At 33.2% G+C, this 72,089-nt stretch overlaps 4 protein-coding genes and 2 pseudogenes across 4 annotated transcripts; 3 read left to right on the top strand and 3 right to left on the bottom strand.

Moving 5' to 3' along the window:
- Positions 1-35,576: 35,576 nt before the first annotated feature.
- LOC116114512 lies at positions 35,577-41,015 on the top strand (annotated as a pseudogene).
- Positions 41,016-44,004: 2,989 nt separating this feature from the next.
- Positions 44,005-44,968, bottom strand: LOC116114526 (calcium load-activated calcium channel-like). The gene has a single exon (XM_031400671.1). It carries the CDS (start codon positions 44,837-44,839, stop codon positions 44,237-44,239), a length of 603 nt encoding a protein of 200 aa, XP_031256531.1. The 5' UTR covers positions 44,840-44,968; the 3' UTR covers positions 44,005-44,236.
- A 2,748-nt stretch (positions 44,969-47,716) lies between these two features.
- LOC116114511 lies at positions 47,717-51,028 on the bottom strand (annotated as a pseudogene).
- Positions 51,029-52,284: 1,256 nt separating this feature from the next.
- Positions 52,285-55,503, top strand: LOC116114525 (metal tolerance protein 4). The gene is made up of 7 exons (XM_031400670.1): positions 52,285-52,764; positions 53,696-53,868; positions 54,065-54,263; positions 54,373-54,551; positions 54,643-54,793; positions 54,953-55,086; positions 55,223-55,503. Exons 1-7 carry the CDS (start codon positions 52,614-52,616, stop codon positions 55,394-55,396), a joined length of 1,161 nt encoding a protein of 386 aa, XP_031256530.1. The 5' UTR covers positions 52,285-52,613; the 3' UTR covers positions 55,397-55,503.
- A 2,400-nt stretch (positions 55,504-57,903) lies between these two features.
- On the top strand, positions 57,904-59,974 carry LOC116114524. Its single transcript, XM_031400669.1, has 3 exons — positions 57,904-58,367; positions 58,760-59,554; positions 59,682-59,974. Exons 2-3 carry the CDS (start codon positions 58,942-58,944, stop codon positions 59,882-59,884), a joined length of 816 nt encoding a protein of 271 aa, XP_031256529.1. The 5' UTR covers positions 57,904-58,367; positions 58,760-58,941; the 3' UTR covers positions 59,885-59,974.
- A 1,265-nt stretch (positions 59,975-61,239) lies between these two features.
- LOC116114513 lies at positions 61,240-69,818 on the bottom strand. Its single transcript, XM_031400654.1, has 8 exons — positions 69,805-69,818; positions 68,644-69,012; positions 68,284-68,543; positions 65,762-65,903; positions 65,067-65,438; positions 64,832-64,963; positions 63,992-64,120; positions 61,240-63,872 (listed from the first exon to the last, which is right to left on the bottom strand). The coding sequence occupies exons 2-8, from the start codon at positions 68,926-68,928 to the stop codon at positions 61,554-61,556; spliced, it is 3,639 nt and encodes a 1,212-aa protein (XP_031256514.1). The 5' UTR covers positions 68,929-69,012; positions 69,805-69,818; the 3' UTR covers positions 61,240-61,553.
- Between the last annotated feature and the right edge of the window lie 2,271 nt (positions 69,819-72,089).

Genomic DNA, 72,089 nt, shown 5'->3' with positions numbered 1-72,089 from the left:
CAACCATAGTTCACCCTTGCAACCAAACACCCCCTTTATGGTATTTTAATTAATTAATTATTATTATAATTAAAATCAATTAATATATAATAATATATTTGTTAGGAAACGTCCATTGAGGCAGCGGAAAACAAAAACAATAATAACAAGGATCGTTCCATAGAACCAAGATCAGGGTACAATTTTACAGTTTATATCAAAATAAGAATCTGCAAAAAACTAATATAGAGTTTAAGAAATCATACGCACGTTTGGAGGCTCCTCCAACTTTGTCTCTGAACGTGTTTTGCTACTGATCCAAGTGTAGAATAGAACCGACATAGTGCACACGAAGACAATCGCAAAGAACTAATGAGGGATTTGCTAGATCCTCCTTAGCCTTAAGAATCAAGAAGAAATGAAGAGTGTTTGATTTTAGGCAAAACCAAGTCTGGCGTGGGAGAGAGGAAAAGGGGCTGTGTGTTTTTCTCTTTTACAATGAATGAGTGAAAATGAAAAAATATCCACTTTTACAATTAAAACTTTTCTTTTATAGTAAAATTTAATTGCCCTATTCCCATATCGAGTAGGCTTGGCCTCCAACCCAAACACCCCTTGTTTCCAAACACTCCCAATTAGATATTTATTTTAATTCATCATTATCTCAATTAAAATCAAGTAATATATATTTAATATATATATTAACATTTAACAATAATGATAATTTATTTAAATAAATGCTAACACATATTTAAATGTAATTTCACTTATTTATTTTTTCTAACAAATTAAATAAAAGGCTACGATCTCAACAAATTTAATTGCACTGTGAAATTAGCAAAATACCCTTTCACTTAAAAAGACGAAAACGCCTTTCTTACTTCTTTAGTCTTAAATTATCTTCTATGTGTGTGACCCGTAGGCTCCTCATCTTACCGGTAGTGTATAGTATCGCGATTAACACCAATTAATCGTCTCACTAATACACAGACCAAGATTGGCCCCTAGCAAGGCATCATGGCCACCCGATAGATTCGGATTCAGCAAATTAGCTACCTGTCAACGATATGGTTACCGTACAATTCGATCCTTTCATCATACGTTATCTCGACGAGACGAAGGCATAGAAATAGTGTCAACCTTCGGTTACTCTTGATATTATATATTCAGTTTCTGGACCAATGACCCGTATTATAATCTGGATAGAGCAACAACTCAATCCCACTGTGGCCACAGTTTTAGTGTCATTGCCATATACTGAATTGCGCCGTGAGATAACTTCTCCCGTACCCGGGAGTGATGAATCCTTTGTCAATCCACCATAGTCTTGATACACTTCTTGATATAGCCAATCACCACCGTACTGACAGCTCTGAATAGAACTGCGTTAGGCTAGTGTCAAACTGTACCAGTCGGTGCACAAGGCACTCCGGTGACCTCAAGTCTAAGGATCACATGCACCACCATTCGTTAGAGGATTTGTTCCATAGACACTGGGGTTACCATCCATATGGAATCCTCTGGTGGGTCAGTCCAGTGAACTTGCTGCGGTATATCCGCCTACAACAAGCACCCATGTGTTGCACCAGGTTGTCACCAAACAACCTTGACAAGTGAGATCAGTCACTGCCTTTCGACAGGGTCGTTCAACACTATGATAGCCTTACCGTATTATCTGTGCCTTACTTCAGAATAATACTAGGGCTACGGACGTTTCTAGAATAGCCACCATATGTGCTCATAGGGTTCTCACTATCAAGATTTGAAAACTTGATACCCTTGTTGGAGTAGGTGCCATAGCCAATCAATTATTGTGGAATTGACTCTTTGTAATAATGTTCATTAATCAATAAAAGACATTCTATTCTATATCGCGTAAATCATTATTATTGCAATATGTATGATATATGTCTTAGAATGGTAGAACCGTGACGAGGGGATCAAGTGTTTCAAATCTTGATAGTGAGAACCCTTTGAGCACATATGGTGGGCCATTCTAGAAACGTCCGTAGCCCAGTATTATTCTGAAGTAAGGGCACAAATAATACGGTAAGGCTATATAGTGTTGAACGACCTGTCGAAAGGCAGTGACTGATCTCACTTGTCAAGGTTGTTTGGTGACAACCTGGTGTAACACATGGATGCTTGTTGTAGGCGTTACACCGCAGCAAGTTCACTGGACTGACCCACCAGGGATTCCATATGGATGGTAACCCCAGTGTCTATGGAAAAAAATCCTCTAAGGAATGGTGGTGCATGTGTCCTTGGACTTGAGATCACCGGAGCCTTATGCACCGATTGGTGTAGCTTGACACTAGCCTAACGCAGTTCTTTTCAGAGCTGTCATACGGTGGTGATTGGCTGCATCAAGGAGTGTATCAAGACTATGGTGGATTGACAGAGGATTCATCACTCCTGGGTATGGGAGAAAGTTACTCACGGCGCAATTCAGTATATGGCAATGACACTAAAACTGTGGCCACAGTGGGATTGAGTTGTTGCTCTATCCAGTTTATAATACGGGTCATTGGTCCAGAAACTGAATAAATAATATCGAGAGTAACCGAAGGTTGACACTATTTCTATGCCTTCGTCTCGTCGAGATAACGTATGATGAAAGGATCGAATTGCACGGTAACCATATCGTTGACAGGTAGCTACTTTGCTGAATCCGAATCTATCGGGTGGCCATGATGCCTTGCTAGGGGCCAATCTTGGTCTGTGTATTAGTGAGACGATTAATTGGTGTTAATCGCAATACTATACACTGCCGATATGATGAGGAGCCTAAGGGTCACACACATAGAAGACAATTTAAGATGCAAGAAGAAAGAAGGGCGTTTTCGTCTTTTAAGGCGAAAGGGTATTTTGGTAATTTCACAGTGCAATTAAATTTGCTGAGGTCGTAGCCTTTATTTAATTTGTTAGAAAAATTAAATAAGTGAAATTACGTTTAAATGTGTGTTCGCACATATTTAAATATATTATCATTATTGTTAAATGTTAATATATATTTAAATATATATTAATTGATTTTAATTGAGATAATGATGGAAAATAAAATAAATCAAATTGGGAGTGTTTGGCAACATGGGGCGTTTGGGTTGGAGCCCAAGCCTATTCCGTATGGGATTAGGGCAAATTGTTTTTAATATAAAAAGGAAAAGTGTGTGATTTTTAAGGAGAGGATTTTTCCTTTGAAAAATAAAACACAGAGTAGCCCCCTTTTGGAATACACTCCCACGGCAGAGAATTGGTTTAGCCTAAATCAATTTCAATTGATTTCTCTTCTTTTGAATCTTGAAGCCAAAGAGGATCTAGCAAATCCCTCTTTGGTTTTTTTGAGATTGTCTTCATGTGGACTACATGGGTTCGATCCTACACTTGGATCGGTAGCAAAACGTTCAAAGACAATCGTGGTGGAGCCTCCAAACGTGCGTATGGTTTCTAAACACAGATTATTAATTTATGCAGATTCTTGCTTTGATAAAATTGTAAAATTATACCCTTGATCTTGGCTCATGTAAACGATCTCTACATTAATTTTGTTTTGCTTCCGCTACGTATACGGGACCATTTACTAACAACCTTCATCACGGTTCTACCATTCTAAGGACATATATCAGTACATATTGCAAAAATAATGATTTACGTGATATAGAATAAAATGCCTTTTATTATTGATTAATGAACATTATTACAAAGAGTCAATTCTATAATAATTGATTTACTCTAGGGCATCCACTCTAACAAACCCTTGTAGGGAAGTATGGTATAGCATCCATAACAACCACAAGGCCATACTCCTTAAAATTTATGCTCCTACAACACTGCATAATCGATATAAACTAAATATCAGCACAAAAAAAAAAAAAAAAACACTAAAACAAGCAACAGGCTGCCAATCTGGGGGATATGGGCTTCGAGGCATCAAAGGAGTGGGTCTTTTTGGCTTCAAGTGGATCGGAGAAGCCAAGGCAGGCCCTACGGAGGCTGTTGTGGCATGTTGGATGGCTGGAGTTGGCAGAAGAGTGCGAAATAGGGGGGGTGGGGGCTTGCCTGCATATTGCAGCTGCACGTGGCCAGCCCTGTTTGTTTTGAGATGTTCTGGGTGAACAAGTTTCCTCTCTATATACTCGTGAATATTAACCTCTTTATTGCAAGCATTTCAATATGATGACAGAGCACATGATGATTTACTTTATTAAATACACCTTCTTTGATATATTTTATGTGTGCTAAATTTTCTAGAATTTGGGATCAACTTTTTCCTTTTTCTTATTACCTGCATATAGATATATTGTATTACATACTTTCTTATTCCCTTTTGATTTCCTTCACTGAAATTAGTGTTGAAGATATACTTCAAGTTCTCATAGTCTTTGCTGTTGAGTAATTGGAGTTGGATTTTGCACTTCTATATCCAGAGTGGCACATTCTTCTTCGTGTTTTGCCTGTTCTTGTTGTCTTAGCGACATCTTTAGAGAAAGATAGTGAATCGTTGTATAAGAGGGTGAAAATCAACAAACTGATCAATATATTTAAAGTATTAGGGTTGATATAATGATCTAAATTATCAAGGGATTCAAAGCTATATATATATAATTAATCAATTGAATTAAATTCATATATATTTTTGTACTTGTGTAGTAGAGTGATCCAGTCATTCCTGCTTTTCAAGATCTTCATCTTTCACCTGCTGCAATATTGAAAGAATTGTCAATGTACTTCCCAAAATTTTATTGGCAAACTCGTCTTCTCACTCTTCCATCACCTCATGGATTCGGTTAAAATTTGGTTAAATTCTTGATAGTTTTCGAATTGCCAAGAATCTGTCAAGAGATTCTTGCTTGTTTGGAAACTTTCAAGTCCTTTTCTTGACAGTGGCTTCCTTGACAGTTTTAAACTGCCAAGGAACCCCCTTCTTGACAGTTAGTAACTATCAAGAATCAAGATTTTTCTTGTGGTGATAGATTCTAATTTTTTTTTGGATATATGTTGCTGCATATTGGGAGTATTCTAGAGGTCCAATTGAGTGAGGCCTGAATCCATTGGGTTAAACTGTAATTTTTATAAATTGTTGGACCTAAAAAATATTGCTAAACATTAAGGGGTAATCAATAATTTATCAAACCAATCAAATCAAAATTTAATTTTTGTTGTTTTATGCATGATTCTTGTATGTGAATATGCATGGTGTATGGTGCATAAGCCTTTGGGACCTAGTTTAATTTTGGATTATGTAAGGCCCTGCCTTTCTCTATTATTTATGTTGTACTTCTCTCTCTCATCTTACTCCTCTCGAATGTAACTTGAGGTTTCTTTTCAAATGTGTCAAATTAGATTTGTAATTTTATTTTGAAAGTTGCATAATGTTTGAGAAGAAGAAGCGAAGGAAGGAGAAGACGAATTACTTGAAGAATCCAAAGTTGTAATTAAACCTAGGTTGACCTATTGTTTCCTCTAGGTTCAGGGAATTAGTTTTAGTTAAGGCTATGCACCAACACATTATTTTATGCTTAGTATGCATGCTAAGGGTGTATGTTATGACTATGTGATGAGAATTCAAAATTTCATATTTACCCCCCTTAATGTCTAGTCTTTTATACTTATGTGTTGCCTAAATGTACTCATTATTATTCTATTTTGATTTAGGATGCAAATGGAGGAGTTAAATGCAAAACAGAACTAATTAGGTGAATTCGGACAGTTTTGACATTGCTTAGTAATCTGGGCATAACTCTCTCATCCGAGCTCCGATTGAGATGATTCAAAATGTTGTGGAACCCTAAGAAAGAGATCTACAACTTTTATGTTTTGATTTTGGAGAGATACTCGCTGAATCAAGGTTTTAATTGGGCTTGAAGTTGACGTACCTGCACTACTGACGTTCTGGAACATTCTGCCCTATCATGCAAGTCAATTAGGTAGTTTGTTATTGGAAGATTTCTAGACCTATTGCACACAAGTTAAAGCTGGACACAGCACTTTCCTATTTTATTTTAGGACTTTATTTTATTTTCAATTAATTAGAATCAGATTAGGATAGATGTTATTTTAGGATATTAGAATATTTTGAGGAGATTTAGTAGAATTCAAATACTTGAATTAGATATCTTTAAGAGGAGAGAGAGATCAGATTGGAGAAAACACACACGCCTCTCTTTCTCTCTATTGGAATTCATTTTTCTTGAGTTTTTTTATGGCCATGAGCGGCTAAAACTTTCAAAACTTGGTCGAAGGAAACGAAGACCTCGGAATCAATAAAACTGTGAGATCTATCTGTTTTTAGTGTTCAATTTATGTTTTGAGTATTGGATGTTCTTCTATGCATATTGTCATGATTGTTGCGTTTAATTACTAGGAGGCCTACTAGTTTATTATTTGTTGCAATCTACTGCTAAGTTAGATATCAAATCCGTAATTGTTTGATCCCTTTAACTTGTGAAGCAATTAGGGTTTAAGAATTTGNTCATGAGTATGTATGCATGTAGATGGGTTCATGCTTATAATTCTTTCTAAATTCACATGTTTAGATGCAATAATGCAATATGGAATGCAAACATGTCATTCTCTACCATCTACAAACTCATCTCAAAATAACACATAACCATACTCATACATGCACTTCTCTTTGACATTTCATCAAACAACTTATGTGCACATCTAAGCTCTAAATTGGCTACACTTCTACTTCTATTCTAAGCCACCAAAATTTGGAACAAAATCTTCTAAGATTAACGCCAAACCTGTCCAAATTGCACGCTCCATAATTTCTACTCCAATTCTTCCACAATTCATCCAAACTCTCATCAAATGTCAAAGACACAAATACTACTTCTCATGGATAAGTTCTAACCATCATTCAACATCAAATCCATCAACAATTCTTCATATAAAACACATATAAGCATATAAGAAATTCTCTACACCATATTGCTTCAATCATAACTAGGGTAGGATTTACTTATCTTAGATGCGAGCAATCCAACACTTTAATAATCTTCTTTGATCGAACTCTCTTTCTCTTAAATCCTATGAACACAAATCATAAGAATTCAACACTTTAAAAATTAAAACTCATTTCTTAGTGCAAGGATCTTACCTAAGGATGCTTGAGATTGAAATTCCACTAAAAATAAGCCAAAATCTATGAATTTCCCTTGAAAAAGAATTGAAGAAATTGAGAGAATTTGGGGATGAAGGTGGTGTGAAAGTGGAGGAAGAATGGCTAGGGTTTCATTCTTCAACTCTTGATATAACATAATATTATTTATAGTTTCCCATTTTACTCTTGCACTTTCTATGAAATTTCATCTATGTGCTTTAGTCAATTACCATAATGCCTTCATTTTATTACATTCTCCATGAAATTCTATCTCTTTTCACTCCCACATTTTCAACTAATTATGAGTGAAGAGACCATTTTACCCCTAATAGAATTTTAGGGAATTTTCTTCACACTTGTTCAAGATAACTTTAACAAAATTCAACTAAGGGTATAAGGGCATAAGTAAAGCCACATACCTTGTGTGGGCATTACACAACCTCAAATGTGAAACAAGCCAACAAACCAATCACACAATACAATGACCGAAGCCATTGTCCTCAAGTGTGATTCTCAATATCAGTAGAGTGGGCACTACTTGTTGCCACGTACACACAACAAGTTTACTTCTCTACTATGCCTATGACGAGCTCATTAACCTTCACTTTGGCGAACAAGGAAAAATCATCATTTTAAGTCGACCCATCACCATTAAGGAAAACTCCAATGATATCCAACCTCCCACTGGTAGAAGTGTACCCTTCGCTTTGGAGAACAAGGTTCCAATGAACAGTGGTTTGATTTAACTCATGGTGATGGAAGCCATTTCAATTTTGACTTAATATACTTTAGTTGAGGGGTTTTTATTTTATGTCTCACCAATTTTATCTTTCTTAGCATGTTATAGTCATATGGAACAAAAAAGACCTAAATTTCCAAAGCCAATCAGAAAGTCAATTTCCAAAAGGAAAAAAGGTATTTAATATTAGAACTTCATATAATTATTATCTAGAGAGTAAACAAGTTCAGTCTATATCTTTGTTGTGTTAGTTTGTTTTAGTTATCTATCAATTATAAATTGGTGTTTTGACATATGAACTGCAGAGCAAAATGATCCGTAATAAAGTTCCAAACGAAAGTAACTAGCTTCTTTATTTTGGTATAGTCATACAATTATTTTGTATATTACATGGTTGTCAATACTTTTTTGATAGATATGAAATAGTTGTTGAGTGAATTAATTATTGTTTTTTTTAACGATATAATTTGTTGTGTAATATTGTCTCAATCATATTATTATTATTTTGAATTCCAAGTGAGGCATCTGAAAAGCAAAAACAATGTGTATCGAAGACAAAGAAACATCCAATAATTTCTTTAAATGCTTGTATAAATATAAATGAGATATTTAACTACTGTTTTTTCCTTTTGATTAAGCTTTTTGATGATATAATTTGTTGCATGATATAGTCTTAATCATATTATTATTATTTTGAAATCCAGATGAGACATCTAAAAAGCAGAAACAATGTGTATTGAAGATAGAGAAGGGTTCAACAAGTTCTTCAAATGCTTCTGTAAATGTAAATGAGAATGCAAGGAAAATAGAATAGAGCGAGGTTATTGTACAATCCAATCCTTTCATCATTCGTTATCACGACGAGACCGAGGCATAGAAATAGTGTCAACCTCGATTACTCTCGATATTATGTATTCAGTTACTGGACCAATGGCCTAAATTATAAACTGGATAGAGCAACAACTCAATCCCATTGTGCCCACAGTTTTAGTGTCATTTCCATTTACTGAATTGCGCCGTGAGATAACCTCCCCCGTACCCGGGAGTGATGAATCCTCTGTTGATCCACCATAGTCTTGATACACTCCTTGATGCAGCCAATCACCACCGTATTGACAGCTCTGAATAGAACTATGTTAGGCTAGTGTCAAACTACACCAATCAGTGCACAAAGCGCTCCAGTGATCTCAAGTCTAAGGATCATATGCACCACCATTCATTAGAGGATTTGTTCCATAGACACTGGGGTTACCATCCATATGGAATCCTCTGGTGGGCCAGTCTAGTGAACTTTGTTAGAGTAGGTGCCCTAGAGCCAATCAATTATTGTAGAATTGACTTTTTGTAATAATGTTCATAAATCAATAAAAGGCATTTTATTCTATATCGTGTAAATCATCATTGTATGTATTGATATATGTCCTTAGAATGGTAGAACCGTGACGAGGGTATCAAGTGTTTCAAATCTTGATAGTGAGAACCCTATGAGCACATATGGTGGCCATTCCAGAAATGTCCATAGCCTTAGTATTATTCTGAAGTAAGGGTACAGATAATACGGTAAGGCTATCATAGTGTTGAACGACCCTGTCGAAAGGCAGTGACTGATCTCACTTGCCAAGGTTGTTTGGTGACAACCTAGTACAACACATAGGTGCTTGTTGTAGGAGAGTTCACTGGACTAACCCACCAGAGGATTCCATATGGATCTTAACCCCAGTGTCTATGGAACAAATCCTCTAACGAATGGTGATGCATGTGATCCTTAGACTTGAGATCACCAGAGCGCCTTGTGCACCGATTGGTTTAGTTTGACACTAGCCTAACACAGTTTTATTCAAAGCTGTCAATACGTTAGTGATTGGCTACATCAAGAAGTGTATCAAGACTATGGTGGATTGACAGAGGATTCATCACTCCCGGGTATGGGAGAAGTTATCTCACGGCGCAATTCAGTAAATGACAATGACACTAAAACTGTTGCCAAAGTGGGACTGAGTTGTTACTCGATCTAGTTTATAATTCAGGTCATTGGTCTAGTAACTGAATACATAATATCGAGAGTAACTGAGCTTGATATTATTTCTATGCCTCGGTCTCATCGAGATAACGAATGATGAAAGGATTGGATTGTGCGGTAACCATATCATTAACAGGTAACTACTTCGCTGAATCTGAATCTATTAGGTGGCGACGATGCCTTGCTAGGGGCCAATCTTGGTCTGTGTGTAGTGAGACAATTAATTGGTGTTAATCGGGACACTACACACTACCGGTATGATGAGGAGCCTACGGGTCTCACACATAGAAGATAATTTAAGAACCAGTTTATAAGAAGGGCGTTTTCGTCTTTTTAGGCGAAAGGGTATTTTGGTAATTTCACAATGTAATTAAATTTGTTGAGGTCGTAGCCTTTATTTAATTTGATATTAAAATTAAATAAGTGAAATTATATTTAAATATGTGTTCAAAATTTTGGCATAACAAAATGCACTCTTGAATACTAAAACTTACACTTGGTTAAGCCTAACATAACCTTTCAACTCCAATTCTTTCCTTTCTCAAACAATTTCTTCAACAAGATTTAACAAACTCATGCATGCATTTCTCTTTGAATTTTCATCAAACAATTCACATGCACATGCAAATACTTGGTTGGCCACACTTCCACATCTATCCAAATCCACCAAAATTGGAGCAAAAACTCACCAAACTTAACTTCAATTCTGGCTGGATTCAATACTTCCAAATTCCAACATCAACTCTTCAAAATTTCATCCAAAGTTCAACCAAAACATCACATCTACATAACTTCTCATCTTGGCTGAACTTCTACACATTATTCTCCATCAAACAAGCATCTAAACAACCAATACTTCTTATCATACATCATACACAAACACTCAAGAATCAATTTACACATATACTACTCAAATTAAAGTTTAGATTGGGTTTACTAACCTTTTTCTTGCAAGAATCCTTTTCTTTGCTTCCTTTGCTCACTTTCTCCATTGATTCATGCTAAAACACATAAATTCATGAGTACTCATACTTATAAAACACAAATAAAAAACTTTTGCTAAAATTCTTACCTTAGAAAGCCACAAAATGAACATATATTCACTTAGGCATGAATTCTTATATATTTCTCCTGGAAGACTTTGAAGAAATGGAGGAGAAATGGGGGAAGAAGGTGGCTGGCCTTTTTGGTGTGCAAATGGTTAGGTTTTTGTCAATTGAAGCCTTATGTCTAATAATATATATATATATAGACCTTGTACTTTCGTAATAATTCTAATTATGCCATACGTGCATTTACCGATATATCCTCACTTTCAATGGATTTAACACATGTTCTTGGTCATTTTCACTTCCCACTTTCTCATATAGTTCTGAGTGAAAAGACCATTTTACACTTATTCTTTAATTTCTTTCTATTGCTTTATAAACACGTATTTATCTTGGCATCACATCACGTGTATTTTCCATAATCTTTCTACCACTCTATTCTTATGGCTAGCACACTTAATACATTATATTTATCATACTCACTTTTCACTTGAACACGTGATTCTGTGTGAAATGACCATTTTGCCCCTATTGAAACTTTTATGGAATTCCTCTATAAAACTAGTTAAATATATTAACTATGACTATAAAATAATCTCTACCATATTTTTGAATGTGGGTATTACAGATGGATGCCATTTCAAAGGATGATGTTAATGCATAGCATCTAGGGAAATCTACATTGCTCCCTTCATCTCACACTGGTAGTCCCTGATATCGTGTTCAAAATTATCAAGATGCAATGGCGATTTGCAGATGTTATGGATATCCAAATATTTTTCTGACGTTCACCTGTAATCCCAAGTGGTCAGAGATACAATATCTACAGAATTGTATTGGACAACGTGATCAAGAAAGTAGAATAACTACAGTTTGCAGAGTTTTTGAGATCAAATTGCTTGAGCTAATGCAAGAGATAAAAAAAGGTGAATATTTTGGTGAAACAGTGGCAAGTAAGTATTCCAACGAATAATATTTCTAATGTTTTTACAAATTGTAGTTCATTGATAATTTATAATATGAAATTATGTACCAACTATTGCTGAACACGTTATAATTGTTTCGATCAATTATCTACACTATCGAGTTCTAAAAGAGAGGCCTCCCACATGCTCATATATTGGTTTTTCTACATTCCCAATATAAGAATCCTTCGGCATCCAAAATAGATGAAATAGTTTCTGCTGAAATTCCAAATAAGGAAATTGATGGTGCCTTTGCAGCTATGGAGAATCACATGATCCACGGTCTATGCGGTGATGTTAACAAGAATTCACCATGTATGGAAAAAGGAAGATGTAAAAAATATTTTCCAAAGAAATTTGTCAATGAAACATCTGTGGATGACAACGGATACCCAATGTATAGAAGACGGAATAATGGAGCATTTGTTGAGAAAAAGGGTATCAAACTAGATAACCATTTTGTTATTTCTTATAATAGGAATCTTTTGGTTAAGTTTGATGCTCACATAAATATTGAGATATATAATCAATATGGATCAATCAAGTATCTATTCAAGTATGTCAACAAAGGGCCAGACAGAACAAGAGTTTCTATGGAAATTGAAAACAATGGTCAACAGAACAATCAATGCAAGATTTTACAGGACAAAGGCGAAATAAAGGCATATATGGACTGAAGGTATTTACAAAATACATCAAATATAATGTTTATATATTGTTTGTTTATATTTGTTATAAATATGATATTAAGTAATTCAATCAAAAACATTACAGATATATCTCTTCTATGGAAGCTTGCTGGAGGATATTTAAGTTTGATATGTGTTACAGAGAACCAGCTATTGAAAGATTGCCATTCCACTTAGAGAACGAACAAACAATTATTTTCGATCCAAGTAAGTGTTTGGTTCAACTTTTGGAAAGCAAGGCTATTACACAAACGAAATTGACTAAATGGATGAAGTGTAATCAACGATACCATTCCACAAGATCATTGACTTATCCTGATTTTCCGAGTGAATGGGTTTGGAAGGATACAGAAAGACAATGGTCCCCATGACAAAAATCAAGGTGTATTGGCAGGGTGTATTTTGCATTTCCAGGTAGTGGTGAGAAATATTATTTGCGAATGCTTCTGAACTTAGTAAGAGAGCAACATCATTTGAAGATATCTGAACTGTCAACAGAGAAATATTCCTTACATTCAAAGATGCATGTTATGCATTAGGATTGCTCAATAATGATAAAGAGTGGAATGATTGCTTAGATGAAGCATTAACGTGGGCTACCGAAAGATAGTTAAGACAACTCTTTGTAACTATTCTTGTATATAATGAAGTGGTGAGTTCAAGAGACTTGTGGAGAGCAAATGCAGAACGCCTATCTGAAGACATTCCCTACATTCTTAAACAAAAAATGTGGATGACAGAATTGAGATGCACTGAGGAACAAATTCACAATCATGCATTGTTCAAGATTAATGAGCTCATCAAAAAGGGAGAAAAATTAATTTCCCTAGAATGCCAATTTCGGACTGTTCCATTTTTTAGAATTCACAGAATAGATTAATTGCTGAAGAATTATATTATGATATCGATAACATGAAAACAGTGCACAATGATTTATACAAGGGTCTCAAAAATGGCCAGAGACGTGTATATGATTAGATCCTTGATTCCGTTAACAATCAAAGTGGAACACCATTTTTTGTTTACGGACATGGTGGAACAAGCAAAACCTTCCTATGGTCAACAATCATGGCCAAATTAAGATCCGAGGGTAAAATTATACTGGTCGTAGCTACATCAAAAATTGATGTATTGCTGCTATCCAGTGGAAGAACAACACATTCACGTTTTTGAATTCCTTTAGATATCACTGATGAAAGTACATGTGATATCAAAAAGGGGACACAATTAGCAAAACTACTTGTGCAAACAACTTTGATCATTTGGGATGAAGCACCCATGGCAAATAGGTATTGCTTTGAAGCTCTTGGTAGAACTCTGAAAGATATTTTGTCTAAAAAAGATCAATCAAATACAGATAGAATATTTGGAGGCCTCACCGTTGTCTTGGGTGGTGATTTCAGACAGATTCTACCAGTTATACCAAAAGGGAAAAAACATGACATAATACAAGCCTGTTTATCGTCATCTACCCTTTAGAAACATGTAATAGTGTTGACACTTACAGAGAACATGAGGTTGAAGACAAACTTGGTGAACCCAACATAATTGGATAACTTGAAGGCTTTTGACAAATGGTTACTTAATATCAGAGAAGGGAGGGACGTTGTAGAAGATGAAAGTTACATCTAAATACCTAAAGACTTGAAAATTGATCAACATACCAGTCACGAAGAAACGATTATGAATGTTGTTTTTCCAGATTTATCTGCTCAGATAAATAATATTGATTATATGAGAGAGAGAGAGAGAGAGAGAGAGAGAGAGAGAGAGAGAGAGAGCAATATTGACACCCAAAAAGAGACAGTACATAGATTGAACGACTATATCACCCAGAGTTTGCCAACAGATGGAAAGACGTATTTCAGCTCGGACAACATTTGCAAAGCAGCAGGTATCTCAAACAATGATGACATTCTCTATCCCACCGAATTTCTTAATTCTCTAATGTACTTCAACATGCCCAAACATGAATTGCATCTGAAAATTGGCGTTCCAATTATGTTGCTGCGTAATTTGTATCAATCTGATGGTGTTTGCAATGGAACCAGATTGATCGTAACCCATTTAGGAAAGTGGTCCATACAAGTAACGATTATCACTGGGTCAAACCTTGGAGAATAATAATGTCAAATGCAGATATGAAGTGGCCTTTCAGGTTCAAGGGACAAAAGTCTGGGTCAATCACTCAAAACAGTAGGATTGTATATGAACCATCGAGTCTTTACACATGGTCAATTGTATGTGGCACTATCAACAGTAACTTCAAGACAAGGTATCAAGATTCTGCTAGCCCCGCAAGAAGATGAATCGACAGGGACATTGACAAATATTGTTTTTAAAGAAGTCTTTAACTGTAGGGATTAATGTGTTCTATATTATATGAATCATTGTTTATAACAGAAAGGATTGATCCATTGTATATAATATAAGACATTGTTTATGAGAGATTGATGTGAAAAATTAAACATATTTATATGAATATGAAAAGGTCATATTAAATGTTTAAATAAATACAGTAATATAATTTACTTGAAACAAAGATATTTATATGTTTTATATTATTATTGTCAGATACGATGAAAACTACATTGAATATAAATACATATTTTTTACACACACAACTAATCTATAAACTATCGCGTGACAGTCGTCATCAAGATATTTAACATTAATATTACAATTAAACAGTTTAAATATTTATAGAAATAACATTACATAAACTGGAGATTTTGTTTCGCATATACAAAAATTAGCATCAACTGAACACATCTACGTCCATGATAATAACACGATTATAAACACTTGTGAGCCAAATTTTGACAAAATATTGTGAAAATGCTTAACAAACAGTTTAAATATTTATAAAAGTGCCATTAAGTGGACCAGAGAAAGGTACAACAGCATTGCAATCAATATAATCAAAATTAGATGGCATCTCCTCATTTTTCAACTCAATTGTCTCTAAAAAACTAGAATCTTCATTTGGGAATCTGTGCTTAAATTCTTTGACACAAGCTTTTCTGGTGGCCAAAAACATTTCTGACACCGAATCATAAGCCTTTTCTTTATCTTTCTCAGCTTGTGCAATTAAAGATTTAATCTTATTATTTTCTTGAGACAATTCATAACTTTTCTTTTCAAAGACTTCCTTTTGCTGCCGCTCATTTGCAAAAGACTCTTCAGCATTTCTAAATCTTGACAGTGTTTTAATTCGGTTTTGACCTTTTCAAACGCATCCTTTGATATTTTCAACTGTTCTTTCAATCTGCAAACCTCAACAATCGCATCTTGATTTTGTTTTATCAAATTTGTGACCACATCTTTTGAAACAAGCCAACGTTCTCTGATTTCTAAGAAACCTTCATAAGCCTATTTCAAAAACAATGAAACCACCTTAACATTATCATGCCATAAGTATATATTAACATGATACAGTGAAAAAACATTACCTCTTTCCCTAGACTGAAAGTTTTGCTATCTAGATCTTCTTTAACATTTTTCCATTTTCGTTCAGAATTCGTATTTGGACCCTGTTGTTGACAAGTTTTCTGCCGTTTCACCAATTGACGTAATGGAATTTCTTCTGACTTAGTATCTTCTTCTTCAGTTAGTTTAACATGGCAGGAACCAGAATTAGGTTTCACAGGATTGGAGACTAATGCAGGTAAAACAGAAGTCTGTACAGGCGTTAACGATTCTGACTTGGAATCACTGCTTGATTCTGCTTTATATAGTACTTCAAAATCAAGTCTTCGAATAAATTTCATCAAGTTTTTTGGAGCCATTACTACAATCAAAACAAATGACAGTATTACAATATATACTAAACACAACAAGATAATATACCACTGGCATTTCATAACATGGATTCATAAAACAATGACTGTATTACAATATATACTAAACACAATCAAATAATAAACAAAATCGTAATGAGAAAAACACCAACTTCAACAGTAGATTTATTGACGAGATAATCTGCAACACGACTACTAGAACAACAGATAAACAACCCAAGTAGAACAAACAAAATTGTAATAAAAAAACACACCAATTTCAGCAATAACAAGACCGACAGAATAATCTGCAACACAACTGCCAAAGAAACAAATAAACAATGCGAATACAATAAATTATTAGCACAACTATCTAAGAACAATTTCTTATAACAATAATAACAAATCTCGGAGTTATGTAAGAATAACATGCACTTTAATCAAAGTTAAAATCGATGACAAATTAATTAGACCAATGTAAAATAAAAAACGACATTGTCACATTAACTAAAGAAAATGTACTTACTTATCTCAATTTCAATCAATGATAAAAGACGAATGTAGAAAAAGCGACAAACAAACTGGGACAAATGCTCTTAATGTTGAAACTGACAGAGAAAACCCTAAATCCCAAAATTTACTTCAAGTAATTAAATACCAACAACATTTTAAACGACAACATTTTTCATTACTTACGAATTTTACAAAGCCAAAACGACAGCGCACTATAAAACTTTAATATTACCATTTCAGCCAAGCAATATTAGCGTGACTTAATATAAAACTATAAAGGAAGGAAAATGAATTATTCCTTCAAAATCTCACTATCAAATACTTAATCTCACAATACAAATGAATTTGATACTAACATTTATAGAACCAATAGAATTTCAAATTCGATAACATAAGCAATAACAATTCCCTACATAAAATAACATGAATCAGAAACAGTATTTCCAATTCAAGGTGGAAAAAATGTAGATATATAATTATAATAAATTAAAAATAGAGAAATCCTTGTAATTTAATTCTAGCAATGTAAATGATAGATAAAACACTTGATTGTGTATTGATCAACAACAAAAGATCAACATAAAGCAACAAAAAGTGAAATTTGACCATATGTACAAAATCATGCAAACAGATGACGCTTTTCTAATGGGAGAAGATCGTCATGCAAGTATTACAATGTTGACGAACTAAGACAAAAGCGTTAGGAGGATGACAACCTAAAAGCCAACAGACCAATTCTATATATGCCTATTCAAAAACATATTATGTAGATATGATATACAAGCAAAACAACATGTAAAGAAGAAGAACATACGCTGTAGTTTCTGACCAATAAATTATAGTCTCTACACTATTCTAATCAAAGGGCAAGAGACTTCATCTCATCCATTTTCCATAGGCCTTCCTTATACTTGTACCACCTCAGAAAGCCTTCATCACTTCGGGTACACTGGCACATGATGCACGAGGGCTCAATACATGATAAGAACTCACGTAATCGAGCAGCCTTCTGCAAGATAATTTTATCTAACTTCTTAATAATTTTTTCGGGCAACGGTGGAGGAAGCAGTGGACCTTCTATAAGAAGAAAATGTGATATGTTGAGGATTTCTAGGTTTGGTACGTCATCCAGTATAAGAAATAGGGCATCCTTAACTATCATTGAACATCTCAAGCTCAAAACCTCAACTTTGGAAGAAATTTGGCTATCGTTGAAGCAAAGAGAACGTCAAAAAGACCCATGACCTTCAGTTCACTAAAGTTCTTGCAATTTAGGGCTATTTCCTCTATAAGATAAGGGGGATTTGCTATACTTGGCATTGTTAGAGATTCAAGACATCTCTATGTACGAATGGCCTTGCAGATTATGTCTTTTTTTATTCTGTTCCAAGCTGGCATAACAAGATGCCTCAGCCGCAAGCATCTACAAACAACAATATATGGTAGATTACTTCCCAGTTCACTGTGCAAAAAAAAAAAAAAAAAAAAATTAAAGATGATGATCATTGGTACCAAAAACAATCGAAAAGACTCGGTCAATAAACAGCGAGAATAAAAAAAATTACCTTTCAACAAGGTTTTAAAAAAAACATAAAAAACATTACCTTTTAGCAATATAAATAAATTGTTTGTCCCCTACATACAAATTGAAGTGAAAAATCAAGATTCATGAATACCCATGCTAGTTGTTCGCCATGAATACCCATACGGATTGTTCGCCGTGTGGCACATTTTGGAAGATCTAGAATTGCTCAATTTTAACACATTGGACAATCAAAATGCTCTATCTTGACACACTGGGTTGGTATTTATTGCATCATCTATAATTAATAATTAATAATAATAATAATAATAATACAGGTGCATTGCATTGGCATTCCAAAGATATGAGTTAATAACAAGTATACAGGTGTATTGGATTGCTATTACTTATTGCATTGTATTGACATTGGAAAACTCTCTTCGTATTTAATTGCGTTGGTATTCGGAAGGTCTAAATAAGGGGTTATAAAAGAGGCACATGTTCAGTTGTGGATCATCGCAATTTGTTGATTGGTGTCAACAATACATTTGGTCTTTTGTTAATTGTTAGATTGAATGATTGTTTTTGTTCGGTCAATTTATTTGAATGATTAATTGTATTTCTTTCGAACAGTCAGTCTGTTCCTTGATAATTTTAATATGAAGATTAATTCACTTTTGTTGTTTATGTTTCTAGGTACCAGTTTTTATACGAATGGATAATTGTTCGTTAACGATGTCATTTTATTGTGTTTGTTTTCAAGGGAATGTGGATATGCGTTTGTTATTTCATTTGTAGAGTTGTTTTTGCCTTGCATCCATTCTACTGATCGACTGGCATGAGATGTTGATTCGATGGAGCCCGAGCGTTCCGCGGTTATGTTTATTTAATATTTTTGGAATAGGTTGTAAAAATAACTTCTATATATGTACAAGTTTTAGAGTAAATATAACTTTTATATATGTACAGAAATTAATAATTATCAATTAATATTATGAAGACCAATTATTTGAACTTAAAATTTATATTGAATTCATTTTCAGGTTTGATATTGACTGTTTTTCTCATAGTATATGATTCTTTCCAAGCTAAGGTTTGAAAACAGACTAATTTCCATCTTTATACGTTTTTCTAAATCTTCAACAAACGAGTCAATGTCTTATCAGAACACTCATCCATGTAAACATATGGTTCTAATGGGATTTTGATGAAATTTGATCTCAACATTGACAAATCAAGAGTTTTCCAAAGCAGAGGATCACAACAAGCTGAACACCATGAATTACAAACGTGAGCAATCCCTGAAGTCAACTGGAAGATATCAAAAGACGGGAAGATTTTCACCTGCATAAGATATCCACATAATGCATGTGCAATGCATAAAATATCAATCAATACATTAATTTATATAAATTTAAAAAGATTCATACTAATCGAATGTATCAAATACTTAATATACTTGCGTAGAGATATAGATTAATGCAAACCATTTAAATGATTATGACCAAAAAAGTCTATAATCGTTGAATACAATAATCAATTTTTCTCGATAGAAACAACAATGAAACAACTCTGATGTACATAACAAAACCAAATAATTAATGTTCAACAAAATAGAAATACCATCATTAATTTACAAAAATACTATTGATTACACTTTCCTTTCATGTGTTACAAATGATTTGCTACCGTTTCGTGTCTCATCACCCAATAAGTTGTCAACACTTTTTCAATCAACATGTCTATCTTTTATTAAATGTCTGTTAATTTTCCCAGAGCAGCTATTACATTGCAACAAAAATTCTCGCATAAAACATGATTTCAAATTTATTCCCTCCGTTTATTTTCTATTTCTATTTAGATAAAACAAGTCAATATATATTCTAATGTGAAGTAACAAAATTTTAATTAGAAGACTAAAATACTGGAAAAAACATAAACAATATTTAATATTTTAATAGACATTTAATAACAATATTAGGCAAAACTGTTTATAAAAATGTTAAAAAATAAAACATATTCAAAATTAATAATTAACACGATATTATCTACCAAATCCAAACACGCAGAAAATGGTTCGCTATCTAGTACCCACACAAAAGTTATATAAACCAGTAAGACCGTAATAACATCATAAATTCCATATACTACAGTGCCAAAACATCATGATTCCTTACAAAAGAACGAAAACACAACTCACAAATCTATTACAATTCCCATCTCAAATTGTGCAACGAGTCATTGCAAAAGCATCTCAGAATAACAACACCACCCTTCAAGCAATATGGTTGACATAAGTTTTACTAATATCATCACATTTGGTTAATTTGTTCATTTCATTATTTCCTTAGTCATACAGAAAATAGTATTCCAACTTCTAATAATTGATACTAATTATGCCGAATCACTTGTGTCTTTAGTTCTTAACAGTTTTCTATTATAGTTTTCTTAAAAAAATTTAATTGTTAATTTCTTGATCCCACAGGTAATGATATTATGATTACCAACTCTCGAAACAATTATTTACAGTTTTTTTTTTTTTTTTTTTTTTTTTGTTGTTGTTGTGGAATGTGGATCTTTTGTTTGGAAAACACCTTCTTCTTTTTTATTATTATGGATCTTGTGTTTGAAAACCATTATTTACCTTACAAATTACATATGCAAATCTCTAAACGAACAAACAAACATAAAGGAAGTCTTACATAGAAGAAACATCTTCAAACAATGATACAAACTACTAACAATAACAACAGCAAGTCTTTTCATTTTGAAGATCCTCGCAGAAGCAGATAATAACCATGCTTCGCTACTATTTGGAACAAATTTGTTCTTCGCGGAACATGATAAAAATAGAGGATTACAACTACTCATTGCAACTTGCAAACAAGATGACCAGCAAGCATTGTATCAAACCGTTGTTGCTCTAATCACTATGCATGACAATAGAGATATAAAAATTATATGACCTATTAATTCCGCATGTTTTCTTTAAGTATCAACAACATTTTAAATGACAACGTTTTTCATCATTTACGAATTTTAGAAAGCCAAAACGACAGTGCACAGTAAAACTTTAATATTACCACTTCAGTCGAACAATGTCACTATAACTTATCATCAAAGTATAAAAGAATTGAGACTCAAAGATTCCTTCAAAATCTCACTATCAAATACTAAACCTGACAATAGAAATGAATTTCATAATAACAATTACAAAATAAATAACCTGAATTGAAATATATAAAATACTCAATTGCGTACTAATTTGAAACTACTTCATTTTGAAATAACATTAATGAATAACGAAAGATAAATTTGAAACAACAAAAAGTAAAATTTTAACATGTGTACATAATTATGTAGACAGATAATACTTTTCTCATGGGAGAAGATCATCATGCAAGTATTACAATGTTGACGACCTAAAACGAAAGCCTTAAAAGGATGACAACCTAAAACGCAACAGACCAATTCTATATATACTTATTCAACAACATATTGTCTATATATTACATACAAGCAAAACAAAATATTAAAATTACAATCTCTACAGCGTCCTAATCAAAGAGCAAGAGACCTCGCCTCATCCATTTTCCATAGACCTTCCTCATACTTGTACCATCTCATAAAGCCTTCATCACTTCGAGTACGTTGGCACATGATGCACGAGTGCTCAATACGTGTTAAGAACTCATGTAATCAAGCAGCATTTTCCAAGATAATTTTATCTGGCTTCTTAATAATTTTTTCGGGCATCACTGGAGAAAGAAGTGGTCCTTCTATAAGAAGACTATGTGATATGTTGAGGACTTACAGATTTCGTAGGTCATTCAATATAAGCAATAGGGCATCCTTAACTATCGCTGAGCATCTCAGGCTCAAAATCTTCAAATTTGGAAGAAATTTGACTATCGTAGAAGCAAAGAGAACATCAAAAGGACCCATGATCTTATACAAATTGAAGTGAAGAATCAAGGTTCTTATCTCTCCTCGATTGAGACTCAACGAAATTTTCAACAAATGAATCAATGCCTTATCAGAAAACTCATCCACGTAAACATATGGCTCTAAAGGGATTTTGATAAAATTTGATCTCAACATTGACAAATCAAGAGTTTTCCAAAGTAGAGGATCACGGCAAGCTGAACACCATGAATTACAAATGTGCGCAATGCCTAAAGTCAACTGCAAAACATCAAAACACAGGAAGATTTTCACCAATAAGTCAATGTCCAGATCCTCCCATCTTCTTACAACAGAGGCACCCTCTTTCATTTGACCAGTTGCCTAATTATCTCATAGAACTTTCAAAGCATCAAACACCTGCATAAGATATGCACATAAATCATGTACAATGCAGAAAATATCATCCAATACATTAAGTTATATGAATTTAAAAAAATTTGTATTAATCGAATGTATCAAATACTTAATATACCTATGCAGAGATATAGATGAATGCAAACCGTTTACACTTAAGATAAATTAATACTTAACATTAAATGATTATGAACAAAAAAGTTTATATTCATTGAATAGAATAATCAATTTTTCTCGGTAGAATAAACAATGAAGGAACAATATCTGATATATATAACAAAATCGAATAATTAATGTCCAACAAAATAAAAATACTATCATTAATTTAGAAAAATACTAAAAACGAGTTTCAAAAATAACAACGCTATTTCTCATTAATAATTAACATGATAATATCTACCAAATCCAAACACACAGAAAATTGTTCGCTATCCAATATCTACACAAAAATTATATAAACCACTAACACCATAACAACTTTATAATTTCAATTTACTTACGCCGAAAAAAAACACCACCAGAACAGCATGATTCCTTGCAAAAGAACAAAAAAACAACCCACAAACATGTTATAATTACCATCACAAATATTGCAATGAATCATTGCAAAAGCAATTCAAAATAACAACACGACTCTTCAAGCAATACGGTTAACGTAATTTTTACTAATATCATCATGTTTTGTTAATCTGTTAATTTCATTGTTTTGTTAGTCATATAGAAAACTGTATGTCAACTCCCAACAATTGAAATGGATTATGTCGAATCACTTGTGTCTTTTAATTGTTAACAGCTTTCTAATATATAAAAACCAAAATACATGTTAGAATGGATATTTAACTGAACCATATTTTTCCAATTTTTTATTGTTAACTTCTTCATCATACAAGTAATGATATTATGATTACCAACTGTTTGATACTATTATTTACACCTTTTTTTTTGTTGTTGTGGATCTTGTATTTGGAAAACACTTTTTTTTTTTTTTTTTATTGTGGATCTTGTGTTTGAAAACCATTATTTAACTTACAATTTACAGGTGCAAGTCTCTAAACCAATAGTCAAATTTAAAGCAAGTCTTACATAGAAGAAACATCTTCAAACAACAACACAAACTACCAACAATAACAACTGTAGGGCTTTCAATTCTGAAGATCCTTGCAAAAGCAGAAAATAATCATGCTTCACTACTGCTTGGAATGCATTTGTTCTTCGTAGAACATGATAGAAACAGAGTATTACAACTACTTATTGCATCTTGCAAACAAAATAACTAGCAAGCAATGTATTGGACCACCGTTGCTCTAATCACTATGCATGACAATAAAGGTGTAAAAATTCTAATGAAATTAGTGAAAGTAACCAATCAATTCCACTAATTGAAAAATTATAGGGAAGTGTTCAAGTCCATGACTCCAACGGCGACAATTCTCATTAAAAGGAGAATATTTCAGATTTACGACAAAGAGAATCAAAATCGTATACATTGGACCAGATCAACATCACCAGAAAATGTCACATGTCCAAGATGTAACGTAGATTACCAATTACTATGTATGAAATATATTTTTTAGTGAGCTCTTTATATTATTTATCACACGTGTAAAAGTATCTCAATAAAAGTGTAATGCTCTATATTCAATTTTATCATTGGATTGTCTACACATGCTTGACAAACATCGATCTAAATATATTATAATGTGCAGACAATCAATGATAAAATCTATAAATAAACATTCCTATCGCACATCGAAAAAAAATTCAATTCTATTACGAACCAATTTAAATCCCACGCCGAATGATAACTTTCATTTGAAGCACGACCGGCGAATCATTATTCACTATAGAAACGGTATATTATAATATCATCATCACATTTTTTACTTTAATACTTAACAAAATAATTGTTATGCTTGTGACCATTTCGTATCCTCTTATACAAGAACTTATTAACGTTTCTTTGATCAACGTGTTTATTTATTCCTAGACATTTATTTGTTTTCCCAAAGAACCTTTGGTATTCTCAAAACCAAATTCAGATAACAATACTGACTCCTATTAATAATAAACATCAATCTAAATATATTATAATCTTAATTAAAAAAAAAAAAACTAGAACTAACCATTTCTATTACACATTTAAAAAAACTTTTGTACCATTAGTGATCCAACAAGATCAAAATCGAACTATATGCATGTTTCATAACCATATTACCAAACCACAATTAAAAAACTAATAAATATATTGTGACATCGTCATATCATCTCTGACTTAGATCACATTGTTTGTTTATCATAATAACTCAACATCTTGCCGAACCATTATTAACTACCTAACAAATATGCTGCACACTTAACAAAATATTTATTATGGTTTTCTTTAATATTCTACGAATAGTGTACTAATGTTTCGTATAACCTTATCCAAATAATTATTAACACTTTTTCGATTGACACGTTTATTTAGTACCAGTTATCTGCTCACATTCCACCTTTTCATATCCTATTCTCCTATAAATATTGCTCTAACATCAATCACCCATTTAACTTTCTTCAGATACTATACATTTAACTATTCATTTCTTCTCCAAAACTTAATTCGAAAATGACTGACAAAACATCACAACCAAAAGAATCTACAACGAATTCTAGCAACGACCTCAACAACAATAACTCTCCATCAAAGCAACCAAAAGGTATAATTATTGCACATCTTTTGTATGCTATATTACAAAATTGCAAACAAAACGATGATACATATTTGCATGATATAAAAACCATTAAAAAAAGCAAATTTTTTGATATGTCGAGAATTCATCTCATAATTATATTTACACATTTATGTTACCATTTTCATATATTTATAAAATTTGATTTTATATTGTTTCTGCAATTGTTTTAGACATTTTTCAGGGAATGCCAGAATTGAGGGAGATTTTCAAAAAAGTTGAGAACAATCTGGATGATCTGCATATTGCACAAGACAAATTCAGAGAAGTCATTGACCAGAAGTTACAAATCATGAAATCTGTCATGGATATTATTTATAACCTAAACAAAAGAGAGTATGCATATGCACTAAAGGAACTGAACAACTATAAGAAAGATAAAAAATAAAGACTATATCGTCCAAACCCATTTCACAGTATGAAAAAGTGATGTACTTATTTCTTTTATAATAAAAGTTTTATTCTTTATATTCTATTTTATCTTGATTTTAGTGTACTCATTAATTGATTGAAAATTGTGCTCCATGATAACACCTTAGTTTTGATTTAATTCTTCCATCTCCACACATTGGATAAGTACTAATAATAATTACATAAGTACATTACATAGATAAATCATCTTGACTGGAAAGAATCCTATACTATGAGAAAAAATTTACCAGTCAATGTCAAACGTGAAAATGAACTCAATATAAATTTTAAGTTCAAATAATTAATCTTCATAATATTAACTGATGTTGATAATTATAAAGATACAATTATTAATTTTATGTTAACACAACTTTGTACATATATAGAAGTTATTTTTACTCTAAAACTTGTATAATCTAACAATTATCATCTCTTAATCTAATTACTTTATTCTATTACAATAAATTTGTTTACAACCTCGAGTAACACGTTAAGATAAATCATTTTTTTCATCAACGAAATTAAATTTAATTATGTTATGTGATAACATCACACTAAACCCTAAACCATTATTCACAATCTAGACAATATATTATAATATCATCATGACGTTTCTTACTTGAATACTTAACAAAATATTTATTACGTTTACTACCATTTCATATCCCCTTAACCAAAGAGTTATTAACGTTTTTTCAATCAATATGTTTACTTATGTAACGCCCCACTTGAGGTATGTAGTTAAATTATTGTTGCATTGCTTCAATGTTTATTGATTTGTTCTCATTTGAGCTTGCATGTTGTTATTTTTGGTTGGTTGGCCCTTAGTTGAATTTTGTTAAAGTTATTTTGGGAAAAATGTAAAGAAAATCCCTTAAACTTTCATTAGGGGTAAAATGGTCCTTTCACTCAAAATTAGTTGAAAACTTAGGGAGTGAAAAGAGATAGAATTTCATGGAGAATGTAATAAAAATGAGGGTATTATTGTAATTGACTAAGGGACATAGATGGAATTTTCAAGAAAGAGGAAGGGCAAAATGGGAAACTAATATATATATTATTATGTAATAAGAGTTAAATAGTAGAAACCCTAGCCACTCTATCCCTCCATTCATGCCATTCTCTACTCAAATTCTCTCAAATTTCTTCACTAGATTTCCAAGGAAATTCATAGATTTTGGGTATTTTTGAGTGGATTTTCAATTCTAAGCATCCAAATGTAAGATTCTTGCATCAAGATGTGAGATTAAATTTTAAAGTTTTGAATTCTTATGGTTTTATATGCTTAGGGTTTAAGAGAAAAGGGAATTCTATCAAGGAGAGATTATAGTGTTGGAGTTGCTCAAATTCAAGGTAAGTAAATCCAACCTAAGTTGAGATTTGAGAAATCTTTTGAGTAGAGATTGAGTAGAGATTTATGTATGTATAAGTATGTTATGTTATTGAGAATTGAGTTGAGATGAATATTTGCTTTGTGGTTGTTGAATACACTTTAATTATGAGAAGTGTTTGATGTGTGAAGAGAGATTGAAATTGAGTTGAAGTTGGGGTTTGCATCAATATTTTTGGGAGTGTTTTCCTTGGCAGGAATTATGACTATATGAGGGAGTTTTCCTCCCATTTTGGATGGTTAATAAGAGAAGAAAAGTTATAGTAAAGTAGAGTTCTTGTATGCACATTAGTTGCTTGATGAAATGCCTAAGTGAAAACATGTTACCAAACTGCCCTATCATAGTCATGACCTTCTGAGTGATGTTTTGGTATCTTATGGATTGAATTGGGTTTAGAAAAAAACATGAAAGTTATAGCCCTGTCTCTAACCTTTAAAACGAGACAAAAATTGTAGTAATCAGATGTGTATAACTCAAGTTATGCCTTCTTGAGTGTGACATGCGTAGAATGACTGTCTTTGATGCAACATTGCATTTGTGCTTTTCATGAGTGCATTAATGAGCATGAATCATCCATATGCAATAATTATGCATTAGAGAAAGAGTAGAAAAAGAGTAGAGAACTTTGAGTGTGAGCTTCATTAAGAGCAAAGAGAGAAAAAGATAACAGAGTAGGTTGTACGATGGGGAACCCGTGAGTAATGGGTAGAGTATTCCTGCATGTATGCCGCGTTGAGAGAGCGGCATGAGTATGAGAGAGAGAAGTGGTGTAGCCCGTGAGAGTGCATGCGGATGAGGGCTATACCCTAGAGTACCCGAGAGAGAGATTATATACTCACATGGCCAAGGGTTCTGAATCCATGCATAACCGAGTCCGATCGGCTAAGAACGAGTAGAAGTCACGGAGAGCGGGAGCGAGTCCCGGCCATGCCCCCGGTAAGATGGGGCCGTGACTTACTAAAGAGAGTTAGTAGAAAAGAGTTCTAAGAAAGAGAAACAGAGAGAGAGAAACAAAAAGGAGAAAACAGAGAGAAGTATAAAAGATAGAGTAAATAAGAATTATAAGGAAAGACTTAGAGAGAGAGAGTTACGGGGAAAGATGACTAGAGGGTTTACTTACTGAGCATTATTTGTGTTCACCCCGTTGTCTTTCTATGTTTTTGCAGGATTTAGGTGAGGACACGGTCGGATGGACGTCAGCATGCGAGGAGGAATGGTTACATTGTCTACATAATTTTTGATAGTTTTTGTTTATGATACTAATTTTGTATAAAGAATGTATATGTTTAATAAAAGAAAATTTTGGGCCCAACTATTTATGTTATTATACATGTATTTTATTATGTATATTTTTATGAGTATTTGAGTAGGAAGTAGTTATTACAACTTATTACTAGACATTTATTGGTTTTCCCAAAAGCACCTTTTGTATTCTCAAAAAACAAATAAATACTTTTAAATTTTAAATAAATAATTTACATAACATTAAAGTGATACGAACTTAAATCATTCACGCAAGTTGATAAGACTACTTGAATATTATGTAGTCTAATCGTACAATCGATGTTATTTTTTCAATTTATTCTTCTCATCCTTTCTATTAAACTCATGCCAGTTAGATCTTATTCTTCTTAAACAACCATGTTTATTTATTATAATATATTTATTCATGTTCCATCTGTTTCTTTTTTATTCCTAATTAAACAGAACACATCTATCAATAACATCAATACCCTTCTCATTATACTTTTTGATTGATGTGATTGATATTTTGATGATATCTCGTGTTGTACCGTGTGCGTACTAATTAAATATCTAAAATATTTAATATACCTATATAGAAATTAACATGAATGCGAACAGTTTACATTTAAATATAAGTAAGACTTGACATTAAATGATTAATACAACTACCATTAGTTTACAAAACTATTAAAAACAAGATTCAGATAAGAACACTGACTCCTATTAATAATAAACAGAACATTATCTAAGCAATTGAAATACCAAAAAAAAAATTGTTCACTACCTACACGCGAACTATATAAACCACAGATACCATATCAACAACATAATTTTCATATACTTGCATCTAAAAAACAGAACCAAGACATCATGATTCCTTTCAAATTAACAAAAAAACAACCCACATGTCTATTACCATTACCATCAAAAATTCTACAACGAATCATTGTAAAAGCAACCGAAAAAGATCACACCGCTTTATAAGCAATACGGTTAATGTAAGTTTTACTAAAACCATCGTATTTCATTAATCTATTGATTTCATTGTTTTCTTACTCACGCAGAAAATGATATTATACAAAATGGTTAAATATACAACTAATAACAATAAGATAGTACTTTGTTCTGCAGCAGTCTTATAACACTAACGATTAACCATTAAAATGACTCTGCCAAACCATCTGCATCTTTAGTTGTTAATAGTTTTCTAATAAACAAAAAAACAAAATGCATTTTAGGATCCATATTTAAGTGAGTCATATTTGGTACACTTATTTATTCTTAATTGCTTAATCATAAGGTAATGGTATTATCATTCCCAACTATCGATTTTTTTTTTTTTTTTTAACTATTATGAATGTTGTGCTTTAAAACCATTACTTACCGTACATTTTACAGGTGCAAATCTCTGAACAAACAAGCAAACATAAAACAAATATTACAAAGAATGGACATTTCAAAACAATAACACAAACTACCAACTATAACAACAGCGGGACTTTCAATTCTGAAGACACTTGTAGAAGTAGAAAAAAAACAAGCTTTGCTACTACTGGGAACACATTTGTTCTTCATCGAACATGATACATATATGGGATTAAAACTACTGATTGTAGTTTGCCAAAAATATAACATGCAAGCAATGTATCACACTGTTGTTGCTCTACTTACTGTACATGACAACAGAGGATACAAATTGTAATGAAATTAGTAAAACTACCTAATCATTTCTACAAACTGGAATATTGCAGGAAAGAATTCAAGTCCCTGACTCCAATTACAACAATTCTCATTAAGAGACGAATATTTAGGACTTGAAACAAGAACAATCAAAATCGTATATACTGGGACAGATCAATGTCACGAGAAAATATCACGTGTCATAAATGTAACGTAGATTACCAAATAGTCTGTATGAAATTTAACTTTTAGTAACTTTCGTATGTAATTTCTTGCACATGTACAGATTTAAATGCTTTTTAGTTTAATCTAAAAATAAAAGTTAAAACTCATTCAATTATCAATGATTGATGCAAATATTTAATAACTTATAAAGAGAAATTCATCACAAGATTAAAATGATCAATAAAACGTAAACAATATTTAATAAAAATATTAAACACCAATGATTATGACAATTTCAAATAATTAAAAATGTCCGACAAACCGCAATCTAAATATTGTTCCTATAACATATAAAAATAAATTTCCATTCCATTATTCATTAGATTGAATTCTACGCCGAACCACAACATATTTTGGAAACCCGCCTGCTGAACCATTATTAACTATTTATTACGCTCTCCTTTAATGCACCACAAACAGTTTTGCTACAAGTTGTCAACACTTTTCCAATCAACGTGTCTATCTGTTGTTAGATGTCTGTTAATTTTCCTAGAGCAACTTTCATACTGAGTGATACAGTACCCTAGAAATTGTTCAAACATTATGTTAAAAAATTGAACATATACAACAAACATCAATATAAATATATTATAATCTTAATTTAAAAAAAAAAAAAAGACGCCGGAAGAAAACCTATAACCATTTTTATTACACATTTAAAAAAAACTTTGTACCATTATTAATCAAACAGATCAAAGTCGAACTATATGCATGTATCATAACCATATTATCGAACCACAATTAAAATGTAATATCCGCTACGAGTAGTCTTGGCTTCGTAATGATAAAATCCACTAAATAACTTTTATAACCATATATACAATGTAAAATATCCGAAAATTCTAATTTTAATTAATATAAATATATACACAAAATACTGATATACCTTAGTAAGCACAGGGTAATCTTGAACAGTGCCGCCAAACTCTCCACCTTCTTGACGTCCCACCTAGTCGAAATCATCTAGACCGCAAACAGTAAAAACAGAAGTGAGCACTAATTGCTCAGTAAGTAACCAAATTGCACTACTTTGTTTCCTCCGTTACTCATGTTCTGATTTTCCTTTCTCACTTTTCTTTCTAATATTCTTCATTCTTTATCTGCTCTGCTCTCTTTTCTGATATTCTACATTCTTTTATGATATTCTGCATTCTTTTTTGATATCTGATTGCTACTTATCACGTGCAAGGACAAAGAATAAAACGGTACATCATCGCCCACTAAGAATACTGAATCACGTAAGTAGCATAATACATATGCAGAATAATAAACTTCCTGAGAAAAGAACTTTCTTTACTTTTCTATTTCGTTTCTCTTATGTTTGTTCTCTTTCTTTCTCTCTATTTCTCTTTCTTTTCTTTCTTCTTTTGGATTGCCGACCGGACCTAGGTTGGTGCATGGATTTGGAAACTTGGCCATGTGAGTGTACATTCCTCATTTACATGCACTACTCACGACTGTAACATATACGTATCTCTCTACTATGGTCGTATTCGGTCATGGCGGCATGCACGTTGGTAAGCTCTACTGGGTACAGTCCTTATCCATATACCATACTCACAGACTATACAAATACTTATCTCTCTGCTGAGGTCGCTCACTTCGTGGCGGTCGTGTATGTGGGCATCTCTGTCCCTCACGATTCCCCACACAAAACCTTATATCATAGCATGTTGTTAGAAGAGAATAGAAAGAGATCTATACACATTCAACTGAATTTCCAATCACGGAAATTCTACACTTGCTTCTTTATAATGAAAAAAATATACATACTTTTCATGTTAGCTTAAAAGAAAATTATTAGTCATTTCTTTTCTTTCTTTCTCATTCTTTGCTTATGTATTATGTACACAAAATATTATGATCAATCCCATTCTTTAATATGCTTCTCCAATTCACATAATAAACTTGCAAATTCATTATGGGCATAACTATGTCATGACATATTATACCCATTCTCTACTATCACAATCCATATCAAAATAACACTTTAACTGTGCAATTCCTTCCTAACACCTTCATGTGCTATTCAAAATAGAAGGTTCAAGTAGCTAGAACCAAGCACTAAGGGTCATTTCTCTCATGGAACAACATGACAAGTGATATTTAATTTTGGCATAACAATATCACTCCTGATATAACTTACACTTGGTTAAGCCCAAACATAATTCTTCCTACTCAAATCTTGCATTTCTCTAACCCTTTCTCATTGGGTTTAGCCAACTCATGCATGCATTTTCCTCTTTGGACTTTTATCAAACATTCATATGCACATGCACACCATGTTGGCTACACTTCCACATCTCTCTATATTCCATCAAAATTTGAGCAAAAAATCCCTAGCTTTAGTTTCAAACCTGACCATTTTTAACAATTCTCAACACTTCAAAAATTTCAACACCTAATTCTTCAAAACTTCACCAAATCATCACATACTCAACACTACTTCCCATGGCTGGAAATTATGCATCATTAAACATCAAAAACGCCAATAATTCCTCTCATACCATCATAATACAAACATGCAAAATTCTCAACACAAGTCTTGCTCAAATCAAGGTTAAAATTAGTTTACTTACCTTGAATATGTGAGTCACTTCCCTTTTGCTCTAATCTCTTCCTCTTGGACAGACATATAAAACCATAAAATTTAAAACTTTAAAATTTAATCACACTCCTTTTGCGGAATCTTACCTTAGGATGCTTTAGGATTGAAAATCTCCAAAAATCCAAGCCAAATCTATTATTTTCCTTTGAAATTTAGTGAAGAAAATTGAGAAAAATGGGGTAAGGTGGCGTGAACAAGGGCTTGCATATACGGCTCATGGTTTTTCTCGAGAAGCCTTATATCTAATAATATGCATTGTATTCCCATTTTGCACCTTGCACTTTCTAGGAAATTTCATCTATGTCATTAGTCAATTACTAAAATACCTTCATTTTTATTCTTCTTCACATATTTTGCTTCCTTTCACTTCCGCTTTTTCATCTAATTCTGAGTGAAAATACCATTTTACCCCTAATGAAGTTTTAAGAAATTTTCTCACATTTGTCTAAAGTAACATCAAAGACATCCAACAAGGGTATTGAGTAAAATAAAATTACGTACCTTAATATGTGGTTACATAAAAAATTAATAAAATATGTCACATCATCATACACCTCTGACTTTGATACTTGATTAAAATTTTATTGTCCATCTTTGAAAATGTCATCAATAGATTTTATTTAGTAAATCACATTGTTTCTTTATCATAATTACTCATAATCTTGTCGAACCATTATTAACTACCTAACTATATGTTTGCGCACATTAAAAAATATTTATTACGATTTTCTTTAATATTGTACAAATACTCTAATACGTTTCGTATTACCTTATCCAAATTATTATACACCTTTCTCGTTGCACATTTATTTATCACCAGATGTCTGTTCTATTCCACATTTTCCGTATCCTGTACTCCTATAATATTATTTTGATACTTGACAAAATATTTTTTCCATCCTTTGAAAATGTATCAATAGATTTTATTATAGTAATCACATTGTTTCTTATCATATACTCAACATCTTGCCGAACCATATTAACTTCTAACTATATGCTACACAACTTAACAAAATTATTACAATTTTCTTTAATATTATACAAGATCTACTAACATTTCATATTACCTTTTCCAACAATTATTAACCCTTTTTCAATCGACACATTTATTATTACCAAATGTCCGTTCATAATCCACCTTTTCGTATCCTATTCTCCTATAAATATTTGCTCTAAACACAATCACCCATTTAACTTTCTTCAGATACTAGATACTAAAATTGTTCATTTCTTCTCCAAAACCTTAATTTGAAAATGGCGACAAAACTATCACAACTAGAAGAATCTACAACGAATACCAACAAACGACCTCCAACAACAATAATTCTCCACCGAGGCAACCAAAGGTATAAACATTCCACATCTTTGTATCCTAAATTACAAAATCGAAAACAAAACCATGATACATATTGCGGAATATAAAAACCACTAAAAAAAAATTTTTTTTGAATGTCAAGAGTTCACTGATAATTTATTTACACATTCATGTTACTATTTCCATATATTTATAAAATTGATTGATTGTTTCTTTTTCTTCTGCAATTGTTTAAACATTTTTCAGGGAATGCCGAATGAGGGAGATTTTCAAAAAAGTTGAGATCAATCTGGATGATCTATATATTGCAAGAGACAAATTCACAAAGTCATTGACCACTATTACAACATGAATCTCATGGATGTTATTTATAACCTAAACAAGAGAGTAATGCCTATCACTAGAGGAATTACAACTATAAGAAAAATAGAAATAAAAGTCTATATTGTCCAACCCACTTCATAATAAAAAGTGATGTACTTATTCTTTATATAAAAAATTATTCTCTATATTCAATTTTATCTTGATTTTGGTGTTTGCTCATTAATTGATTGAAAATTGTTCTGCATCGAACACGTTACTTTTGATTTATTCTTCCTCTTCTTATTGGATAGTACTAACAATAATTATATAAGTACATTACATAGACATTCCAAAATCTCACCATTTTCAAGAAAAAACATAAAAGATGGACATTATTCTGTTTTCAAACCTTAGCTTGGAAAAATCCTATACTGTGAGAAAAACAATCAATACAAACATGAAAATGAACTAATATAAATTTTAAGTTCAATAATTTTCTTCGTATATTAATTGATATTATAATTATAAAGATCACATTATTAATTTTATGTTAACACAACTCTATCATTATATAAAAGTTATATTTACTCTAAACTTGTACATATATAAAAGTTATTTTTACAACCTATTCTAAAAATATTAATAAAACAAACTCGCGTAACTTGTGGGCCCATATCTAGTTTCCTTACTAATCTAACTAATGTTAGGTCCTAACTTTATTTCACAACTTTGATGTGACAATTCCGTAATTGATTAATTCGTAAATGAGTTTCATCTATCTATTAACGAGCTATCACATCAAGAATTATAAGAGAAGATTATAAGATTATTGTGACCTTAACAAGAGTAAATAAACTTATTACACACCTGTGCCTTAACTATTATTTTTGAAAAGGATTTTTTTGTCATTTCAGTATAATTTATAAGTCCATTAGCATCAACTAACTTTACGTCGAGTCAAAGCACCAATGCTATTATTTCAAACAATGTCCTTAACTGTCATTAAATTAAACCCTCTCGGTAAAAAGAATTCTCTCCCTGCATATGAAAAACGGTGCGTTTCATTTGCCTCCTGGCTCTCCTCAAGACTCTCACTCACCTAGTCCACCTCCCTATTTCTCTTCAACCTTCGTTTCAAATCTTCACACTTTAAACCCATTCATTTCGGGACAAATTTTAACTTTTTTTTTTTTTTTTTTTTTTTAATTATGATTCATAAATTTCAGTTTGGTTACAAGTGTAATCTTTGCCCTAGCGTCGACATGGCTTACGCGCGCGGAGTCGGACTCGTTTGATTTGGCTTCAACTACGAGCAATTCAAATTGGAAAGAAAGCGAGCTGAGAATCGAAGTCGGGGTAACCGATGCGCCGCTGCGTCTTTCGGCTCCTTAACGGCAGCGCCGAGGTTTACGGAACTGATTACCTCCGAAAATCTGGCTCACTTTCCCTCCACGTCTTAAATTTGCAGTAAGTTTTCTTATATATATATATAATATATTATATAGATTATATATATAGTATTATATTATATATATATATATATATATTATATATCTTTGTTGTACAGAAGTGACACATCACTTAAAGCGCAGGCGATATTGCTTTCTTTTATTTTTTTAATTAAATTATTTTATGTGAGATATTTATAGTGACATTTCAATAATGTAAGTAGTGAAAATGGATCTGTTAGAATATTTTAAAATGAGTAAGCTGTTCGGTATAGAATTTAAATACGTTTTTCGTTTTAGAACAGAAGAGAACAAAAATTATATGAAAACCGTTTTGCTTGAAATGAGTTTTAGAAGCATTTTTTGGAATATAAACTTGAAAGTAGTGTAAAATAAAAACACGGAAATGATTTTTTGTTTCTTAGTTTTCATAGTTGGTAACAATGAAAATGGTTTAAATGTTTGAATTGGATCTTAGTTTTGAAATTATTTCGGATCAAACCAAATGGTTTTTCATTTTTTGAAAACATGAAATACACTTCAGATTTTGAGTTATTTCTTAGTTTCTTAAAATTATTTTTGGATCGCAACCCAAATAACGTCATGATGAAAACATTTGTATTTGAGAATTTCATTTCTGAAAACTATTGTTTTAATGGATCAGGTTTTTACATGGTATGGAGCCACAGTTGAAATGGATGGCATACTGAAACTGATTATACAGCAGATGAGGTGTGTGCTTTTTTACTGTATTTTTGGGTTTGTTCATTGGCAGATCTACTAGAAAGGCATATTTTTATTGAATCATTAATGGTGGTGTTTTGGTCTTTGATTTTCAGACTCCCATGGTCAGTTATGTAATGTTACATCTGTGCTTGAAGGCGGAGAAACTGTGCCAAAGCATCTGCTCAAAGTGCCTGATACTTCCTGGTATTTTTTCACTGTCATCAGTTGCATAATTCAAAGCTTATACCATATTGGCATGGTTTTATACATGTTATTTGAAACTTATTATTTGTTCATATAATACTTCTGGGTGGTGCAGGGTCCTAGGGTAATTGTTGTGGACCTACAGATTCTGGAAAGAGCACCTTTTCAAGGATGCTGCTTAGTTGGGCAGCTAAACAATGGTGAAACCACTTTTTGTGACTTGGATATTGGCCAAGGATCCATAACATCCTGGATGTATTGCTGCTACTCCAATTGAATTGCCCATTGATCCGGTTTGTAGGATTGCACTTGAAATGCCCCTTGTTACTTTCTTGGGCACACAACTCCAAGGTTATCCATATTGCATTCTCTTTACTTTGCTTTCTCATGCAATAAGAAACTTGTGTTGGAAAGTACTCTTCTCCAGTTGGTAGACTTTAGAATAATGTTTTGATTCTTTGCAGCAAACAATGTAGATTTGTACAAAGTGCTTGTGATGAGCTTGCACAAGTATGGAGAAACAATTTACTGCTAATGTGGAATCTCGATGGGCAGGGATGGTGATCATCCCAGGGATGGATAGAAGTGGTTGGATATGAGGTAATTGTCTTCTAAGCTGCATATTCATGAGAATTGGGTAATTTTAAAATGCCTTTGCTATTAGTAATATTTAACACATGTTGCTCATGGAATTTTGTTTATTTTTGCAGTTAATTCTCCATGCAATTGAGCATTCAATGCCAATTTTGTCTTGGTATGGGTCAGGTAAATGATAAATGCCTTCCAATTTTAATATTTTATTTATTTCAAGCATAATTTTCAATCATCATTTTCTAGTATATATTTAGTACAGTTTACAAGCATCTTATTTTGTTATTCTTATGTTTTAGTGCTTATCTGGACTTGAAATATATGCTGTCACTTTGGCTCAGAAAAACTTATACGCTTGCTAATGTCCAGCTTGTTTATTCCTATATCAGAATAAATCTCGAACAACAATAGATTTGTTTAGATTTTTATCTTAAGTTTTCACTCTCTTTCATGCCTGAAACATGTCACAATTTTGATTGCTCCACTATAACACATTGAACTAGATGATTACATTCACTTCCTGGTACTAGGTGCAGATTGTATTCATGTCTAGTTATGAGCTTCGATTCCATCCTTCATTTTCCTGTACCTTGTAAGCTTGCATTGCACTTTTTTTCCTCATTTTTTGTTACTTTTTGGACTCAAGAGTTTCATTTTTTCTGAACTTCAAATGACCATGTCAAGACATCTGTTTGAAATCTATGCAGGAGAAACTTTTCAGCAGGCTGAGGGATGTATTAAGGAAAAAGCCTAATGTTGATGTTGTGAAACTTCAAAAGTCAGGTGGTTTGTTTCCGAATGCAAAAGTCCGTCAGAAGGACAGAAATTATAGGATAAGGGTAAATGACACATTTTTTACTATTCCCTTTCTAGTTGTTGATTATTTCATGGCCTCAAGCTGTTTCTATGATTGTAACATCTCTGGTTCAGCAAAATTATCAGGGAAGCATGAAACAAAAGACAGTGAACCAAATTGCAATAATTATTTATGGTGACGTGCTTTTCTAAGGATTTTAAATTTGAGGTTAGGAGATTGATTATAATGTTTTGGGAAGAATACTTTAAAGAAACAATTAATTAAGCTTGGTCTACTTGTTGACTGATTTATGTCAACTGTGGTGAATCTCAGTTTTTATTTTTCCTTTTTTTTTTTGGCTCCCCCGTTGAAAAACATGGTATTTTTATAACAAAAATACTATACTTACAAAGAAATCTTACAAATATTTCCATACAAAGTGAGTGACAAAAAATGAATGGAAGATGAAACAAAAAGTCAAACTCATTAAATTCACTCTTCCATTCATTTTTTGTCATATCACTTTGTATGGAGACTCTTGTAAAATTTCTTTGTAAGTATAGAATACTCTTTATATAAAGCTGAAATGAAGATACACCATTTCTTGAATTTTTTGTATGGTTTTAGTCACATAGACTGTCTCAGTTAAACATTTATGTAACCATCTCCACATATTGATATGCTAATGTTACTTGTACCAGGAATACTTTTATGGCCTCACAAGATCTCTCCCCCATATGCTAATGTTGCAAATTTCGGTGATTTGCTTTTCTATAAAATTGGTGGGCGACCACAGGCACATATCGGCTCTAACCGTTGGTGCAGATCCTGTTGCCAGCCCTCTGAGATTAGTGCCTGTGAATTTGACCGGATTTGCTGCATTCAGTTCTTGCTCTTTCTTATGCCAAAGAACCTGATCAACTCTCTCAATTACTTGTTACATAGGCGAATGATAACCTCTCTAGTATTATACTAATCCCCCTAATTAGGACATAAGAAAAGAAACATTTTGGTGTCTATTATCATTTATTCCATGGGACTATGAGATAATGTACATAATTAGCTAGTCTTAGATACATGGTAATGGGGCGGGGTGGGGCGGGGATCTCATTCACCGTACCCATCCCCACCCTCAAAATCATTCCCCACCCCGCCCCATCCCTGTTACTGGGTAACAGAATCTCCTTCCCCACCCCAAAGGGGGATTGTTGAGATTCGTACCCCGGCCCCGTTAATTTTATATAAACATAAATTAATTTGAGCATTACCAAACACAATAGTTAATTCTCGTCCACATGACAAACACTTAAATTAATCATTTAAATATAATTAATTATACATAAATATGGGTCAGGGTTTGTTCTTGTTCAATTGTTTAGGGTGAGGAAAATTAGGAAAATATGAGTTTATACAGGTAGGATAATTGTGCAATTAGGTGAAATATAGGGATATTAGTGAAAAGTAAGTATATATATACATTTTTTTAATTTTATATATTATATATGGGGCGGGTCGGAGGAAAGGCATCACCCACCCCCGCCCCATCCCCGAGGACGTGGATTAAAACACCCCCCACCCCCGCCCCTATCCCAAAAAAAACCGGGGTTTCCCCACCCCATATGGGGCGGGGCGGGACGAGTCCCCAAAATCTTAGGGAACATTGTCATGCCTAGTCTTAGAGCATCTCTAAAGGACTTTTTATATGACCCAAACTCTTTATTATAAAGAGTCTATCTATAAAAACAAGAGTCCAACAGACTTTTTATCCTTTAAATATAAATTAAAGAGTGAGTTTGACTCTCCATATCTAGAGAGTCAAATTCTACTCTATCCTAATTTTAATTAATAAACTATAAGTTTCTATGCATTTTATTTATTAATTCTCTCTCTCATTAAGTCTATTTCCTGAAAATAAAGAGCATTTTCATTATATTTAAAGAGTCCATTGGATTTGAATAAAAAATGTGTTCTTTATATTTAGAAATTAAATGAAGATGCTCTTTATTTATATTAAAGATATTCTTTAAAATAAAGAACACCATTGGAAATGTTCTTACAATGAATTGGCACTTGAAAATTTACTCTGGCTAGTGTCATCTTATTCGTGATTCTTCCATAATGGAAAAAACTTTGCTGATTTGGAGAGTGTAATAATTGGTGTTGGAGATCTAAGCACCCGAAGAATAAAATTATGCTCTCTCTCTCTCCCTCATTTCTGATTACATCACATATTTTTGCTGCAGCAATGTCGCCGGTTTTATCTATATCACAGAAATCGACACACAGAGGTTTGAAACTGAGTTCTTATTTTGGAAAAAAGCATGTTTTGTGGTTATGCCGGTTTTGTTTTCTTCAATTAATATAACATTTTATGGCCACAGGAAGACAGTTACATATCTTGGACCATCAGCAGGGAATTTTCCAAGCAAATATCTGCTCATGGGAACTTTGTCATGGCTTGAAACATGAAGCATCTTCACGACAAAACCAGACACGGTTTGATCATATAGTACTCAAAACACAGTTCTCTTTTCCATAACTAAATGCAAATTGTTTTTTTTTAGCTTTATAACCTTGTTCAAGATGTAACTAGGGTTTCGCCGCCTTCTGTATAGTAGTTAAAACGCACAAGCTTCTTCCTAAAATGTACACTGTTATTCAATCAGTTAAAATCCTTTTAGAAGTTGCAAATTTCTTAGCCGATTTTGTTCTCAGTTGAAAACTCTGCCATTTTGTTTTCATCTTACTATAATATCTTTTAACTTTTTTTCAGTCTTATGAAATAGTTGTATTTCTTTAACTGTCAGGATTTATTTAATTTTGTTTGCTGTGCAAGTAATTACTGATGCTAACAATTAGTGAGCTTATTTAGTGTTTGCTTATTCACTTTGCTTCACATATTTGTACTGCAGGTGTTAAAAAAAATTGCATAAACGAAACCGAACCGTTTTCCAGTTATCGAAAAACTAGTTTAGTTTCGGTTCAATGAAATACATAAACCAAATTTTCAGTGATCGGTTTAAAGAATTTATAAAACTGGTTAACCGGAACCGGTTTTATTAACCGGTTTTCACTTTAAAATAAAAAAAACCCTATATCCCCAAATCTATTTCTCTTTTAATCTTTACCATTTATGCATTTCTCCTCCTCTTTTTTTTTTAACATACAAACACTGATTTTAGAATTTAGTGTGAGATTTAGACCAAATAAAGTGGGGAATATATTCATAGGGAAGTTGAAAACAAAAGCAAAAATAAGTTAAAAGGAAAATTGGTTAATCGGTTTTTACTAACCAGTTTTCCTCTTAATTGGTTCAGTTTCAGTTCAGTTCAAAAAAGTGGTTAATCAGTTCAGTTAACTAATTATAAACACCCCTAATTTGTATTGTAAATAGTTGCATTTTTTTGGGTGGCTTATTTTGTATTTTTTCGGAGGTTTGTTCAATGCAAGGTGTTTTTAGATTGCCATCTCTAGATATCTAGAGATGGCAATGAGCCTGGTATTTTGGGTTGAACTGCGTCACGTACCTGAAAATGCCAAACCCATTGTCATCTCTAGATATGTGTTTGTCTGTCGAATCAAAGAATGTGTAAACCCTACATGAGAAGATATGTACGACGTGTGGTTATATGTCCATCCAATAACCTAGAAAAAGAATATACACTAATTTCTTGTCATATTGTTTGTTTTGCTCTATTTATTTATGTAAACACAACCCTAAAGGTTCGTTTGGGAGTTTCATGGAAACGGTTATGAAACGATTATGAGGTAAACCTTCGTAGCGGTTTTAAGAGATTTTTAGTAGCGGTTTTTAAAACACGCAACCTATGCCTAGGAGTTTATTTTCTAACGGTTCTAACAGTTTTTTAAAATGACAAATTTACATATATACCCATAAAAATACCCAACTTCAACCAATTCTTAAGAGTTTTATTTTTTCAATTACAAGGTAAAAGCTATTTATTTGTTTTCTACTCATTAGTATTTTATAATTTCAAATGTAATAAAATCTTCTTATTCTTCTTCGTCATTCTTTGCAACATCTTGAATAATTAAAAAATTGTAACTCGGCTTTTCTAAAAAAGCATCTAGAAATAAGATTTTAATAATTTTTTTTATGATTGCTTCAAATTATTTTATATTTAATATGTTTGGATATGGGCATAATATGGTTAAAAAAAAATTTTTGATATAATTGAGATAGTTTTGTAGTAGATAGGGTATTTGTTAAATAAAATTTTAAAACCGACCAAAACACTCCAAATTGGAGTGTTTTATAAACCCCTCAAAAGTACATTATACTAGTTTTGAAGGGTTTTTTAGCCAGTCAAAACCAATGCATAAAAAATCTGACAAATAATGATTTTAGAATATCTCAAAACCAAGTCTAATTAAAAACCCCTCAAAACCAATGAAAAAAAAACTCCAGCGCAGACCCTAACAAAATATCATCTAACAATAGTTCTGTGTATATGTCATGGACGCTACGACAACAATTTACAGAGACTGAAAGCTTGATCCTTGAGAAGCATTCAAGGGCAAAGCGCCAGTTCCTTGAGGATATTGTAGCATATCACACTTCACACCAGAAATGATGTAGCAAAAGAACAAAAATTTATAATCGACTTTCCTAGATTATCGTAGCTGAATATAACTGATTTTTTGACCCCAAAAATTCATAAAACAAATATGGCTAAGGATCAAAACTGGATACAAGTCACATAAAATGTTATCAAACTAAACCAGATTGCATGTAAGGACGATCAAAACCTGAATGCTTCAATGATGGGGTTCGTAAAGTAATAGGAATGTTAGAAACAAGCCAAGATCTACGAGAAATACAGGTTGCAGAACGGCAACTAAGCACAGAAAACGTAGAACTCAGAAGTGATAAATAAAGAAGCAAAACAGAAACTAAGGTCAAACTGGAAATGATATAGTTCAAAGCTATAAATTCAGAACTATGATTACATTAGAAATGAGGATCACTATGAATCAAAATGTCAAGCTTCCGTAAAGCACACTGGGAGATTTCTAATTCTAGAGTAGTGATATAAATAAATATGCAATGCAATAAATTTCAAGGAAGATGTCTCATTCACGGCCAGATTAAACTGAATTTACCAAAAATTCAAACATTAATCAGAGACAAGGTCCTACTCTAATGCTTGTGAAGCTACCAATGACGATGACCAATTGACCATACAAAGCCAATAATACTAATAACACAAAATTATTCGAATGAGAAACTCGATCATACAAATTCCTTGGAATCGCTCTGAATGAGAAACTCGATCATGCAAATTCCTTGGAATCGCTCTAAATGAGAAACTTGATCATGCAAATTCATTCTAATCACTCAATGAGAAACTCGATTCATGACCTTACATTATTTGATAAAAAGCTAAATCACTCAATCGAGAAACTCGATCCATCCCAGTTCTAAAGATTATTCATTATAACAAATAGAAATCCACATAACAATCACAAACCATTCAAAACAATCCTATGTTGTACTCGAAAAACTAAACCATCACACCTAAAAAAAGCCGAAAGCTAGAAAAAAAAATCAGTTCCAATATCACAAATTCCAGCAAGTTAGATCATCAAACCAAGCTAAATTGTAAAGGTTCAAGCGAGAACGAAATCTAAACAAAATTAGCAAGTCATATTAATTGCATTAATCACATTATCATCAAATCAAGCTAAGCCTAAATCCAAAATCCCAATTCATTGAATCACTTGACAGATTAAAAACAAAATCATAAAATTAAAAAGGCCTCTAATTGTTCAATTTCAAACCTAAAAGATATTAACCTTATTAAAGCAATACCCAGTTGCTAAATGAATCTCAATCTCCAAAACAAAATAAAACCCGTTTTCAGTTAGTCTTTGGATCGGGCATCGGGAACAATCCGCCGCCGGCAGCCGCCCCACGCGGCGGGGAAAAACCTAGAAACTTCTGCAAATTCGTGCGGATACTAATCGAACACAAGAAATACAAAAACGCCATCGAACAATCCGTCGCGTCGTCGCCCACCAGCCCTCGGTGGCTCATCTTCATGACGATTCCAAAGGGTTTAAAGGGTAATTTCGCCACCACTTTGCCTTCGAAAAGGGAATTCAAAAGCCCGAAAACAACGAACAGAACGAGGGCCACAACGGCGCCAGATTTGAACTTGAACAACGAAAGGTCGCGGCTCGACTCCTTCAGGCTGGTCTCAACGCGGTCGATCTTCTTGGTTTTGGATTTTTTGAGGGAGATCTTGGTGGGGTTATCGGTCTTCATGGTTTCGAGCTTTTTGGAGGCTTTGTCGATGGAGGATTTGAGGGATTTGTAGGAGTTGGTGCGGTAGATGAGGAGCCAGGAGATGCATTCGCAAACGATGGCGGTGCAGAAGGAGATGCCGACGACGGTGAGGCTGTCGGAGTATCTGAGGGAGGAGAGGATGGAGGTGGAGGTGGAGGCGGTGGCGGAGGACATGGTGGTGGTGGGGCGGGGGTACGACGGAGGAGTGGAAGTTTGATTTTATGAAATCTGAACAGTTAGGATTGAGATTGAGCTTGAAAAGGATGAAAGAGATTCCCAGTCAAATAGGATAGGTCAGTCACTGTTCGTTTTGGGGATGTCTCTGCTATTTTCTGAAACAAATGTCAACCCTAAAGTTTCGTTTGGAGTTTCATGGAAACGTTATGAAACGATTATAGGTAAACCTTCGTAGCGGTTTTTAGAGATTTTGTAGACGGTTTTTAAAACACGCAACCTATGCCTAGGATTTTTATTTTCTAACGGTTCAACAGTTTTTTAAAATGACAAATTATCAATATAACCCAAAATACCCAACTTCAACCAATTCTAAGGTTTTATTTTTTCATTACAAGGTAAAAGCTATTTTTGTTTTCTACTCAGTATATATAACAAGTAATAAACTCTATCTTCATTCGTCCTTTGAACAATCTGAATAAAAAAGTGTAACTCGCTTTCTAAAAAGTCATCGAGAAAAAGATTTAAGAAATTGGTTTTATGATTGCTCAAGCATGTCTTAGTAATTAAAGTGTTGGATAGTGGCATAATAGTGTTAAAAAAAAGGGGGGAGAGAATTGAAGTAGTTAAGATATGTACGACGTGTGGTTATATGTCCATCCAATAACCTAGAAAAAGAATATACACTAATTTCTTGTCATATTGTTTGTTTTGCTCTCTTTGTTTATGTAAACAGAACACTAAGGGTTCGCTTGAGAGTTTCATGGTAGCGGTTATGAAAGTAAACCACTGAAGCAGTTTTAAGAGTAAACTGCCACAACGGTTTTGAGATATTTTTAGTCATAGTACCATAATGGTTATGAGAGATTTTTAGTAATAGTTTTTAAAACACCCAACCTGTGCTTGAGAGTTTATTTTCCAACAGTTCTGATAATTTTTTAAAATAATAAATCTTATATATATGTCCATAAAAATATCCAACTTCAACCAATTCCTGAGAGTTTTGTTTTTTCAATTATAAGGTAAATATTATTTATTTGTTTTTTACATATTAGTATTTTATAATTTCAAATATGATAAAGTTTTATAGTCCTTCTTCGCCATTCTTTGCAGCATCTGGAATAATTTAAATTATAACTCCACTTTTCCAAAAAAACATCTAGAAATGGAATTTTAATAATTTTTTTTTATGATTGCTTAAAATCATTTTATATTTAATATGTTTGAAGACATGCATAATATGGTTAAAAAAATGTTTAAATATAATTGAGATAGTTTTGTAGTAGATAGGATATTTGTGAAATAAAATTTTAAAACCAACCAAAATACCCCAAATCGAGGTGTTTTATAAACCCCTCAAAAGTATTTTGGAAGGTTTTTGAGCCAATCAAAACCAATACATAAAAAAACTGACAAGTAATGGTTCTAAAACACCTGAAAACCAGTCTAATTAAAAACTTCTAAAAAACACATGGAAAAAAAACTCACACACAGACCCTGACAAAAAATCATCTAACAATAGTTCTGGGTATATGTCATCGACGCTACGACAACAATTTAAAGAGACTGAAAGCTTGATCCTTGAGAAGCATTCAAGGGCAAAGCGCCTGTTCCTTGAGGATACTGTAGCTTATCACACCAGAAATGATGTAGCCAAAGAACAAAAATTTATAATCAACTTTCCTAGATTATCGTAGCGGAATATAATTGATTTTTTTACCCCAAAAATTCATAAAACAAATATGGCTAAAGATCAAAACTGGATACAAGTCACATAAAATGTTATCGAACTAAACCAGATTGCATGTAAGGTCGATCAAAACCTGAATGCTTCAATGATGGGGTTCGTAAAGTAATAGGAATGTTAGAAACAAGCCAAGATCTACGAGAAATACAGGTTGCAGAACGGCAACTAAGCACAGAAAACGTAGAACTCAGAAGTTATAAATAAAGAAGCAAAACAGAAACTAAGGTCAAACTGGAAATGATATAGTTCAAAGCTATAAATTCAGAACTATGATTACATTAGAAATGAGGATCGCTATGAATCTCAAATGTCAAGCTTCCGTAAAGCACACCGGGAGATTTCTAATTCTAGGGTAGTGATATAAATAAATATACAATGCAATAAATTTCAAGGAAGATGTCTCTTTCAGGCCAGATTAAACTGAATTTACCAAAAATTCAAACATTAATCAGAGACAAGGTCCTACTCTAATGCTTGTGAAGCTACCAATGACGATGACCAATTGACCATACAAAGCCAATAATACTAATAACACAAAATATTCGAATGAGAAACTCGATCATACAAATTCCTTGGAATCGCTCTGAATGAGAAACTCGATCATGCAAATTCCTGGAATCGCTCTAAATGAGAAACTTGATCATGCAAATTCATTTAATCACTAATGAGAAACTCGATATGACCTTACATATTTGATAAAAAGCTAAATCACTCAATCGAGAAACTCGATCCATCCCAGTTCTAAAGATTATTCATTATAACAATAGAAATCCACATAACAATCACAAACCATTCAAAACAATCCTATGTTGTACCCGAAAAACTAAACCATCACACCTAAACAAAGCCGAAAACTAGAAAAAAAATCAGTTCCAATATCACAAATTCCAGCAAGTTAGATCATCAAACCAAGCTAAATTGTAAAGGTTCAGCGAGAACGAAATCTAAACAAAATTAGCAAGTCATATTAATCGCATTAACACATTACATCAAATCAAGCTAAGCCTAAATCCAAAACCCAATTCATTGAATCATTTGACAGATAAAAACAAAATCATACGATTAAAAAGGCCTAATTGTTCAATTTCAAACCTAAAAGGTATTAACCTTATTAAAGCAATACCCAGTTGCTAAATCAATCTCAATCTCCAAAACAAAATAAACCCGTTTTCAGTTAGTCTTGGATCGGGCATCGGGAACAATCCGCCGCCGGCAGCCGCCCCACGCGGCGGGGAAAAACCTAGAAACTTCTGCAAATTCGGGCGGTACTATCGAACACAAGAAATACAAAAACGCCATCGAACAATCCGTCGCGTCGTCGCCCACCAGCCCTCGGTGGCTCATCTTCATGACGATTCAAAGGGTTTAAAGGGTAATTTCGCCACCACTTTGCCTTCGAAAAGGGATTCAAAAGCCCGAAAACGACGAACAGAACGAGGGCCACAACGGCGCCAGATTTGAACTTGAAAACGAAAGGTCGCGGCGACTCCTTCAGGCTGGTCTCAACGCGGTCGATCTTTTGGTTTTGGATTTTTTGAGGGAGATCTTGGTGGGGTTATCGGTCTTCATGGTTTCGAGCTTTTGGAGGCTTTGTCGATGGAGGATTTGAGGGATTTGTAGGAGTTGGTGCGGTAGATGAGGAGCCAGGAGATGCATTCGCAAACGATGGCGGTGCAGAAGGAGATGCCGACGGTGAGGTAGGCTGTCGAGTATCTGAGGGAGGAGAGGATGGAGGTGGAGGCGGTGGTGGAGGAATGGCGGTGGTGGGGGTGGGGGTCGACGGTGGAGTGGAAGTTTGATTTTATGAAACTGAACAGTTAGGATTGAGATTGAGCTTGAAAAGGATGAAAGAGATTCCCAGTCAAATAGGATAGGTCAGTCACTGTTCGTTTTGGGGATGTCTCTGCTATTTTCTGAAACAAATGAGGTTTTAAAATTCTATAAAACCTTGGGGTAAAAACATTTCTTCTTGGTAATTAATTTTTTTTTTCATCAAATAATATATGTATTAATTGTTGTAAATAGTTGATAATATTGGTAGGCATATTTAAAGTAATTAAAATATATTGCACCTAATCCAAAAGTTAGGTTATTATAACACAAATTCATAATCTTTGGTTCATATTAATTGATATATAAAAATTTCTTAGTTGGCAATAAAAATACCTAACTCTAAATCTTATGGTAAATTATGTTAAAAATATGTATAAATAACTTAACCCATAACAAAATATCGATCTTAATAATCAATACAATAGTTGAATTTTATAACATATAACTCGGTATCAATGCAATATCCAATTTAATATTTTTGTTATAGTGCATAATTTATGTGTTTATTTTTATTTTATTATTTGTTTTTGATGCATTATTGTTAGGTAACCCTATGTTTATAAAACTAATTATATTATTAGCACAACTATGTTTCAAGGATTATGTACTTGGTATTTATGTTAAAGAATGAAATAGAAGCATTCTTGAAAGTTCAATTATCTAAGAATTGTGAGAGTTTATGCGTAAATATTCAAAATTTAAAAAAAAAAAAGGTACTAAAATGATATAAATTGAAGGTAAAAGAAGATAGATATAGACAGAACGGATTAAGGAATAAATCATCTTCAATCATAATTGAACCCATATAAAATGAAGGTGTTTATGTTATTAATCAGCCCTCTTTGAACTTCAATAGTAAACACCTTAAAAGTTGACGCTAATTAATGGGTTGTCTTAACGTGTATAAGGCACACGTTAAGGATACTTGAAGACAAAAAAAAATTAACCTTTTTTTTTATTATTTTTTTTATGACTGAGAATGTCTGAACAAATTTACACGCACCTCAACTAATCTTTCGGGATCCTATAACTACTAGTCGAGTAAGAACTCTAGTGGTTAACATCATTAACAACCGAAGAGAGATTCGAATTCAAAACCTTTTGAGTAATATACCCAAGAGTCCTTATTTAACTACTCGACCACTCAGAAGTAGTTAAAAATAAAAAAATTAACGTTCCAATGCATTGAAAATTGCTTTCTACTTGTTATATAATATATATATATATATATATATGTAAATCTTTTATCTTATAGTGGATATACGTCAACAATATTTTAGCCCAAAGTGGAGGAAGGCCCAATAGCCCATGTTTTGGAATTTAATAAAGGAATAAAAAACTTCAACATGCATGAATATTTATAGAAAAATTGAATAAAATTATTAAATTCATATAAATTAATATGAATGATATAGAGATCTCTAGCATATAGGATTGTCCCAAGTCCTAACAAAAGATTTGGTGACTTATAGGTATTTAAATGTTCTTATCATAAGCATTAAATTACACTCAATTGATAATTAACATGACACAAAAAAATATACTGAAGTGTGAGCCATCGTGTTGTCATTTGTTATTCACAATTTTTTTTTTTTTTTTAATTAAGGTGTTTAGGACAGTTTACGTGAATAATCATTGACAGTCATTCACAAACTCTCAAAATTTAAGATACAAATCCATAATAATATATAACATCATGAAAATTTTAATATCTGAATCAAAGGTTAATAATCAGTTATTAACTTTATAAAATAAAAAATTTTAAAATAATAACAAATCGTTGAATTTTGATTCGTACATTAAAAATTCAAGACTTATATATTTAGTGTTTAATTATATCCATCTTATTGAAGATTTTTGTCGCATTTTTTCTAATTTACATTCAATTTTATTGTTGCAATTGGGGGTGCCCTATCATAAATCACATGGCTAATATAAACCTTTTTGTTAACCTATAGCTATTGGTTGTGAGGAAGCTCCAATTTATTTTGAATAAAATTATGAGCTTTTAATGTTACATTGATGGCTACCCTAGTGTTTAGGGCAATTGCCCAATTGATTTAAGATGAAGTCTCGCAAGCCCTACTAAGAGTTGATGGGTTAGGTAAATCATTTTCACAATTTGGAAATTAAACATTGAATTACAATCAATATATTAAATGACTTTGTCGTTCAACAATACATATCCCCTCATATAGATGCATCCAACCAATCACGAAATGACATGCCAAAGTATGTGTACATGTACTAGAGGTGGGCAAACGAGGCTTAGGCCCTCAAGGATCAGACCCAAATTGGTTGGGACCGGTCCTAAGCCTGTCACTTTTGTGAGGGCTTAGAATAGTCCCAAGCTTGAGCCTGGACTGTATAAGACCGGTCCTGAGACCAGTCTTAGGCGACTTGATTAATATGTAGGCCTGATAATTTTGTATAACCAGTCTTAGGCTTGGGACCAGATGGACTGGTTTGGGCCTGGTCACCCTTCCCTAGGGCTCGGGCCAATCCCGGGACTGATCCCATAGGGAAAGGGCCCTTTGGGCCCGGGCTTTTTACCCACCTCTAATATGTACCCGATCAAGAGGAGAATCAAATATGAAAGATGCATACATTTCTTATTTAGCCAAATGAAGATATATGTGCATCTGATCAATCAAATGATGTCAGTTTTGTGTTAATGTATGAATGTATGTCATCAATTGATTAAATATTTTATTTGTTAAGTTTTTTTTTTATTTTTTGTTTTACCTTTATATTCTTCCTTTATTCGTGTCTCCATTTATGTTGATTTTGATTTGAGATTTGAGATTTGATTAAATATTTCAGGTCCCCAATAATTTTGGCTTTTGGTGTTGGGGAAGCAAGCAATTTTGGATTGAAATGAAAGCAACGTCCCATTAAAAATAAAGTTTCTGTACTTTATATCACTTTCCTATTCTAGCTATTCTAAAGAGTTCTATAAATTAATGGGATGATTTGGACATTTGGTTCTTTGATTCTAGAGGAAGTTGCAAATTCTAGGGATGGAAAATACATTTAATAAAGTTTTGTTGGGAAAATGTTTCTCAGCTTCATTGACGGATAAAGGGTATTATAGTCTTTTCGTTGTTAGACCCCAGTAAGATAACAAATTTGATTAATGAATTTTAATGATGAGTGGAAAATTCTCAAATCTTTTTGTAATTATAGTAACAAAAAAAAAATTCTTAGCGAGGTAATTAGGTAAATATTCGTTAATTCATAGTAACCACACTAACGGTAAGGAGATTTATGTTATTTTTGAAATGTTAGGGAGAATTTCGTAACTTAATTAAACCTTGGGGGTGGAGAAAATTTTTCTATTTTACTTTGGAAATAGTGATAATACTATTAGTGATTGAAATCAGAAAAAAATAAAATTGGTGGAGTGTGGTCCTCTTTTTTCCTTTATTTATCCATTTAATTTTCCTCATAAATACATTTATTAACACAATTTTTTATTATTATTATTAGAAAACTATTTATCATCTTGTTTTATCTTATTATTAACTTGAAATTTCATATACATTAATACCTCGAAGAATGATAAAATATAAAAATCTCCTTAAGGTTTCAAAAATAACAAAATCCTCTTACTTTTGAGTTTTAAATGTTATAATAAATGAAAAAAGATTAACGTTACAAGATTTTTGTTATTTTCAAAATCTAATAAAATTTTTTATTTTGTGTCCTTTTTATCTTGGCATTTTCTTGATTCCCATCCAGATAAGAAGTTCCATAAACTAGGCTATTGTTATCGCATGTTTCTTTATGTTTTCTGGATTTTATCCGAATCCTCGTTTCCTTTTGAAAAAAAGGGAAGGAAAAAGATCTTTCTTCCTTGGATGCCTCTTGTTCCTGTTTAATCCCCCTCGTCTTGAAAGTCGTTTCTATTTCTCAATATGTTACTCCCCTTTTTGGCCTTTCTTTAAATATAATCTATTCTTTTCCCTAAAGTTTGTCTCTTGTCCTTAACTTATTCATACACTGTTAACATATTAATCATTAAAAATGTATAATATACGAATAACATATTAATCATTGAAAGAAGTAATCACCATGGCATCTTGGTCTTAGATTCTCAGTTCCACGCATGCATTTCTTCCTCAGGAGAGACATCAGCATATCCATCTTGAAACTTTGAAGAGTCTGCTCAGTTTTTGAGTGAATAAAGTAAATATGGATGATATGAAAGCTCCATTGTTGCAGAACTCAGTTACTTCATTAAAATGTGAGTTCATCTCCAAATTGCCTCACAAAGTTCGCTCTGGACTTGATCCTGAAACCCCTCTTGATATTGACCTCTCTAAACTCACTGGCTTCATTCAAGGTACTTCACATCGCATTCTCTCTGTTCTCTCGCTTTTATCTTGATCAATAGCAATGGTATGTCATGATTTTATTTTAATTAAGTTTTGTTTTAAGTGGGAAATGAAAAAAAATTTGACCTTGCTTACTGCTTAGTGTAAGTGGTGATGACAAGAAGATTTGTTGAATAATTCAGAATTAAATAAGAGAAGAAGGCACGTGTTAGGAGCTAATTTGGAATCTACTCATGGATTAGAACTTTGACTTTCTAATTGATAACTGATGACTGTAGAAAAGATGGGTGCTTTTTGTTTGAATAAATGCTTCTTCCAAGTCCTATCTGCCTGTCATTTTCCATACCATGTCTTTTGATTTGTATTCAAGTTGAAAATTTAGTTCAATTATTCTGTGTTAGACAATCTTCCAAGTGGTTAGGTCATGAATAATCGGCCGGTTTCCTCTAGGAACCGAGACTACTTGTTTCAGAGTTATTTAGTCAGTCAGACAAATTAACAAATGTCACCTAAGTCTCGAAAGAAAATTCGAGAAACTTGGCCAGAACATAGCCAGGCATGGCAGCCCCTGGCTGCGTTGCGGCTTTACTATTTCTTTGATGAATGAAACTGGTTGATGTGAACATAACTAGTGTGATTCTGTGAAAAGATGTTTCAGTCGGTGATCATTTGTGATAATATAAATTTCATTTTAATCCTGGGAACCTTAGTTTATTAGGACTGCTCAGTTGGTATGTTTGAAATGAATTACAAAGTTGTATAATTACTGCAAAATTGATTTGATCAAGGAGAAAATCCTGCCGGTTTCACTTGATATTAGTATTAATCTGTATTATATTATGTATTACATGTTGATAATCTTTTAGTGTATGTATATATTCTTCAATTTCTGAGTTACATATCATTTTGATGGAACATTCATGGTTTTGTTTTTATCAGGGGAGAAGGAATACTATGAAAAACAATTTGCAACACTTAAGTCCTTCGAGGAAGTCGACTCTCTGGAGTCGAATAATGCCATTGATGAAGAGCAATACTGCATCGAGCAAGTCCAACATGAGAGAGCAATGAACATTTCTAATTGTGCAAATTTTGTGTTACTTGCATTCAAGGTATTCTACTTTCCCTTTTCTGGATAATGTGAATTAAATGCAGAATTTCAGATATGTTTTAATATCATCGCCTCTTTTTAAGATGCTTGTAGAGTTATGTGTTACATTTCATTGTGCTTTTCTTCACAATTGATTGTAAGAAGCATTGATTTCTTCAGAAAGTTCTTATTTCTATATATGCATTTCTGCAATACAGATATATGCTACAATAAAGAGTGGATCTATGGCGATTGCTGCATCGACTCTAGATTCTTTGTTAGATCTCATGGCTGGTGGCATACTTTGGTTCACAAATTTGTCAATGAAAAACATAAACATATACAAATATCCTATTGGAAAATTAAGGGTGCAACCAGTAGGCATTATCATCTTTGCTGCTGTCATGGCCACTCTAGGTATATTTTTCTGCTCTAAACTTGTCTAAATCTTTAAAAAATTGACAAATATCTAGTGAACTTGACATTCTTTTTTTTCCTTATCGAGTTGTGTTCGTCCTGTATGCAGGCTTCCAAGTGCTCATCCTAGCTCTCGAACAACTAATCAAAGACAAACCTTCTGCAAAAATGACTTCCTCCCAACTCATTTGGTTGTATTCAATCATGCTGACAGCTACTGCAGTGAAACTTGTCCTATGGATTTACTGTAGAAGCTCCGGGAACAACATTGTCCGCGCATATGCAAAGGTTTAGTATAACATACAATTTAGAGCCCAATATCAATTGGATTGGATTCTTTCCTGCTGCGCATTGCTTTCTATAATATGATTGCCTGCAGGATCATTACTTTGATGTGGTAACGAATGTGATTGGCTTGGTCGCTGCTGTTCTTGGCGATAAATACTATTGGTGGATTGATCCACTTGGCGCTATCATCCTTGCAATCTATACCATTACTAATTGGTCTGGAACCGTGAAGGAAAATGCAGGTTCCATTCTTTCTCTATTTCATTAAGATGAAGTATATAAACACGTTTTTGGAGGCTTGAAGTGCTTCCACAAAAATCACTTCCAAGTAAAAACATTTTTATTACCCCAAATGAATTTCCATGTTCAGCATGCGCTTTTAACAATCTTTTTTCTGGTAGTTTGCCTGGTTGGACAATCAGCTCCTCCTGAAGTTCTGCAGAAACTCACATACCTTGTCCTAAGACACCATCCTCAAATCAAACGGGTTGACACGGTTCGCGCTTACACCTTCGGTGTTCTTTATTTTGTTGAGGTTAGTTTGTACTATCGACACATCTAAAGCTATATCTATTAGCAAATGCGCAAACCTATTTCTTTAAACTGTGCAAACACTGAGCCGTGATTTGGCTCTGACAATGTTTTAAGAAATATTTCGCTTAAAAATTCAGGTTGACATTGAGCTGCCGGAAGATTTGCCATTAAAAGAAGCTCATGCAATTGGAGAATCATTGCAGATTAAGATTGAAGAGCTCCCTGAAGTTGAGAGAGCCTTTGTTCATCTTGATTTTGAGTGTGACCACAAGCCAGAACACTCTGTTCTTAACAGGCTCCCAAGTAGCTAGCCAGTGTCAGTTTTTTTTTTTTTTAATTTCCCATCAATACTTCTATTTCTTGAGACTTCAAATTCCATAAAACTTTTCATAATCGTGTGCTAAAAAATTTCTACTTGTAAAAATTAAATAGCTAGTAAAAGAAAAAGAGAAAAACATAAAGAGTTGTTGATACTAGAGGTATGATAAAATAACAAAGACTATGTTTGATAGAGTATTTAGAATAGTATTTTTGAAAAAGTTGAGTTGAGTTGTTATTACAAGAATAGGATTTGAATTTGAAAATATGTTTGGTAAATTTTTGGAAAATATTTTCTGAAAATATTTAGATTATTTTTTAATCATCTACATTTGTTAATTTAGTTAAATACCCCCTACAATAAAAGTTTTTAAATTAATAAAAACACTCTCACTCATCCATTAAAAGTCGGCAGCTAGCCACCACCTTCAGACGGAGACCGGAAGTGACCAGAATGGCACACAACTGGTTGGATCGGCGCCGATCTGACATTTTCTGACCAAATTTATCATGCATCTGGCTGAAAATGGCCAGTTCTATAGTTAAAGATTTGGTCATTGATGACAACCAAGATATGACCGTCAACAACGGCCACGATAAGGTCGTTGTTGACAATCAGATGTGGCTAGATCTGGCCGTCAACAGCCAGATCTGGCCATCAATGGCCAGATCGAAACACAACCGGTCATATCCAGCCAGTTGTGCGCCATTTTGACATATTCCAACCACCTTCCAGCGGTGGTAGCCGGCTACCGGGAATATGTGGGTGGGTGGATGTGTTTTTGTCAATTTATAAACTTTTATTGTTTGAGGTGTTCATTTAAATTAATAAACCTAGGAGATTAAAAATATCTAAATATTTTGAGTTGAATAGAATATGATTAGATTTTGAGAATACCGAAACAAATATACATTTTGAATAGAATTTGATAAGATAGTATTTTGAATAAAGAAACAAACAGAGTCAAAATTTTCTTGTAGCAGCAACCCACTCCTAAGTAAATCATAGGTAAAGGTAATCAACGAGGCAGTAGAGAATCAAACTTGGAATTATGGGTTGAAGCCATTACTAGCCCCTTGGTTTGCCGTTATAACTATGTTACTCATGGGTGAATTTCACCCATTATATCAAGTACACATGATATTAAAATTTTGAAGAGAAAAAAAAATAATAAAAAAAAAAATTTTGTTGGAGTTTCAAGTAAACATTAAATTGTGAATAGTTGGTTTTTAAGTGTCCTTAAAATTTTTTGTCTTTTTCAGTGCGTTTTTGGAGCGCTATTTTAATGCCATTAGAAATTAGAAATATAGTGGGAATGAATTGTTTTTACTTTTTAATATTTACTTATCATATGAAAATGATAAGTTCAATTTTTGTGTTATATGAAAATAACAATTTCATCCCCTAAGTTTTGACTTTTTTTTGCCCTCTTATTTCTTAAACCTTATCTTATTCCCTTTGAAGGAAACATCTTAAATAAAATTTTTAACTTTGGTCTTCCTAAATGCAATTTCCTAATTTAATCCTTTAACTTTGGTCTTCCTAAATGCAATTTCCTAATTTAATCTTTTAACTTTGGTCCTCCCAAATGCAAATAAATACTAAAAATTAAAGAATAAATCTTCTCATGATACAAAAAGAAATCAAATCCCACAAGAAAATACCTAAAAAAAAGAATTATTCCCTTATTATCATGAATTTAAGAAGAAACCCTTTCTTCCTAAATAATAAGCTAATAAAAGAATTGTCATTGTTGTTGAAACTTTGAAGGTAAGAGCTAATATGGAAGACATGAATGTGCCATTGTTGTTTGCAAAAGCATAAGAAATCAAAGTATTTTTATACCCTATTAGTATCATGAGTTGATCCAAAAGTGGGTTGATTAGAAAAATTATGGTAAATCATTTATTCATCTGGTGTTTAAATATATCGTCTATTTCTAATTTCACTAAATCGAAACTTTAAGAGTTCAAAATTTTATATGTACAATGTTGCATTTAGTAAAGATTTATATACTCAATGTGTCCGCACCTGTCCGATAGATATATTATAAATCTGAGTTCATCTCCATGTTGCTTGACAAACTTTCTATGACTTAGATTTGGATTTTTTAAACTCACTAGCTTGATTCAAGGTATCAAAACAATCTCAATCTGTTTCTCAAACAAGTCACATATATTACATATTACAATTTACGAGTCAAATTCTAATGAAACATTCACAATGATTTTATGCATTAGGAGGCTATGAATCCCACAAAGTTCAATTTGCAGTCACAAAGTCATTAAATCTAACAAATAACTCAATGGTAAAAGTTATATTTCTTAGAAATATTTAGCAAAAAAAATATATGAACGACTCTCTTTTTAACCCCAAAAAAGGGGGAAAAAATGGACCAAATCAAATGGGCCCAAGGCCCAAAACACAGAGTCGTCTTCTGTTAAACCCATAAAGCTTTCTCTGCATTTCAACAACTCTCTATTGCCCAGGTAAGCTCTTATGTCTTATCTCTATATGTTTTCATATGATAAATTTCACTCATTTTTACCAAGAGTTACTTTTTTTTATTATTATCATTTTTCTTTGTGCTTCTTCACTTTCATATCTTCCCTTTATATCTCCTAACAAAATAATTTGTTCGATAAATAGTTATAGTTTCTGGTTCTAAGAATGTATTGTGAATTCATGGACTTAATGGAGTTCTGGGCTTTCACTTTTCGTGTATTAAAGATTAATGTAAAATTTAAATGAAGGGATATAAGACATGGGTTTAGGGTTTTAGGGGCTGATATATGCTGGTTTTACTTGATAAAGTCTTAGGTGAGACAGACGTTATGTTTATGTTCATCCAATAAGCTCTTGACACGTATGCATTCATTTTAACAATGGTTGGTGAAGGTTAGTTAGACTGCGCAGTATTATCGGACGGGTGCGTAGATGATGTCGTACACTCGTCTTGGGAGGTTCTAGCAACATTGAACTTCATATTTATCTTGCAAAATTAAAGTTGGTTACTTTTTGATATTGAATATTACTCCAATGATGTTTTTATTGCAACATACTGGGATTTTTATGCATATGTAGCTAACTAGCTATCCCTGTTCGATGTGCAGGAGTTGGTTTAATAGGAATTGAATGTTGAATTACCCTTCTTTTAGTAAATTTACCTGATATTATTTTTGTATATATGTAATTGATCACTGCGTTACAATCAAGTTTTTCAAGTTAATTACATCTCGGATATTTAAGATACCCATTTCTGGTCATTTGAGTGTTATATGAATTGTGTCTTGTCGTGTTGATTTGTCGTTTTAGTGGTTTTTAAGTGTTGACATATGCTTGTTCTTGTTGACAGGGGCATAGGATAAAGGAGTTGATTACAAAAGTGTTTGCAGAAGATAGAATAATCGGTTGAACAGGCTGTGTATGCTTTATTGTTTAGTTCATTTCATTATAAGGGACTTACAATCTGTTGAAATAAGCTCATCCTGAACTATAATATATTATCCCGAGAAGGAAACATATTGTTTTCCTTCCATGAATTCTCTTTTGTTACCTTCCTATCCCTTTATCTCATCATTGTCCTGCAAGTCTTCACCTTGTCTTCAATCAAAACCTTGGTATATTTGTAGTTCACATATTTGTTTTAATGGCTGTAACACTGCTCCTCTTTCTCACTTGCTAAAACCCAAATCGCGTTTTTCATTAAGCATTCATCAGACATCCATTGGTTCCACAGTTCCTTCCGATGAGGGAGTTGTATCTGTAATCGACTTGATTGAAAAAGATTGGTCATTTCTTGACTCGGATGAGCTGAACTCCGAAGAGAATATCCAGAAGATTGACAACATAATTTCTGCAGGAGAGATTGATCATTCTTCCAGGGTTTTGGTTTCAATTGGTTCTGAAGGTTTTGTGGATCGGGTGGTTGATTCATCACCCTGCAGCTTTTTGCTTGTTGTACATGATTCACTTTTTGTGTTAGCTTGCATTAAAGCGAAATATGACAAGGTTAAGTGTTGGCAAGGGGAACTGAGATATGTGCCAGAAGAGTGGGCACCTTTAGATGTTGTGTTTCTCTATTTTCTGCCTGCGTTGCCCTACACACTTGATCAGGCTTTTGGGGCACTTGCTGATCGTTGTTCGCCTGGTACATTTTTAGAAGGATTTTGTGTAGTATTTGACCCATTTGATATCTCTATAAAGTCGGTGGCAAAGGAATATTACTCTTGATTCATCTAAATCGTTTCTTTGAGTATTGTGTTTTGGTTTTTCAGGTGCAAGAGTGGTTATTAGCCACCCCCAAGGGAGGGAAATATTGGAGCAGCAAAGGGAACAGTTTGCAGATGTTGTAATTTCTGACCTGCCTGATGAAATGACTTTACAAAAAGTTGCAGCCAATCATTCTTTTGAGATAGCTAAATTTGTAGATGAGCCTGGTCTTTATCTTGCTGTTTTGAAGTTTTGTAGGGAAAACTGAGTTCAGATTTGAACTTATGAAGAGACTGGGCCTCGGCTAATGTAATTCTTTTTTAAGCCAATGAAAGAGTTCAGGAATCAGATTTTGTTTGCTAGAATTGTGAATTCAGATTCCTGAAATTTTAGGTACATCATCCATATGCTTGCGTGATAAATTCAGGTTTTACATATCATAACGATTGTTAGGTAAATGAAGAAAATACCCATGACAGGATTTTATTAGAAGAATGAATGAGTGATTATTGTTATACTTAACAGTGAAGTGATGTGAATCTTTAATGAAAAATGAGAATAAACTGCCTCTTAGATGTAGAGGTGTGCAAAAAAATCCAATATCCGATCCAAAAAATTTGGATTGGATTCGGATGTCAATTTTTGGAAGATCTAGATTTTCGAATCAGATATTGGATCGGCTTTGCAAAGAAATCGGATATTTGGATCCGATCCATTTTTGTCCATAACTACAAGTTTTAAGAAGTTATTTTGGGGTCCTAGGTGAAAAGTGGTAAAGTATGTGGACTGTTCAAACAATGACAACTTTGGGGGGAAAATGTAATAAAATGTTGATGTGGCAGGGGTACCAAGAAAATGCAAAATCTTAGGGGGAAAATTGATATTTTTCATATAAATTCGGGCAAAACCAGATCCGGTTTATCCAATCCGTATAGTCGGATCGGACCAAAACCGGATCAGAAGAAATCTGGACCAGATTCGGACTAGGTTTATCCTGGATTGGATTAGAAAAATCCAGTTTTGCACACCTCTACTTAGATGTTGTATTTGTATGTCTAACACTGTAACTTGGATTGAAAAGCAAATTTGTGTTCTGGTTTGCCTGTGATGCTGTGAATACATGAAAATCCAAACATCTATTAGAGTTCGATATATAGCTGAATAATGCTACAAATCTAAAGTAGTATTTCAAATTAGTTAATACAAATGATGTATCATCTTATGTGACATTATTAACGATCAGGTTTGCCTCATCCCAGGCTTGGTTGCCAAGTCCAATCATAGAGAAGATCATACAGTTCTTTCATAGTTCGAAAGGCATCTCATTAGTACCAATTCCTATTTCACAAGCACATGGCAAGGAGCAGCAACCAATAATAAGCCACAGAAGCACAACACAATTAAATGAATAGAAGGTTGGCATAATAAGTGCTTAAACACCAGCAAAACTTAAAAAGTCACTGTATGATCTGTTGATGATTCTAGCTTGCAGAAGGGTGTCCAAAAAGCTGATAACAAAATTATAATTTTACTCTGATCAAAGATGAATCAATGTTCATTGTCTGATAAAAATGCCATGTGTTTAAATGCCTAGACTGAATTATAGAGATGAACAGCAAAAAAGGGGAGGAAAAAAGTCGTACCAAACAAATTCTCCATTAATTGAAAAAACTGACCTCATACAAAAACCTCTCAAACATCTTTATAGCAATCTCCCAACCTTATCTTTCATCTAAATTAAATAAACCAATTAGACAACTTGGATAGCAATCACCAAAAGAAAAAAAAAATCTATAAGCTAAAATTGGAATATTTCAGAAGAAGATTATTGGTTTTTTCTTTTTTTCTTTTTTCTTAACTATTAAGTATCTCAAACTTTGGTATCACCAAACAAGAAGATAGGGACTGAACTCCCAAATCTCACTCTCACTAGTATATTAGAAGAATGGAAACCTTATGCCATTAGTTGCTGCAAACAAGTTGTATTCTTCAATTGTAGTCTCTTTCTTAGGGCAAGCATGATCATTCTCAACATGATCCGCTGAAAATTGTGAAGAAAAATTCCCGACAATCTCATCTTTCGAAGGCAAGGGATTTAGTTTACATCCAGTTGAAAGAGCAACAGGCCCACCAAAATGAAACAAGGAAAAGTTGTCATTACCCAATTTATCAGAATCATCACTTTGCCCGCCTTCTGCATTTGCTGGTGCATCACTTAGATGTGACCTGGCAGGAGCACCCCCCTTTGTATTTGCATCATTCAATGCTTTTTGTGCCACACCTGCTTTGGAAAAATGAGTTTGCTCCTCCATGCCGTTGGCTTTGGTAACAGGCTGATAAAGAGGTACTGGGCTAGGATTAAATACAGGAGTAGGAACATGCGGCAGAGCACCATACTGCATGCACATGCGTGAGTTTCCATTTAAGCCATAGCTGAGAGGGCCAGCATACAAATAGTGGTTGGTATGAGGGAAAGGCATTACTCCATTTGCTGGAGCAGCTGGCCACGCGACTGGATTTTGATGATAGTAACCCATTGTTGAAGGAGGCTGAAATACTGGAAATTGCATATTTTGATTATGCAGTGGTGGGCAAACGCCTTGATGTTCAGAACCCATACTAACATTAGATATACCTTTATCAGGTTTTTGGGAAGTCTTTGTCAGCAGATTTCCTTGAAATTTACTCCCCATACTGTGAGGTGGAAGTCCATTCAATGGCCTGCTTACCAAATTCTCATCTCCATTTGTACACTGTTTTTTCTCAATCTCAACTTCATGACATTCAGAGAAAACATTTTGAGTGCATTCTGAAGCATCTCTCCCTTCTGATTGTTGACTGGCATCTTCTGAGTCTGACGTGGATGATGATTCCAGATTTCCATGATTTGAAGAGACTGTATTGCTATCCCCCTCACTAAGGCACGAGGAGCAGTTATCAGAATTGGATGTGCTACTCGTGTTGGGATCAGAAATTCCAGTCAACGTAGAGTTTCTACTATGACATAATCCAGCCTCATTGTAAGCAGCTTCTGTTGAATAGCAAGCATCCTTTGCATCCAAATGAAGTCCATTCAGGCAGGTTTCATCAGTTGAAAGGGTAGAGTCCCTTGATTTCTTCATGTTAACATCCTCATCATCATTTTGACACAAATTCCCACTAGCCTTGCTAGAAAATGTTTCACAAGATGACTTTACAAGGTTATTATCATGTTCAACTCCTTCACCTTTGAAGGTAGTTGACCTCAAGGTAACATCTGAATCTGAGTTGCTGCGGGGGTACTTCTTCTGCAATTCCATGGGCTCCCAAACTTTCTTGGAATAAAGTGAATCTCGGGTGGAGGAACTGTTTCCCATAATAATTTTGACTTTGGATCTTCCAGAACTATCACGCATGTAATCAATTTGATTATACTTGTTACCACGATAGAATTGTTTGGACATATCCAATGCAGATTCAGACTTACTGACAGATTTGGACTCTCGGCCTACTCTTGTTGCAGAAACATGAGGCTCAACCTTTGCTCGATATTCATTATGTTGATTACAGCTACAAGAATGGTCATATCTGTCACTCATCCTGTTATTGGAACAATGAACCTTCTCATTGTACTTCACACTGCAATTTCTATGGCTGGATTTGGAGGTGGTCATCCACAATTGCCGATTCAATCCATTGCTGCCCCTAGGAGTCTCATAATTATCACTGTGATATCTAGACTCGGATCGATTGACCATAGAACCACTTTCAGAAATGACTGCAAATCTGCGCCTCTCAGACCACTTCAATGGTGAATCAAGTTGTACTTCTTTCCGAAATTTCAATCTCCGTCGAGAAAATTTTGATTGTTCTATTTGAAAAGAACCATTCCCATCTTTAGCACCCATAACTTCTCCATCAGGACTATCATAACAGTAATTTTCCATTTGTGATGTGGTACACCCATTTGAGTACTGTTCATGCAAAACCTCAGGAGATCCAGGCCTGGACAAAACATCTACTGCTTCACTCACTGTGTCCCTGCAGCTAATAGCATTACTTGGCTCTTTATCAACACTGAGTAATGATTCATCCTTTGAGACATCAGGACGAACAAGGCTATGTTCTGAGGCACCATATTTTTTTTCTTTATCCCTTTCTTTTCCTTTCAATCTTTCCTTTCTTCTGAGCTTTTTCTCTCTTTCTTTCATTCTTCTCCTTTCTTTGCGCTCTTCTTCTTCACGCTTTTCTTTCTCCTCTTCCTCAAGAAGTTTCATCTGCAGCAAAAAAAATCACAGAGGAGGCCTCAGAAATATTTTCCACGAACAGGAGATGGCTCCCAATTTTCTATACCAAGAACATAAATCTTATCCTAAAATGTCATGAATACTGAGACCTGCTTTTCTAATGTGATAATCTCCTTGCATGCAACATGAACGCGTTCTTCCAGCAGTTTTAGTGCAAGACAAACGAAGATGCTGTGTGCATTTTGGCGTGCCGTTCCTTCTCTAAAGGCTTTTTCTACCTGAAAAAAATATATCATAATGAGTATGTTTCATAATAGTACAATTACATTTGCACACGTGAAAAAAGATAAGAATTAACAACATGGTTCCACCATCTTCATTAGTTCAGAGCAGCCCAGATTGCAGAAAATTTTTTTATGCCAACACTACAGCAATACAGAGAATACATATTACTCTAATAACTGAAATTCATCGTTAGCTCCAACAAAATGTCATGTATCCAACCCATAAAGCCGCTGACCCAACCAAGCACAATCTCCAGGTTTACTCAATTTTTTTTCCTCAGCAGCATTGCATTCAAAACTTAATTCCTCCTTACCGAGGCGCTGCTAAGCCATTTTTATGTCTGTTAATAAAGGTTATAACTTGGCAAACAGAAAAGGTTGGCTGTTGTTAAGAACACTAAAAGCAAATTATGCTTATAAGAAACTGCATAATGAAACAAAGTAATCTTTTACTGAGTTGAGAGACACCAGAAGATAATTCAGATAAAAACCAAGCACCTATCTAAAAATGACTTTTAACACAGCAACGGTAACGGTCTCAAAACTCCACTGCATTATCCTAATATAGAAGCCTATCATTCAATTAGTAGAGGTTCAAATGAACCAGAGCGAAATAGACTTCAAAAATCTTTGGTAAAACATTGAAAACAAAGGCAAGCATTTTGCAAGCCAAAAAGCACAAGAATATCATTATAATGAACATGCCTGCTCCTTAAAAATAACAGTTGCAGCATCTAGAAGAAACTCTCGAGCCAGTTCAGGACTCTTTGCATGCTTTTGTGGACGGGAGCATTCTCCATCCAGTTCATTTCCATCCTTGTCCATGGAATCATCATCCTGAAAATAGCAAAACAGACAGAGAACCATACCCATTAAGTAACATACTCCTAATTAATATTAAAAAACAGTTACTTAATCAGCTTTAAAAGAACTGAACTACCTCTTCTTCCTCAGCCTCTTCTGCATGCTCAAAAAACCTTCTAATACTTTCCCCTCTTGTAATTGTAACAAATCCATCGCCAACTACAAGCCTGCAATGAACACATTGTTGGCCCTTTAATGCATGAGCTTTTACAGAAAGCTCAGTACAGCGGCCATCTAATTTCCAAGCCCTCAGGGTAATAAAGCATGCACTCAGACCACTAAGATCCAAACCATTGACTTGAACACTTCCATTCATGCCAACATTTTCAAATTCAAGAATGTCAGATTTTCCCTCTCCAGTTCCAACTGCCCATTCAAAGTGATGGTACGTTCCAACAGTATCAGAAAAAGTTTGGCGCCAGTCAGCTTGAACTGTGTCATCAGATACCTGTGATGTAATAAATAAAAATTTGATCAAGATAAACTAACACAACCAATATATCAAAAAGGAAAATGGTCAATTCACTCTCCAAAAACAAAGGCCTCTTAAATCGGCTTATAAGTAAATTGACAACACTGCCCTCAACTTATCAACTTAGAAAATGTGTATCACATTTCAATGATGACATTTTTTGTTCAATCACTTAACCAATTGTCATAACAGTGTTATGATATTAACCCTTCATAGTTCAAATAATTGGATCAGAAGCTAAAAGAAACCAAAGCACTTGAACAGTCTGCAGAGAAAAAAAATGAAAATGGGTGAATAACCTCATATTGAAAGGCAGTATCAGCAACACAAAACCAACTAGTGCAGCGAGGTTCTCTCCGCATACGCTTCAACTCCTTTAGCTCCTTGAATTCTCGAATAACATTCCTTCTACAATCTCTGCAAAACCTCTTGCTGTCAAACCTGTGAAATGAACATCAATTTCTTAGCAGAAGCAAATCAATCTAATAAGACAATATTATGAAACTATATGCAGCATTAGCATTAAAAGAACATGTTCGAGCACAGAAAAAAATGACCAGCCACACAGAAATATGAGATGCAACAAGATTTCATGCAAGTTAATCCCAAAAGACAACAAAACTAACTGAGCACCTTCGCACCAATACACAGAGTTAAATGATTTCATGTTAGGTACAGGAACTAATAAAGCTTTGGTGCCCTTAAGTTTCCACCACTGAAATAAGAATTATAGGAATTTAACAGGTAACTACAACAAAAATTACTTAAATCAAACAGTAGTTCAAGAAGAAAAAAGAAAGAAAGAAATAAAAAGACATAGTGGCATTTGGTCAACTTGAAAAAGAAGGCTCAATAGTGGCATTGCAGCAGACAAATTGAAAAGGAGGGTCCAATCAATGAGAAGAAACAAATAATGCAATCAGTAGATTTTAGATTATAAATGTTGTCATGTGAATGAAGATGGTTGTGGTAAACCTTCAGCAACTAAGGTCTATTATGTCATATATTCTAATAGCACTTAAGATTGCAAGTTTCCATCTCTCTTGACGTCTCTCTTTGCCCAGATCTCTCCCTTTAAAGCCTCAATTCAATATACACTCCTCAACAATGTTTTCTTCTGTACATCATATCTCTGTTAGAATAAATATCATCTTTGGTGCTAGTCACACATTTTCGGAGATGGTTTCATATAAACTCTAATTATGCCTATCATGCCACTCCTTTGTCTCTATACCTAGAGTTACAATACTATTCTTCATAACAGTGTGATTTCTTAATACACAGCATTTTGGCCCATCAGCATATTGGAAATTATGGAAAATCAACTATAGTTAAATAAAATCAACCAGAAAAATTGATTTTGGCAATTGATAAAAGTGGGCTAAATGGATGAGCAAAACCGAATATTGTGTACAACTTATATATTAAAAAAAAATTGATGCACATTGTCATCTTTATTTGGAAGATTTTAGAAATTAGGGCCTACTTTATCCACCAATTTGATCTAATTTTCCATAAAACATTCTGCATGTCAACAATCTCAAACTTTTAGTCTTCCCATTGTTCCCTCACAATCCTTAGATTTTCAAAATTACAAGAAGCCATCGTGAAAGACTAAAGAAACACTAACTTCATTGACCTTTCAAAGTTCATTTTCCCAACGCACATAGATTGAATCATAGAATATATTGGAAATTCAGATTAAAAATATATCAATTGGTCCTACATTTAGCTACATTCGGAGAAAAGGGACATAAAAGTTACTAACTCAGAGATGAAAAGCAAGAGAATCCAAATTAACTGATGATACTGACAGTAGCAAAACTGTAATATCAAATCAAATTCAACATTGAGAGAACCTTCATGTTTATCAAGCCATTCGCCTTTGGAATAAAGTAGTGGTCATCTAACCTGCTGTCTCTTGTCATCTACTAAATCATGTTTCCTTAAAAGCCTACATAGAGGCAATCCGTGATTTTTTAAAATGCCAGCAGTTTCTTTCTAAAAATACTTGATAAGCGTAAATCCAAAGTACTATGGTTAATTTTCTTTGTAAAGTTGTATAAAAGCTATCTGCCACATAGTAAACTTCATGGATATCAGTTGAGCTCTATTGCAGATGATCCAAAGTGATAATTCATCACCAAGCTTTGGAATAAGCCAAATTAAAGGTCAAAAGAGTCATAAAAGATGGAGTCTGTCTAGATGATTGAGAATAAATATTCCCTTGACAAACAGACATTTTAGCATTTTAGGATGCTTGCATGATGCAGCTTTTGTTTTGACAAAATTGGTATTCTCCCTTTGGAGTTTACAAAATTGCAATTATCCACCAGAGTCAACAAATCATGTCAAACAAAATTTCCCATAATAGCACAATATGGCATCCATTTCATCCAATCTGAAGCACGCAGTTAATCACTCTCTCAATGTATGCCTAACTCATAATGTTGGCCTTAAAAGGGTTGTCCATCCAGTTCAGCCATATATTTGAAGCTACGAACATTAGGTACTCACGGAATAAATTGATGTTGCAAGCTTGTAACAATGAAGTGCAAAATTTTTAAAGAAAATAGCACGGCAAAGTATCTAAGCCTTCTGAGGAAGGATAACAAAAAATTGATTTACTTTATGCGGACAAATAAGTTTATGATGTCTTCTTCATCAGCTTGACCATTATAACAGTTTCCACCATAAGCTTTTATCTCAGAACTCCAAGAAAAAAGATAGTTTCAACTACCAATCAGTTCTCATACCAGTCTTCCACTGAATTTTAAATCAAATACTAAATATTAGAAACAAACAAGTAGCTAAAACACACCTGTACATTAGCCTCTCAATAAAATCCTCTTCCTTCATCCTTAAAAGAGATTGCCGAGTTTCTTCCCCAAGAGCAGACCAGAAATCCACTAATGTGTCACAAGAAAGCCTGGCAGTATGCAATGCACATGTTTCTCTTGTTCCATGTGCCCTACCAAAACTTGCCATTCCTTGACTTATCCAACCCCGACCTCCCCCACCACAGGCATCAGGATAAAGCAATTCCCGCTCCCGTTCCCTTGCACGTGCACTGTCGAAGACCTAATTAGATAAAAAACATCAGCAACACCAACCACATGCATAGATGCAAATTACCTGCACGCAGAAGAAATTTTGCATGACAAAACTTATTAGAACTAACATTTTGCAGTCCTTTGAGAGACTTTGAACACAAATAGCAGTCCAGGAGTGTTAATGATCCATCACGCGTTGTGGTTAGACCACCCCAGGGATGGACTGACGGATCTTGAATGTCATTTTGGCACCCATTTGTCATAATTGATCCACCGTCATTTTGATTTTTTGAGGCTACAGTTCTGTTGCTAGGAAGCTGTGCAACTGTTCCATCCTGCAGCATAGACTTTCCATACATAAAAATCTGCAGAAAACCTTCAAGCAGTAGTCCATTGCATCTAGAACAATACATGTTCTTTCGAGCTTGCTCAAAGAGGGTCTGCTTATCAATCCTAAGGAGCTCCTGCCGTGCTTGCAGTGAAAGGTCACTCCAGAACTAAGTACATATCACCAAATTAGCGATTTTCATTTCACAAGTTGCACAAAACCAGAAGCCCAAATATATTCAAAACATGTAAATACCAATACAAATTCTAAAATCATCAACCAATACTCGATAAGCCTGGCCTAATTGATGCCACTAAATGATATAAACAACTAGAAACCATTTTAAATCAATTTTTTCAAAAAAACTGCATCAAATTTCACAATTAGAATTATTAGTCACATGAAATGCCATTACCTTCACTAGAAAAAATTACACGAAAATGCAACCATTTCAAACGAATACTCACGACTGCCACTGATATTGCTATTATCAACCTACTTATCCAATATCATTATATACCAAACAGTTACAGTTCTCAATCGTCTATTGCCATGATATATCACGTAGACACAATAATACACTAACTACACTGTAATTGGATCTAATAAATAAAATACTCAAGTTCCATCACGAAAATGGCCAATGTATTGCTATTACAACCTACTTATCCAATATCATTAATACCAAACAGTTACAAGTTCTCAATCGTCTATTGCCATGCTATATCACATAGAACACAATAATACACTGAACTACACTGCAATTGGATTAATAAATAAAACTCAAAGTTCCATCAAACAAAACCCCTGAATAATAATAATTCCGCCTCAAGATCCAATCAAAATTCAATCGACCCTTTCAATTCAAGCAAACCCATTTGAACACTGTCCAATTCACTTTTCATTCAATAACACAGACCCAATCACAAAAAATATTAAAAAAAACAAAAAACTCTAGTACCTTCTGCAACTGATTGTACCAACATCATCGCTGTGTTTCGACCAGAAACCATTAGCCGAAACCGAGTAAGCATTACTAAATTGCTCATGTTTCTCTGCGCCTGCGCTAATCCTGGCTATTTTTTTCTTGTTAGTCAAATTAACTCATAAAATTCAATTCATTCACCAATTTTTTTAATTCCATTCATGCCCTTCTGTTGCAACAATATTACGATCAAACATCGATCTCAACCGCAACGTTCCCTGAAAATTTCACGAAATGGGGTCAAATAAAACGCAAAATTGAATCGAACCCATGCAACGAAATTGAAGATCGATTTTGGATCGAAATGGGTCGAATCTACTGGATTGTACGGACAAATAGCAAGAGATTGGAAATGGAGAAAGGGTCAAGTCTTTGAGAGGTTTTTTTTGGTTTGTGTGATAATGATGATGATTTGGAGCTGCGTTTATATTTGTAGGAGAGAGAGACATGAGAAGAGAGGGGCTTGGAAAATTGTAATGGTTATATGAGAATATTCATGTATTTTATTTTTATTTTCTCTTTTTATATTTTTTTAATATCACAATTTTAACTGTCACCGTTAAAAAATATGAGTATACAACAAACATTCAAATCCATTTTATCTCGTGACAACTTTTTATTTATCTCAATAATGTAGAAGACGTGAAAAAACCGACCCTCACGAAATATCATTCAAGTTTAGTACTATCGTATTAGTGTTCGAGCTACCATAGATCTCATATAACATCATATATCTTATCTAAATTGTATTTAATATCAAGTTATTATTTTATCTTATGACGATTTTTAATTTGTCTCACGATTAAACATGTCTAAGTACAAGTCCAAATTTTCAAGTTTCGAGACGTTTTACAAACTAACTTTCACAAATATCATATCAAGTTTAGCATTGCTTATTAGTCGTCAAACATACCACATTACTCCAATAATTATCATAACTATCATTATATGTTTATCATATAATTTATCATTTAATAATATCATTACATGTCATATCTTTCTTACTGTGAATCCCAAGTTCAATTTAATTTTTAATTTGCTCAGTAATGTGTAATCTATAGGTATTACATCTTACATAATACTACCATATAAGTTTCATATAAATCTATTATTACACGTCATTGTTTTATATCTTTTAATGTCATATTTACGTGTCGACACTATATGAATAAATTATTTGAGATTACTTGGGATAAAATTCAAGTATAGTGTTAATTTATGTATAGTAATTTTTATGTACGATGTCTTGAAATTTTTAACATGTAGACGAAGACACGATAACTTAAAATTTCAGAATATCTCACGTAAAACTTGTATGTATAATATCTATTTTTTAGTTAAAATAGGACATTGTTGTTGAGATATTGAGTAATTCATTGAACAAAGAGGTTAGTCTTAGTAAACCTTTTCACCATTGTATTGCAATAATTTATAACTATTATTAATAAATAAAAAAATAAATCAAATATTAAAATTTACCATTTAATTTAATTAAAAATATAAAATTTATATATTTTGATGATATTGTCACAAATATTAAAGATTATTAGGAACAAGTGACCTTTTTTTAATTTGAGTTTTTGTTGATGCTCTATCTTACAATGTGGTTTATTGAAAATTTTATAATTTAATTTAAGAGGTTTTAAAAAATTTTAAATATGAGTTTTAAAACGTTCGTTGATGAGCCTTTCATGAGCATGTAGTTTACTCTTGAAACAATATAAGACTAACTGAAATCAAACAAGTAAATACACAATATCAAACTAGTAACGAGAAAGAATAATACACGATTTACCCTGGCTTCTCGAATGCGCTGCATACTATTTATTATTGAAATGGTCGACAATTTCAACACTGTCTCTAGAAAATTATAAAGATTTATTTACATTTTAGAAAAATTTAAAGATCAATAAAATTATCGAAAATTTATTAATATGTTATTTTGTTTATTAAATTCAATGAAATATAATATTGAAATATTTAAAATGGTACTATTGACCTTCATTAATTATAGTGTCAATATAAAAACATAGCCTTATATTTTTTAAAATAAATAATAACCTTCCTTATAAGGGAGATTTTCTAACAAACTTTAAGAATATTCTTGAAACAATATGGAAATATTAGGTTTTAAAAAAAAAAAAAAAAAATTGAGCAATTACAAGGAAATAATTCTATTGAATTAGAAATTTTCGGTTATATTAAACATACACAATTCTTAAATAATCTTATTAACATCTACCTACAAACGATAATTATAT

Source organism: Pistacia vera, unplaced genomic scaffold (assembly GCF_008641045.1).
Source record: "Pistacia vera cultivar Batoury unplaced genomic scaffold, PisVer_v2 Contig712, whole genome shotgun sequence".
NCBI lineage: Eukaryota > Viridiplantae > Streptophyta > Magnoliopsida > Sapindales > Anacardiaceae > Pistacia > Pistacia vera.
Note: the sequence above shows the minus strand (reverse complement) of the source record. Positions and strands in the feature narration are given on the sequence as shown.

Coding starts and splice junctions, on each gene's coding strand:
- LOC116114526 (XM_031400671.1), bottom strand. CDS start 44,839: ATGTCCTCCGCCACCGCCTCCACCTCCACCTCCATCCTCTCCTCCCTC.
- LOC116114525 (XM_031400670.1), top strand. CDS start 52,614: ATGGATGATATGAAAGCTCCATTGTTGCAGAACTCAGTTACTTCATTA. Junction 52,765..53,695: donor ACTCACTGGCTTCATTCAAG/GTACTTCACATC, acceptor TGTTTTTATCAG/GGGAGAAGGAATACTATGAA. Junction 54,794..54,952: donor AACCGTGAAGGAAAATGCAG/GTTCCATTCTTT, acceptor TTTTTCTGGTAG/TTTGCCTGGTTGGACAATCA.
- LOC116114524 (XM_031400669.1), top strand. CDS start 58,942: ATGAATTCTCTTTTGTTACCTTCCTATCCCTTTATCTCATCATTGTCC. Junction 59,555..59,681: donor TGCTGATCGTTGTTCGCCTG/GTACATTTTTAG, acceptor TTGGTTTTTCAG/GTGCAAGAGTGGTTATTAGC.
- LOC116114513 (XM_031400654.1), bottom strand. CDS start 68,928: ATGTATTGTTCTAGATGCAATGGACTACTGCTTGAAGGTTTTCTGCAG. Junction 65,439..65,761: donor ATACTGCCTTTCAATATGAG/GTTATTCACCCA, acceptor ATTACATCACAG/GTATCTGATGACACAGTTCA. Junction 64,121..64,831: donor CTGTTATTTTTAAGGAGCAG/GCATGTTCATTA, acceptor TATTTTTTTCAG/GTAGAAAAAGCCTTTAGAGA.